The sequence below is a fragment of the Pelobates fuscus genome, chromosome 13 (genome assembly GCF_036172605.1).
Source record: "Pelobates fuscus isolate aPelFus1 chromosome 13, aPelFus1.pri, whole genome shotgun sequence".
Lineage (NCBI taxonomy): Eukaryota > Metazoa > Chordata > Amphibia > Anura > Pelobatidae > Pelobates > Pelobates fuscus.
This window is the reverse complement of record NC_086329.1, coordinates 45,052,885-45,124,973: the sequence shown is the minus strand read 5'-3', so window position 1 is coordinate 45,124,973 and position 72,089 is coordinate 45,052,885.

The window sequence follows — 72,089 nt, the reverse complement described above, 5'->3', positions numbered from 1 at the left end:
CTGTGGCATAATAAGGTAAGTGAAATCATTTTGATATCTCCAGTCAGGTCTGGTATTGCGTTGGAGACAAGCACTGTGGTCTCGCGAGGCACAATGACAAAAGTGGCCTCAAGTCTGTCCATTGCAATGATAGCAAATTCTGATGTATATGGTTAAGATGGTGTAGCTCAACTATAGTTTCTTACTGTTGTGGTTTGTGGTTTTGGATTAAATTGTTTGCACAATTCAAAGGGTTTCACAATAACTACTGTAATAAATTTTCAGGAGAACCAAGATGGCTGCCGACGATGTGCCTCAAAGAGCATCAAGATGGCCACCAGTCATGTGTCCTGGTGAAACCTAGTTACATTAACAATAGATATATATTTGAAAGCATTTAAAACCAACCCTTGAATGTTGTACAGCTATAATTTAGATTATTAGCTGCTTCAGGTATTTTGGCAGCGTTATTTCCTAACAGGTAACCCTCAAATGACAATCACTCAAAGTGCATCAAAAAATAATGTTTAATAAAAAGATGTTAAAGAAACAAATATTAATACACATATTCTAGCTAAACACTTGTAATACTAACTAGACAATTAGCCTTTGCAGTACTAATCATATATTTCCCATGATTGCCGTTAAAACACATCAAAGGCTATCGAAGCAATTTAATCTAAACACAAGTATAAAAGCTATAATGAAATTATACAGATTTATACTTGACTTCCTGGGATCTTAGATGAAATGGCGATAAAGGTTTCTGCTTCTCTCGGTAGATCAAACTCTATGTCCTAGATATAAATATGGGCCTAGAGCACATACTTGCAGCCTTAGAAAATTAGTAAGGCTGCCTGTGCCCCTGTACTGCTATATTGCTGCTATCCCCAACAAACTCCAAAAACTAACTGTCAAAACTTCCACAAAACGGCTTCACAATAACCATGTAACATGTCCCTCCGTCCAGCCTATTTCCTACCCATCAACCTGCCTTCTGACTCTGAACTGGCTAAGCTGGTTTGCTAATTAACCTTTTTAGTCCTTAGAACTGGCATTTATGCAGGGAATATCAGTTTAATGGTGAACTGATAACTTTGGGAGTTATGGGCGTAAAAGCACAAATTATATAATATTGTGTTAAAAAAATAATTATTTTTCATGTCCGTAACACCTACACTGCAAGTAAATAAGTCCATCTAATCAGCTTGTTGTTATATTTGATTGATTTTACTGATTTGTTCTTCAGGATTACCTAAAACACCTTCCAAATACTCCTAATTACTTTTCTTTGCTACATAATGTCATGAAATGTAACCCCAAAATAGGTAAATGGGCACAAGAAATTGTTACCAGTCCTTAGAGTAGGCCAGGGTTCACGTCAGACTGTTGTGTGTCATCTACCAATACTAAACCATCAGTTATTTTCTCTGTTTCTTTCACATGTACCCATAGATAAAGGATCAAGCTATATAAGAATCAAAGCCATTCGGTGAATACTGAACATTTTGGACTGTGTTGTCTGGTCCCTTTCACCATTTTCTACATTTTCTTTTTAGACTGATCCCACTCAAAAGAGCAGGCTTATATTGAAGGTTATTAACAGCCAATCTGATTACATGATATAAGGCACAAGTTGGGAGCTACAGATGGCATTATAAGACGACCCACCAGCACAAAACCATTAATAATGTATGTAGTATTTGTATTGCTCATGAGCAAAGCTGTTGTTAACTTTAACACTTTTAAGGTACCGTATATACTCGAGTATAAGCCGACCCGAATATAAGCCGAGGCCCCTAATTTTTCCCCAAAAAACTGGGAAAACTTATTGACTCGAGTATAAGACTAGGGTGGGAAATGCAGCAGCTACTGGTAAATTTCTAAATAAAATTAGATCCTAAAAAAAATATATTAATTGAATATTTATTTACAGTGTGTGTATAATGAATGCAGTGTGTGCGTATGAGTGCAGCGTGTGTATGTATGAGTGCAGCGTGTGTGTATGAGTGCAGTGTGTGTATGAGTGCAGCGTGTGTGTGTGTGAGTGCAGCGTGTGTGTGTGTGAATGCAGTGTGTGTGTGTATGAATGCAGTGTGTGTGTATGAGTGCAGAGTGTGTATGAATGCAGTGTGTGTATGAATGCAGTGTGTGCAGTGCCGGTGCAAGGATATTTGCCCCCCCCATATGTCCTGACCTCCCCTCCTCCTCCCTCAGTGGTCCTTACCTCCCCACCCCCGTGTTCCTTCACCCCCCTCCCCCAGTGGTCCTGACTCACCCCTCCCCTAGTGGTCCTTACTTCCCCCTCCCCTCCCCTAGTGGTCCTTACTTCCCCCTCCCCTCCCCTAGTGGTCCTTACTTCCCCCTCCCCTTCCCTAGTGGTCCTTATCCCCCCCTCCCTCCCCTAGTGGTCCTTATCCCCCCCCTCCCTCCCATAGTGGTCCTTATCCCCCTCCCTCCCATAGTGGTCCTTATCCCCCCCCTCCCTTCCTCCCATAGTGGTCCTTATCCCCCCCTCCCTCCCATAGTGTTCCTTTTCTCCCCCCCTCCCTCCCATAGTGGTCCTTATCCCACCCCCCTCCCTCCGATAGTGGTCCTTATCCCCCCCTCCCTTCCATAGTGGTATAGTGGTCCTTATCCCCCCCCTCCCTCCCATAGTGGTCCTTATCCCCCCCCTCCCTCCCATAGTGGTCCTTATCCCCCCCCTCCCTCCCATAGTGGTCCTTATCCCCCCCTTCCCTCCCATAGTGGTCCTTATCCCCCCCTCCCTCCCATAGTGGTCCTTATCCCCCCCTCCCTCCCATAGTGGTCCTTATCCCCCCCCTCCCTCCCATAGCGGTCCTTATACCCCCCTCCCTCCCATAGTGGTCCTTATCCCACCCCCTCCCTCCAATAGTGGTCCTTATCCCCCCCCTCCCTCCCATAGCGGTCCTTATACCCCCCCTCCCATAGTGGTCCTTATCCCACCCCCTCCCTCCCATAGTGGTCCTTATACCCCCCCCCTCCCACAGTGGTCCTTATACCCCCTTTTTTTTATTTATTTTTTTATTATTATTATTTTATTTTTTTATTATTATTTCTTATTTTATTTTTTTTTCGTCCCCCCTCCCTGCTTGATACATGGCAGGGAGGGGGGCTCTCCTTCCCTGGTGGTCCAGTGGCAGTTCAGTGGGGGGGAGAGGGGGTATAAAAAAATGGGCTGAAAAACTCGGCTTATACTCGAGTATATACAGTATTTATTAATTTGATGAAAAGTGTTTTTGCTAGCCTATGAAGCCCTTTAGGTTGCTGAATTTGATAAGGGAAAATTGCCCTTTTAGCGGGTTGATAAATCTAATGCAGAGTGATTATTGCTTAAAGGGACACTAGAGGCACCCAGATCACTTCAGCTCAACAAAATGATGTGGGTGCAGTGTCCCAGGTACCTTAACCCTGCAAAGGTAATTATTGCAGTTTTTAATAAACTGCAATAATTACCTTTGAGGGTTAACTCCCCCTCTTTATACAATGCTTTCCTATGGGGGAAGTACTAATACAAGCATGGCCATTGTGCATTAGGTCTCCCCTTCCGGCTGACGTTGGCAGGAGAGAAGCAGAGGCAGAACCTGAACCAGTGCCGTGAGACATTGGCGCTGGAGTTAGGTAAGTAAAAGGTGGTTTTTAACCCCCTTCTGCACTAGGTGGGGGACGCAATGGAGGGTAGCACCAAAGGGTTCTATAGTGGCAGGGAAAAAAAACTTTAGGCTTATCTGTGCAATGCATTGGGTCCCTAGATAAACTGGAAAACTGGAAAATGCCAAAAAAATCTGAAAATACCAAACGTGATATCAAGAAACATTGGAAGGATGTAATTTGTGATTGTAGCAACATCATTAATGGCTCATCAGCAGATCAACGACAATTAACATGTAGATAATTATTAAGGGGTTCATTGTAATCAAGAGCTCAATGTTTCTTGTTATAGAAATTGTTCACCTTTAGATCATCAGACAAAATAGGTACTACGTCAAGTTTCTATTGAAACTGTTCTCAGCAAAGGGTCATTAAATATGAAATTCATTTAGTTCCGTTAAACTTTAGATCTCAAACCCTCCTCTGTTTCTTTAAATCAATTGTCATTATACTGACCCATTCATAACAGTTAAAACTAATTGCCTTTTGCCTCGATAACCCTTAATCTAGCCATGATTGAAGTTTGCCAGGCAACTTGACGATGTTGGTTTAACCAGGTAAACTAACCAACCAAAAAATCATTTAACCAAGAGTGATAGATGTTGCTAGAATGCTGAAGCAGACTATTGAAATTAAATATCAGCGCCTAAATGTTTGTTCATCACCAAGCGTGGAATCATGAATGCTTTAAATGCTACCTGCTTTGACGAGAGAACCCATGGGAGCTCCGATTCATGTACAACAAAACCATTTTCAGAGTGTTAATGATAAGAGCAGATCTGTCAGGAGACAATCGAGCACAGTCTAAGCACTAACAGAGACAGCTGGTGAGATTCTCCAATGAGTACGCTAACATTTATTGTTTGTGAAGAGACAACCACGTGTCACACATGAAGAAAGCATACAATATGCTTTGTAGCTGTTATGACAATTTCACTGAATCACATTAAATGGAAAACAATCTCTGTTCCGAAGCAGCAAACCACCAGCTATGAGAATGTGTAATTTGGCAGTTTGTAAACTTGAAGGAGCACGTATTCACCAGCGAATGTTTTCCTGTATGCATGCATGTATGCTTACAGTGTTATAGAGACTGCTGGGAAATTCCAGAATATGGTTTATGAGCTCCTTTTGGAACCGCTACTGGTTTTGGTGTTAAATTGTGTTAAAATTCATTATGCTTCCCATTTAACGAAATTTTTGGAAAATTCTTAAATAAATGTGAAATGGGTCTATCTTTTCTGTCACATTTAATTTTGCCTTTGGCGAAGGCAGTTCCCTTAGCATACCCTGCATGTTGTGGGGTACAAAATCCTCTTTGCACTTGCTGTGCACTTGCTGACAGCACATCCTAAATCATCAAAAAGAAGTGTTTTTTATAATACGTAGTCCAGATTATAGGGCTGACTTATTTTCTTGTAAGAATTTTATTAAAGTGAGAGTGCTCATGTATAATTTATTGGGTGTTTTTTTTTTCCAATCTTTATTTAGCACTGCATTACTGCAAAATACTAATTCTAAACTCGGCACCCCCTAATCTAAATTTGCCACTAGTTGGCCAGCTGGCCAGCTCTTGGGCCCCCCATGACACAAGGCTAACAAGGCATCTGCTAAAGCTGCCATGGCATTTTGGGGAGACATTTTTTTCCCAATGGAAAGTGCCGCCAAGGACAAATGTCCTGTTAGCCTCATGGTAAATACAGCACTGTGTCTATGTCTATACACCAAACTGTGATGAGGTTTCTGCCATTATAGCTCCAGAACTGGTCACTAAACATCCAGACAATCTGCTCTGTCAATCTGCCAAGCACTATTCAGTCGCCTTCCTGATTTACTTAGTTCTGCTGATGTCACGCTGATGAGGGCATGTCATTTGCATGATGGTTGCTATATTAATGCCCGAGCATCAACATTATATCATTATGTACATGCCCACACATGAGTAATTCATCTTCAATTCATTTCGCTAGCACAAGCTCACCATATAAATCATTATGTCATGTCAAGTTCCAGATGGCGCTTGAATATTTTGGTGTCAGAAACGTTCCCATTGGATCTCTGTTCTCTTATTATCAGCCTTGTCTCTTGTTCCTTGCAATGTGTCTCTTTACAAACTACCCTGAATCTTGAACAAATTGTCAACAAACACTTCCTTCTACAATTCTTTCTGGTGAAAATAATTCAGAATTCTCAGTCTCTTGAATTTGGTTCCTAACTTATTTTAATTTTGTTCATTTTTTTAGGGACACTATAGTCACCTAACCAACTACAGCTTAATGTATTTGTTCAGGTGAGATCTATAGCTCCCTGCAGGCAATCTAATATAAACACTCTGTTTTCAGAGAAAATACAGTGTTTACATTGATTGATGGGAATACCTCCAGTGGCCGTCACTCAGACAGCCACCAGAGAGACTTCCTATCATGTAGGGACCTAAAAAGGCCCTGTACATGTCAGACGTATTAAAATACATCTGACATGTGCAGGAGAGAGAAGGCACTGTGTGCGCGCTTTCTCTCTCCAGCCTGTCAGAGAGGAGAGGGGCCGGCAAAGACCGCGAGCTGTCAGTCAGCTCAGCTCGTGGCCGCGCACACGCGCGCATGCGCGGTAGTGCGCTCAGGACTTCAGAGGGCGGCATGGATGCTGCCCTCTGAAGTATGTGCGCATGTGCGATGAAGCCGCGCATGCGCACAAGGGAGCAATGACGCTTCCAAATGGAAGCGTCTGATTACTCCCTGCTCGCGCCCGCCTATTTCGTCAAAATGAGGGTGTGGCTTCACGAGGCTCCGGGCGCTGGAACCAGGTGAGTAAAAGACTCTGCCTGGAGAGTCCCTTTAAAGTGTGTGTGTCCATGTCTTCATCTCATTTTCAGTAAACATATCCCATTGCTAGAACGTAAAAGTAATTATGAGAAAGTGAACCTTCCTATACCTCAGTTCTAGCATATCAACCGCAGGGGCTCAAGCTTTTACACCCAGTTTCAAAACCCATTGCAGTGGTAATGATGCCAGGAGTACTTTTACACCTCCCCAGACTAAGTAGTCAAACTGTTTGAAAATGGTTTGACAACTCAACTGGAATTCCCTGGATGCCCGTCACCGCTTCTGCTGAATGGTCTGGCTTAACTCAGTGCAGGAGATAGCATTGTAGGGATTTTTCATCAGTAAGAGGCGTATAAGTCATATATTGGACTAAACAAAGTAAAGCCTATATCTAAGAGATGACTTATAGATCTCTTAGTCATAGTATCTCTAATAGATATATGAGATATATAAGGCTCTCTCCAACTAATGAGTTCCACTTTTTTCTCCAATACTTGTGAGTTACAGTGTTCTTTCCAATCTGTAAGGGTTATAGAGCCATTGGAATTAGTTATGTTGCTCTTTCCAGTAGATGATTAACTTATTCACAGATCATTATAGTTATACAATAGTAAATCCATGAAAGGATAAAATAAAAGTGAATTGGCACTTAAAAGGGCAAATATAAGTGCAACAACCCCCAGTGTCTAAAATAACTCAAATGACACTGGATAAATAGATAAAACTCATAAATAACGGGGGTGCAAGAGAAATCAACAGCTCACAGAGATATATACTTATTACTATGAATGTAGATCTTCTTGATCTCTCTGTAAAAGCAAAATAAAAACATTCATAGCACAATTCTGTATAGCACCAAATATAGATCAATTAAAGAGGTAATGAGTCACTCACACTTTCCAGAGCCACGACAAGCAACTAATACAATAAGCTAATAACAGATGAGATAAAAGTCCACAAACACTAATACGTTTCAAACTAGATCGGTCTTTTTCAAAGTGTATGTTGGACTCTTCTCCATGGTGGCTTTTATTCCATCCTTCCAGAAATTGAATATCATGCCGTTTTCGTGCTCCATAGTCACTTCCTCATTTTTACAGTTCCGTTCGGCGTGATGATGGCAATTGACGTGATTACGGCATAACAGAAATTGCCGTTCGCATCCTCTCACGGACAAACCTTACTGGAAGTCTATGTGAAGCCATATTGAAATAGGGCAGGATCGTCCATAGTATTTATGTAAATCAAAGTATATGTATGATAGGACTTTCCTCTGCTAAAAACATTTCATACATAACATATATAGGGAAATATAAAAAACAGAGTTAAAACTGTTCAATTGAAATAAATCTTAGTGATGGCATCAATACTCGTACAGTTTACAGATTCATAATAAAAGGAGAAAAAAATCTTCTTTTAAAAGAAAGAATGGATCTTTTAAAAGGATAAGATACATCATTAAACCTGGGAGTTTAAGAATATGAGGGCTAGGATCTGGATACAAGATGAAGGGGGAAAATATACATCCAATATATAAAATATGGAATATGTATAAACGAGGAAATATAAAAAGATATGGAATATTCAAATACATGTAGAACATCCATATAAAAAATGTTTAAAATTTCATCTAAAAATATAGAAAATACATTAAAAAAAAAAAATATATATATATATGGAGTGATGATGTAAAATGGGATAATTATATAAGTGCAGACATCTCGAAATCGACGTTGAGTCCGTTGGGAGACAAAGTGTCTAAATTAAATATCCACCTTATCTCACAACGGCTCAATGGCAATTCCTGACTACCGCCTCTCCAGTGGTTTTGGATCCACTGGATGCCACAAAATTGGAGTCCAGTGGGGTCTAAACCGTGGCAATTTATAAAATGAAGTGATACATTATGATTTAAAAAAAACCTCTCCTAATATTATAAATATGTTCACGTATCATTGTTTTCAGACAACTGGATGTTTTTCCAACATATTGTAATCCACAAGGACACGTGAGCAAATAGACATTTTTGGAATGACATGTGATAAGTGAATCAATAGTGTGTATTTTTGATCCCATCTCAGCTTTAAAAGTATCTACTTTTTTATTTTTGTCTTTTCAATTTTTACATCCCATGCATTCTCTACAGTGGTGAAACCCTTTGTTAGTCTTCCAATATGTATTTAAAACATTTTTTAAAAACAATTTTGTGGCATCCAGTGGATCCAAAACCACTGGAGGGGCAGTGATTTTACATCATTCCTCCATATATATATATTTTTATATATCTTTTAATGTATTTTCTATATTTTTAAATTTATGTTTTATATGAATTTTTAAACATATTCTTAAATGGATTTTTTTACACGTATTTGAATATTCAATTTCTTTTTATATTTACTCAATTATAAAGATTCCATATTTTATATATTGGATGTATATTTCCCCCCTTTGTCTTATATCCAGATCCTAACACCCATATTCTTAAACTACCAAGTTTAATGATGTATCGTATCCTTTTAAAAGATCCATTCTTTCTTTTAAAACAAGATTTTTTTTTCTCCTTTTATTATGAATCTGTAAACTGTGTGAGTATTGATGCTATCACTAAGATTTATTTCAATTGAACAGTTCTTAACTTTACAAAGACTTTGATTTACATAAATACTATGGACGATCCTGCCCTTTTTCAATATGGCTTCACAAAGACTTCCGGTAAGGTTTGTCCATGAGAGGATGCGAACGACAATTTCCGTTATGCCGTCATGACGTAATCACGTCAATTGCCATCATCATGCCGAACGGAACTGTAAAAATGAGGAAGTGACTATGGAGCACGAAAATGGCATGATATTCAATTTCTGGAAGGACGGAATAAAAGCCACCATGGAGAAGAGTCCATACATACATACACTTTGAAAAAGACCGATCTAGGTTGAAACGCATTAGTAGATACAGCAAGGAGACCCTTGAAACAAGGGGATCCCAAGGTAGTGTTTGTGGACTTTTATCTCATCTTTGTTATTAGCTTATTGTATTAGCTGCTAGTTGTGGCTCTGGAAAGTGTGAGTGACTCATTACCTCTTTAATTGATCTATATTTGGTGCTATACAGAATTATGCTATGAATGTTTTTATATTGCTTTTACAGAGAGATCAAGAGGCTCTACATATGACTTCACAAAGACTTCCGGTAAGGTTTGTCCATGAGAGGATGCAAACGACAATTTCCGTTATGCCATCATGACGTAATCACGTCAATTTCCATCATCACGCTGAACGAAACTATAAGGATGCAAAAGTGACTGTGGAGCACGAAAACAGCGCTAGATTAAATTTCCGGAAGGATGGAATAAACGCCACCATGGAGAAGAGTCCAACATACACTTTGAAAAAGACCGATCTAGGTTGAAACGCGTTGGTGTGGACTTTTACCCTTTCTTATTAGCTTATTCAGTTGCTGTTATCTATTTGTTTTTATTCAAGTAAAGTTTTTTCACTCTTACCCTTTTGAATATCCTCGTATTTATGTGGAACCAGGAGGAGAATCCCAAGGAGTGAAATTTACAGTCTGAATAAGCTCATTATTCAACTGCCAATATAGCCAGAGCCTGCTTGTTGTGGCTCTGGAAAGTGTGAGTGACCCATTACCTCTTTACTTGATCTATATTTACTGCTATAAAGTATTATGCTATGATTGTTTTTATATTGCTTTTACAGAAAGATTAAGAGGCTCTACATTCATAGTAATAAGTATATATCTCTGTGTGCTGTTGATTACTCTTGCACCCCCCATTATTTATTACTTTTACAGATCATTATAGTGTTCTCTCCAATAGATGAGTTGTATGCATCTTATCAATAGTCATTTCAGTGCTCTCTCCATTAGATGAGTTGTAGTGATCTTATGGAGTAATTTCAGTGCTCTCTCCATTAGATGAGTTGTAGTGATCTTATCGTTAGTAATTTCAGTGCTCTCTCCATTAGTTCAGTTATAGTGATTTTATTGATATTCATTTCAGTGCTCTCTCCATTAGTTGAGTTATAGACAACTTATCGATAGTAATTTCAGTGCTCTCTTCATTAGTTCAGTTATAGTGATCTTATTGATATTCATTTCAGTGCTCTCTCCATTCGATGAGCTGTAGTGATCTAATTGTTAGTGTCAATTCACTGCTCTCTCCATTAGATGAGTTTTATGCATCTCATCAATAGTCATTTCAGTGCTCTCTCCATTAGATGAGTTGTAGTGATCTTATCGAGTAATTTCAGTGCTCTCTCCATTAGATGAGTTGTAGTGATCTTATCGAGTAATTTCAGTGCTCTCTCCATTAGTTCAGTTATAGTGATTTTATTGATATTCATTTCAGTGCTCTCTCCATTAGATGAGTTATAGGCAACTTATCGATAGTCACTTCAGTGCTCTCTCCATTAGATGAGTTGTAGGCATCTTATCGATAGTCATTTCAGTGCTCTCTCCATTAGATGAGTTGTAGGCATCTTATCGATAGTCATTTCAGTGCTCTCTCCATTAGATGAGTTGTAGTGATCTTATCGTTAGTAATTTCAGTGCTCTCTCCATTAGTTCAGTTATAGTGATCTTATTGATATTCATTTCAGTGCTCTCTCCATTAGATGAGCTGTAGTGATCTAATTGTTAGTGTCAATTCAGTGCTCTCTCCATTAGATGAGCTGTATGCATCTTATCAATAGTCATTTCAGTGCTCTCTCCATTAGATGAGTTGTAGTGATCTTATGGAGTAATTTCAGTGCTCTCTCCATTAGATGAGTTGTAGTGATCTTATCGTTCGTAATTTCAGTGCTCTCTCCATTAGTTCAGTTATAGTGATTTTATTGATATTCATTTCAGTGCTCTCTCCATTAGATGAGTTATAGGCATCTTATCGATAGTCATTTTCAGTGCTCTCTCCAATAGATGAGTTGTAGGCATTTTATCGATAGTCATTTCACTGCTCTCTCCATTAGTTGAGTTATTGTGATCTTATCAATAGTCATTTCAGTGCTCTCTCCATTAGATGAGCTGTAGTGATCTAATTGTTAGTGTCAATTCAGTGCTCTCTCCATTAGATAAGTTGTAGTGATCTTATCGTTAGTAATTTCAGTGCTCTCTCCATTAGTTCAGTTATAGTGATCTTATTGATATTCTTTTCAGTACTCTCTCCATTAGATGAGCTGTAGTGATCTAATTGTTAGTGTCAATTCAGTGCTCTCTCCATTAGATGAGTTTTATGCATCTTATCAATAGTCATTTCAGTGCTCTCTCCATTAGATGAGTTGTAGTGATCTTATCGAGTAATTTCAGTGCTCTCTCCATTAGATGAGTTGTAGTGATCTTATCGAGTAATTTCAGTGCTCTCTCTATTAGATGAGTTATAGGCATCTTATCGATAATGTCAGTTCAGTGCTCTCTCCAATAGAGGAGTATAGAGATCTTTCCAACAGGTAAGAGTTACGGAACCCTTTTCCAATAAATTAGTTACAGTGCTTTTTCCAAAAAGAGTTATGGTGCTCTTATTGATAGATAATCATTGCATCACTCTCTCCAATAGAGTAATAGAATGCTCTCCAATGATGAGTTGCATTTCACGTTTGTGAATTACAGTGTTCCTTCCAATGGGTAAGAGTCATAGAACCCTTTCCTATAAAGAAGAGTTACAGGGCTCTCTCCAATAGGTGAGTTATAGTGATCTTGTCGATAGATAATCATTACAGTGCGTTCACCAAGAGATGACTTACAATGTTCTCTACGGAGTACGGGCTGCAGCTGTTGCTTACAGACACTCATTAGAAGGCTCTGACCTTCTCTTCACTTTTCATTAAAATTGCCAAACGATGCAACCAGTAAGTCACCATCCATGCAGAACACAAATCTTTATTTGTAGTTTGCTTAAGCAGATCCCCACTGTTTCATGTCTAACAGGCGTGCTCTGCCCGGGAGCACGCAAAATCAGATCAAATTAAAATCACAACTAAGTACTGCTTTCCTTTTATTGTTAAATGCGATAAATCTGTGCTCTCTATATAAACTCCTTAGGACAGATAAACATTCCATTACCCGTTATTACTGTTTCAATTACTTGGACATCTGGTTCGTTTAGAGCACTGGTCCCAACTCCAATATTAGTAGAGGAAACCTCATTTTATGGTAATGCAGCCGCTGTCTCCAAACAGTCATGTTGTTTCAGTCCTGCCAGCTTGTCAGACTCAACACGTTGATATATTCTCAAAAAACGTGATTTTAATGAACTCTGGATACACCGCAGTGCTGTCAGATACATTTTCATGCAACAAAATAAAAACCTGCAGTTTATATCAACTTGCCCCCATATCAGTTTGCAAATTCAACTTTTTCATTATCCATCCAAAACTTTCAATAACATCCCTGGGATACCTGATTTAATATGCAAACCTAAATGTACATAGAGTTTATAGGCAGGATGGCAAGAACATGATTTTAGGGGTTTATTCACTAAAGAGTGAGTGAGCAAGTTATTTAAAGTCACCAGTTGATTATTTTATGCCCAATTGATGAAGTGAAATGTGGCTATTCACTGAAGTGAGAATTTCAAATGTAATAAACTGGAAACATTCTCTAATTAAGCTATTCTTACAGTTATCTTAATTTGGCCTTAAATTTAAAATCCTACTTTGAATTTTCACTTGAATAACATAATTACGTGAATAACTTGATACGTTTCACAAGTCAAAAGCTCATTTGTCAGTAAACAACTTGGAACCTGAGAAGGAAAGTGCTCACGGCTATGTTGATTTACATGTTTCCATCCGAGAGTGTTAACATCTCACTATACCTATGAACTTAGGGTGCCCTTTAAAAAGCTTACTTTAATCTTTGCCCTTTATAACTAAATATATATACTGTGGAGAGCAAAAAAATGGGTCGCAAGAGAATACTGAGAACGGGCAGCAGCTGAAATAGCCTGCCCTTCGGTGGGTCCCCGCTCAGTTCTCAAGCTGATTTTTGCTCATCTTGTGCCATTACAGAGAGAACATCTCTGAAACATATCAGACTGGTCCCACCCATACGGGCAGTCCAGATCCGAAATGCCAGCAAGTTCCCTCTGCACGAGAGACACAGCAACCCCAGACGATCGTTTCAGCCTTGTTAGGCATCATCAGTGAGGCATAGCTGATATCTCCCTAGGCACCGTGAGCAAGGGTCCACGTCTGGATTATCCCTTTAAACTTGTGGAGAGCAAAAAAATGGGTCGCAAGAGAATACTGAGAACGGGCAGCAGCTAAAATAGCCTTCCCTTCGGTGGGTCCCCGCTCAGTTCTCAAGCTGGTTTTGCTCATCTTGTGCCATTACAGAGAGAACATCTCTGAAAAATATCAGACTGGTCCCACCCATACGGGCAGTCCAGATCCGAAATGCCAGCAAGTTCCCTCTGCACGAGAGACACAGCAACCCCAGACGATCGTTTCAGCCTTGTTAGGCATCATGAGTGAGGCATAGCTGATATCTCCCTAGGCACCGTGAGCAAGGGGTCCACGTCTGGATTATCCCTTTAAACTCGTAGAGAGCAAAAAAATGGGTCGCAAGATAATATATTGTGTTTTGTTTATACTGTATGCAAGTTATTGCAGTGGCAAGATAGTGTCCAACACTTTCGTTTCATTTTTTTTTTTAATCTTTATTTGTGGTGTATTTTAAAGTAGGAATACACTTTTTACAATGAGCCTAATAGAACGACCCCTGTTTGGATGTAACCTAAACTGCGCTCTCCAATCTAATTGAACAGACAAAACACGTTGGAAAAAAATAAAGTGAGTAAAACACACACACACACACACACTGCAACATTCATAAAGCAAACTAAAGAAAGCTAGCAATATATTTAGTGACTCAGTTTTAGATGTTTTGGCAAGGACCAGATGTTGCAAGTCCTTAATAAAATAGTTCAGAGTTAATAAGGAACCACTCAACCCCCCATAAGTTCATGTTGCAGATTTTAGGAAATGTTGCTCCCCAACCTGCTCCCCAAGTTATTTAAAGTCACCAGTTGATTATTTTATGCCCAATTGATGAAGTGAAATGTGGCTATTCACTGAAGTGAGAATTTCAAATGTAATAAACTGGAAACATTCTCTAATTAAGCTATTCTTACAGTTATCTTAATTTGGGCTTAAATTTAAAATGTAAAATTTAAAATCCTACTTTGAATTTTCACTTGAATAACATAATTACGTGAATAACTTGATACGTTTCACAAGTCAAAAGCTCATTTGTCAGTAAACAACTTGGAACCTGAGAAGGAAAGTGCTCACGCCTATGTTGATTTACATGTTTCCATCCGAGAGTGTTAACATCTCACTATACCTATGAACTTAGGGTGCCCTTTAAAAAGCTTACTTTAATCTTTGCCCTTTATAACTAAATATATATACTGTGGAGAGCAAAAAAATGGGTCGCAAGAGAATACTGAGAACGGGCAGCAGCTGAAATAGCCTGCCCTTCGGTGGGTCCCCGCTCAGTTCTCAAGCTGATTTTTGCTCATCTTGTGCCATTACAGAGAGAACATCTCTGAAACATATCAGACTGGTCCCACCCATACGGGCAGTCCAGATCCGAAATGCCAGCAAGTTCCCTCTGCACGAGAGACACAGCAACCCCAGACGATCGTTTCAGCCTTGTTAGGCATCATCAGTGAGGCATAGCTGATATCTCCCTAGGCACCGTGAGCAAGGGTCCACGTCTGGATTATCCCTTTAAACTTGTGGAGAGCAAAAAAATGGGTCGCAAGAGAATACTGAGAACGGGCAGCAGCTAAAATAGCCTTCCCTTCGGTGGGTCCCCGCTCAGTTCTCAAGCTGGTTTTTGCTCATCTTGTGCCATTACAGAGAGAACATCTCTGAAAAATATCAGACTGGTCCCACCCATACGGGCAGTCCAGATCCGAAATGCCAGCAAGTTCCCTCTGCACGAGAGACACAGCAACCCCAGACGATCGTTTCAGCCTTGTTAGGCATCATGAGTGAGGCATAGCTGATATCTCCCTAGGCACCGTGAGCAAGGGGTCCACGTCTGGATTATCCCTTTAAACTCGTAGAGAGCAAAAAAATGGGTCGCAAGAGAATATATTGTGTTTTGTTTATACTGTATGCAAGTTATTGCAGTGGCAAGATAGTGTCCAACACTTTCGTTTCATTTTTTTTTTAATCTTTATTTGTGGTGTATTTTAAAGTAGGAATACACTTTTTACAATGAGCCTAATAGAACGACCCCTGTTTGGATGTAACCTAAACTGCGCTCTCCAATCTAATTGAACAGACAAAACACGTTGGAAAAAAATAAAGTGAGTAAAACACACACACACACACACACTGCAACATTCATAAAGCAAACTAAAGAAAGCTAGCAATATATTTAGTGACTCAGTTTTAGATGTTTTGGCAAGGACCAGATGTTGCAAGTCCTTAATAAAATAGTTCAGAGTTAATAAGGAACCACTCAACCCCCCATAAGTTCATGTTGCAGATTTTAGGAAATGTTGCTCCCCAACCTGCTCCCCAAACTGCAACCGTTTGGTAGATATAGCCTAAAAAAAAAAAGCACAAGACCACTTTCATAGTGTTGTTTATACGTTTATTGAAGCAAGTATAAATATATATATACTGCAACACTTTAAAAACAGTAGCAAATTATGTATGTGCAGGTAATATATAATATAATGCGGTAAAAACGCATTCCTCCTCTCCGAAGTAGACTCACAAGATCAATGTTCTTATATGTAGTTAGTTTTGAGCTTTTTTTTTTTAATTATTATTATTTATATAGCGCTAACAAATTCCGCAGTGCTTTACAGTGGGTGGACGAACAAACATGTAATTGTAACCAGACAAGTTGGACACACAGGAACAGAGGGGTTGAGATACACTATGATGTTTAATTAACTGCACTGTTCCTTCTACGTAAGCTATAATTTGGCATAATGGAAGTTTTTATACATGCCAACAGTAGTTCTATTGGTTGTTTTTGGGGGGGATTATTTGGCCAGCGCTATCCCGCTATTTATTTTGCAAACCTACGTGGACTCGAATTCTATGATTAAACAGAAGACGCCGGGATGCAGCCAAAATGCTTTGGGTTAAATAAGGAAAAAAACTAATAAATAGTATATTATAAAGTTATTTGCTAAACACAAACACTAAATTCTGGCATTAGCTGCCCCCAACCTTGAATTTCAACAGAGGAGCTGTCAATCAGGCACTTAACAGGACAGCTCAATGGAGCATAAATCTCAAAGCAAACACTGACAAGTCTAATCTGCATGACCTGCTCTCCTGGAGCTTGTGTCACTCATGTGGAAACGGCTGTAAAAACCTTTTCTACTGATGAAGGTCTTTGACAGCAGCTTTCCTGAGAGTAAGATGTTGTCTTCTTGAAGTCTGGCTGTCTCGACTGATGGATCTGTGCTTACACTAAAACTTATTTTACTAATATTAGAATTTCCAATGGCATTTTTTTTCTAGAAATCAAAATGTTCAAGGGAAGCTACTGAAAGGTTTACTTGCAAAAATACTCAAAATTAAAAATACTCAAAAATTACCTGTTTTACGTGACTGAGATTAAAATGCATTTTTCCATCTTGGCAACTGCATACAACATAATTAGCTTATTAAAATGCAATTGTCATGGCTGAATCCCATTTTTTTTTAACCCTCCTCCCGACTCCATTACATCTAAGTTTCCCCCTAAGTTACCCCCAAATGCCCCTAAGCCCCCCATATTAACAATTTTTTTCATCTTTATTTCATGCCCAGACCTAGGTCCTGGGCGCTGTGGTGACATTCTGTCATCAAACTAACATGGTGACCAGGGGTCATGTGATCAAGTTCATGTAGATCTTTCTTACAGGGGGATAAGCTTTACCCTTTGATATGTTAAGTAGGTAATTCAATACCTTTACAAGTCAGGAGAGAGATAGCCACTCCTCTCTATCCTCATTTCTCTCTGTTCCTTTTTGGCTCTGCTGCAGAGCAGACGTGTGCAGACGCCACGTGCTATCTTGGTGAACCCTGTTATACTCTATTGCTTCCTTTTCTTCCTTGGTGGATGGTGAAGGCCTAACCGTGGGTGAGATCAAACGTGTGGGGAAGGGGATTACTATATAGATAGATAGATTTAAAAGGGTTGTTGCTCCGTGGGTCTGGGCTGTGTGTTTGTGATACATTTGTATAAAATGTGAATTGACAGCCATAGGAAAGTACAGGAGAACTTATGTCGCTGAGGGAACTATTCCGGAGGGACGGTGGGTTGAATTTCTCCTGTATATCAGGTTTTTGCTCCCACTAGGTTCTCTTGTACTAGAGGGATAACTAGATAACGGAGAAACATAGATGAAGAAAAAGTGGGGGAATGTGGGGTGATGCAACCCCATTTGACTGTTTTCTTCATCTCACTCACACTAATTCCTGTGCTCCCCTTTCCTACTTCAGATCTCATAGTTTAGATAGATAAGAGGGAAATATTATTATTTTTAAATGTGCTCAACATAAGAGAAGAAAAAGTGAGGGAATGTGGTGACATTCTGTCATCAAACTAACATGGTGACCAGGGGTCATGTGATCAAGTTCATGTAGATCTTTCTTACAGGGGGATAAGCTTTACCCTTTGATATGTTAAGTAGGTAATTCAATACCTTTACAAGTCAGGAGAGAGATAACCACTCCTCTCTATCCTCATTTCTCTCTGTTCCTTTTTGGCTCTGCTGCAGAGCAGACGTGTGCAGACGCCACGTGCTATCTTGGTGAACCCTGTTATACTCTATTGCTTCCTTTTCTTCCTTGGTGGATGGTGAAGGCCTAACCGTGGGTGAGATCAAACGTGTGGGGAAGGGGATTACTATATAGATAGATAGATTTAAAAGGGTTGTTGCTCCGTGGGTCTGGGCTGTGTGTTTGTGATACATTTATAGTATTTTGTGTTGCCTTCTAAATAAATACCTTTTAATGTAGACGAACCTTGTGTAATATTTATATTAATTTGGTGATTACACCACAGGCGCCGCCATCTTTCTGTGGGTATACTAAGTCCCTGTGGGACACGTCATCTGCCTACACTAGATAGCGCTGTGAAATTCCCGTGCATGCCCAGTGAAACACTTGGGCATGTGAATGGGAATTTCATCTATTCATTCATTCGTCAATAAATTATTAGAAATTTCAAACGAATGAACGAAGACCTCTTCATTCGTTCGTTTAGTTTATTACAAGGAGGGAGCTCCTGTAATGTGTTTTCCTGTATGTAAAAATAGAAGCTGTGCTCCCTGCCACTTCCTAAGCCCCCCTTGTCCTCCCTCACTCTATGATGGTCAATATGGCACCCATAATAGCATAACTTGCTATGCTGTGAGTAGGGGCATGTCATGGGTAGGGGCCATGGAGGGACAGTAGGTCACCCCATTTTCATTTAGGGCCCCCACCTGCTGCTCATTTGTGGGGGCCAGGGTGGAGGACAATTGGTCCCCCCATTTTCATTTAGGGCCCCCACCCACCGCTCATGGGTGGGAGCTGAGGGGGACGCTATGTTCCCCTTCAGTTTAATAGCCCCCACTCGCACGGAACGGGTGGGGGCTCGGGGGGGGGGGGGCACTCACTATTCAGTAGACATGCAGGCAGAATTTACATTTAGTTGAAAGACCTTGGGAATTAGGGAGTTATCTGCTAAGCGGCTGCAAGTTGTAGCCGCTGCACGAATCGGATCAGAATTTCATTAATTCGAATGAAATTCCAATCAGAACAAAGTCCTGATTTTCATCCTAACATGAATGGAGAAACTGTTCTCATTCTGTTAGCACGGAATTCTGTAGTTTCGCCGGCATTCTGTCTAAATGACAGGACTTCAGGAACACTGACAGGAAGCATCATGAGATCACGGAGGAAAGGTAAGAATTGTGAGATAATTTCTCTGACCACCGGAAATGGAGCACACTTTGCTCCTCCGCTGGTCATACACATTCAGGCGTAGGAAACCTCCATAAGACAAACTAGAGCAGACAGAAAAAAAGAAAGAAGAGATCCTGAGAGAGGAAGAGAAGAGGAATCGATTGGGGAAAGGTAAATTCGGCATGACAGTGCCGCTTTAAAACTGCCATTTCTTTTCAGTGCCTTAAAAATTACTTCTGATGTAGTACAATGGTTTGGGGTTATTGTTATTATTATCTGTGATTTTATACCATTAAAAAACAAAAAACATCTCATATTGTAGTGTATTATAATTTCATAATGTAAGATTATTATTTTATTATTTTTCTGATTTGGGTTTTCTTATTATCTAAAGCAAGACATGAGATGGGTGACATTTTTGTCCGCTAAATGAAGCATCTAAAGAATGAGAACAATTCACTTCCAATGGCAATTTCTGAAATGATCATCTCTGCTTTATATTAATGATTGAATTTCTTTGCAACTTACTATTTTAGACATGGAAAGTACTTTTTTTTTTTTTTTTTAAAGTTACTTTTGTGGGATTGACATTGTATTTGTTTTACAATCTTTATTAAACACGAGCATGTTAATAAGAATAAGTCCAACATGTACATTATGTACTGAACAGGTGTAACATTCTCAGAAAGAAATGAAAAACCTTTTAATGGAAGTACACCGCCAGGAAACCTGTCCCTCGTGGCACTCTGCGATTACAGAATTGATGTCTCTTCTTTGTTCTGATCCATACCCACTCATCCCTAGCTTCCTTGTGACTCATTATGACATTGTATATACCGTGGAACCGTTGCATTGGTCTCCATTGGTAATGTCAGTCTATGTGGCTCTTTTTGATGATGTATACACACTTGTTACATCATGGCCCTCTGTATCCAATCACAATCCAGCATTGGGTATATAAACTTACTGGTTGCCCTTGTTTCCTTGCCCTGTCATGGTTCTTGTACCAGAGGGTATGTGTTCTTTTACTGTTTCCTTTAGGTGTGCGTGTTAGGGTATATCCATTCCTGACATACACAAAGCAATGTAACCAATCAAGATCATCTAGAGACCTTGTTTGAGGAGGAGTGTGAGTGTGTGGCAGTTTCTTAGCATAAGAGAAAGATGTTCTAGAAATCCAACCAAAATGAGAAGAAAAAGGGAGGGCAAGGTGAAAAGAAATTAGAAAAAATGATGAAGAGGATGTGCAGAAATGCAAATCCCTACAAATTATGTCTATGTCCGAAGTCAGTATGCAACAATATTTCTTCTTTAAACTGATGCAATGGGTCCTTCTCCTGCTTTATGGTGATCACACTTTGCTTCAGCAAGATTCTATTTTAGAATAAATATTTAGAAAATGTGTTGAAAATGACATCTAGTTATCAAGGGTAATCTACAGAATGTGATGTAGAACAATCATGACTGGAGCCATGATGCAGTAGGGATAGATGTGTCTATTTGTAGGTGCATTGGTGGAATCTTCACCTAAGCAATCACTTTCCTCTGCTAGTTGAACACTAGTGGTATCTGAAGGGGCCTGGCAGATGACCATCATGCTCACCATTTATGGTAAAGCAAATTGAAACTCTAACAAATTGTCTATGATGAGTGACCATTAACAGTAGAAAGGGCTTACAACACTCATAAACAAGAATAAGTTAAGAAAGCAATGCATTATCAATGAACAAGACAGACATGGTTCATAAATAAAAAATAATCCATCACAACAAAGTAATGCTAGTAGACTAGGGCTAGTAATGCAAGGGCCAGATGGTATTCACCCATGGGTGTACTTAGAGCTTTGTGTGGAATAGCCAAACTGCTGTATATAATCTTATAGAATTGTATTCTTTCAGGAATCATACAAGAGGCTAGGAGAAAACCAAGCGAGGTGCCTATATTCTATAAAGTTTCAATCTTTCAGTACCGAAATTACAGGCCTGTGAGCTTAAATTATGTGGTTGGGAAATTCTTTCAAGGGTTATAGAGATTATATTCAGAAATTCATTTTTGACAACTGTCAACAGATATCAGCATGGTTTTATGAAAGGCAAAAAGTGTATTGTCAAACTAACTTAATTGCATTCTATGAAGCAGTGAGCAGAAATATAGATCAGGGAATTCTAATGGATGTAACCTACTTGGATTTTGATTAGCCATTTGAAGTTGTTCCTATACAAAATAAAAGCAATTTGCTTAGATGAAGATTCTTAAATAGAACATAGGATTAAAGGTTAAAGAGTGCAGAAAGTAAATGCAAATGGAAAAGTTTTAACTTTAAAAAAATATAAAAATGTCACCTCCATCTAAAGATTTCAAACTGGAGTTCTACTGCCGGTTTGTTAATGATCTTGAAATGGGCATCAGAAGTCATGTGATGAAATGCAATGTCAAGTCATTCGAGATAAACGCGCAAAAAACATTTATCTCAAATTGGGTTGAGATAGGGATAATGTTAAATAAGGACTTAGGACCTTTTACAAACAACAGTTTGCAATGTCAGTTTGCCATTGCAAAAATCAGTAGTGTACTATCCTACATAAAAAGGATATTATTTTTTGTAATTCCCTCTATATGAATCAATGGTAAGACCCCCCACATTGAATATGCAATTTTGGGCACCAGTTATAAACAATATTATCTACAGAACTGTAAAAAGAGCAGACATGGGCTTTAAAATTAATCAGACGGAAGTTTGTAGTTACAAAGAAAAGCCTGATAATGTAATTAGTTTTAATTGCATCGAATATGCTAAATTTCCCTACGATCGCATGATTGTGCATGTAAACACGTTCCTTTTTTATCGTATGGTTTTTGTATTAACTATTTAAATTTTGTTCATTATTACACCTGGCTTCTCAACAGTCAGCTTAAGTAAAATGTCAAAATAAGATAATGCAGATGTAAAGGATTTTATTTAATTTTACATTTTATTTGGATAATTTTTTGAATACTTTGAGGAGTGCTGTATTTCTTTTTTCTTTTTCCCTCTTTCTTTTTCTCGTAGTAACAATCATTGTCAGGAACAGGCCAGGTCAGCAATGTGTTAGCAATCACAGGACGAGGCTCTATTTGTGGTCAGGACAAGCAAAGCAAGCAAACTGATACCAGCAAAAATGACAGAAACAAGGACGTTGAACAAATGCCCTCAGGATACCAGATTGCAAAGGCGTCTTCCTATGGGATGCAGAGAGGGTTGCACAAATAAGATCCACAATAAAATTAAAACAAAAAGACTAAAGTCCTCTAAAGCTTATATAATTAACCCAAAGTCATACGATCACAAGAACCATAGAAAATGATGTCTATCACCACATCTAGGAATTTTCCAAAGAGCCTGTTCGCCTTGTTCATGTCAGGGGGTCAAATACAATGTGAATGACAACCGTAGAGAACACTGCTAGATTTAAAAAGTATATAATGCTGTAAAATGATCTAAGCATAATCGTGTAAAATAAAATATACATCATTACTATCTAGCACTCTTCCATACTCAAAGGACAGTACAAAAATAAGATTCTTAATTTCCTTTACCTGAAAATAAGATGTTTATGCAATAAAATGCATATGGATTTTTTTTTTGATTTTTTTTTTAAGGAGGCACTAGTCAACAGTACAAATGTAGCTTAATTAAGTTGTTTTTGGTGTATAGATTATGCCCCTGCAGTCTCACTACTCAATTCTCTGCCATTTAGGAGTTAAATAATTTTTGTGTCTGTTTATGCAGCCCTACCCACATCTCCCCTGGCTGTGACTGACACAGCCTGCATGAAAACAAAATGGTTTCACTTTCAATCAGATGTTACTTACTTTTTTGTATTTTTTTTTTTTTTAAATTCTTTATTTTTGTTGTGCTGAAATAGTACAGATGCAGGTAAGAGGTGCCCCAAAAGCAGTCATCCTACTATTCCCACGCGTAACATGCGGGGCACGGAAAAACAGGCACATTTTTAATATATAATAACAAATCATAACATTAGTTTGTGTCTATATCTTGGTTACTTTAAGCTGGGTCCAAGAAGTGACTGTGCGTTCGGTATGTAGATAGTATTATCTTATGTCTTATAAGATGAGAACAATTCTAAACATTGTGTTTAAGCTCGCTTAGAGGGTATATGCATGGTAAGCCTAAAATCTAGGCGTAGTAGAAAGAAAAACGCTTCACAAAGAAAAGAAAGAACAGACAAAGCAATAAGGTTATTTGAGTCATACACTGTGAGTTAACACTAAATCCATGCTTTTAAATTAGTGGGGCGCTTTGAATCGGAAGTTGGGCGTGAGGGACGGCCCGGGAAAACCCATATTCAAGTTATGTTTAAAGACAGTGGTTAGTATTTTATACAACTCAAGCCTGTACTTGGTACGATTATGTTGCTGTATAGAGGCACCGGGTGGTCGGCGAGTGCAGGCGTGTGCTGCAGTTATCAAGCTCGCCGCGCACATAATATGGGCAGATTTTGCTATGGAACCTCCACCACCGAAAGCATAGTTATAGGCTCTTCGTTTGAGCCCAAGGTTTCTTATGAGGTTGGCTAGGGGAAATTAGAGGTGCTTGTACGGTGGGTCTTGGAGGGTTGGGTGTACTAAGGACTCGTAGCGAGTGTGTTTGTTAGGGTCTCAAGAGGGATCCCGTGAGGTCCCCTTCACCGTATGTGGATAGTTTCCGCTGTGTACCCTTGAAAAACCCGGTTAATTACCTAGGGACTAAGTGGGGTATAAGATTGGCTATGAGCCGATACAGACATGCAATAATAGGACAATACAGTCTCTGTAACCTGTTGGGTCCTCTCCGTTCACATATTACCGGGCGGCAGCCTACACCCTGCCGGGGTGTCTCAGAGTCTTGCAGGTGCACTTGTATAGTGCCCATACGTGTGTCCATTAGCTAGTCTCGTCTGAGCAGGGCGAATGGGGTAATTTCCGAGAGTGGTGGCTGCGTTTCTTCGGCCCTGTGCCGGCCCATCGTGAAAGTGGGAGCTGAGAGAAATAATGTTATCGGTAGTCCAAGTGGATGTGCGGTTCCTGAGTGGGTTTAGGTAGCCGGTGTCCCTCTAAGGCTAGATGTGAACTTAAATCCCGGGTGATCAGGCCATTTGAGTCAGACCGTGATTAGAGATGTTACTTACTTTTAAAGTTTTTTTTTAGTTTTTTTAACTCCTGCTCTGTAAATTGAACTTTAAACCTACATTGGAGGCTCCTACCAGGTCTAGCAACCCATCAACAGAGCAGGATATAATAAATTGTCAATTAAACAGAATTTGCAATAAAGGAAGTGTAACCATTAGATGACTCTTTACAGGAAGTGTTTGGCAAGATTGTGTGAGTCACATGCAGGGAGGTGTGACTAGGACTATATAAACAAATTGATTTAATTCCTAAATGGCAGCAAATTGAGCAGGGAGACTGCAGGGGCATGATCTAAACACCAAAACTGCTTTGTCAAGCTAAAGCAGTTTTGGTGACCATAGTGTCCCTTTAATTATTCATGTTTTATTCTATTTTTTCATGCTTTTGTATCCAATCATTATTCTATTTGTAAAGTCTTTCTTCTACTTCCAGAACATAATTCTTATTGGGAAACATGATATTTCTATAGTTGCACTACTTTGTATTTTGTATATACACATGGGATCAAGCTGTGATACATCATACAGTATAAGTGAAGATAATGTTTCATTAAATGTAAGGTATAATAGTTTGTGGTTCAAATGAAAGGATTAAGGTTCCCTTTATATTATCTGTTCTATGGAATTGTCTTTAAAGGCACATTATAGCATTACGAACAGGGCCGGCCTTAGGGGTGTGCGAGCTGTGCGGCCGCACAGGGCGCCATGGAGCAGGGGGCGCCGTGCGGCCGCACAGCCAATTTAAAAAAAAAAAAAAAAAAAAATATTTTTTTTTTTAAAATTTGCAGCGGGGGCGGAGCTTACCGTGCGGCGGGGGCGGAGCTAAAAGCGCCGGAAAACTGCTGCAGGGGAAGCAGGAAGGAGTCCCTGCTTCCCCACCAGTCACCAGACCAGGAGCTGCACTGCCTCCACAATTAACTCCACAGGTAACTGTGTGATTGTCATGTGAGTGTGACTCTCTGCCTATGTGTATGACTGTCTGCCTCTGTGTGTGTGTGTGTGTTACTGTCTGTGTGTGTGTGTGTATGACTGTCTGCCTCTGTGTGTCTGTGTGTATGACTGTCTGCCTCTGTGTGTGTGTCTGTGTGTATGACTGTCTGCCTCTGTGTGTATGACTATCTGCCTGTGTGTGTCTGTGTGTGTGTGTGTGTGTGTGTGTATAACTGTCTGCCTCTGTGTGTATTACTGTCTGCCTCTGTGTGTTTGTCTGTGTGTATTACTGTCTGCCTCTGTGTGTGTGACTATCTGCCTGTGTGTTTGTCTGTGTGTGTGTGTATGACTGTCTGCCTGTGTGTGTGTGTATGACTGTCTGCTTGTGCGTGTGTGGATGTCTTCCTGTGTGTGTATGGCCGTCTGACTCTGTGTGTGTGTGTGTGTGTGTCACATACAACCAATACACGCATATCACACACTGTTAATATACCCATTACAAATATCACACATAGCATACATATCACACACAGTCATCACACGTACTATTACATACACAGATAACACAAACATAACAGCATACATGGATGACGGGGGGGGGGGGCGCTGTGAAGATTTTTCGCACAGGGCGTCTAAATGCCTAAGGCCGGCCCTGATTACGAATACAAACATGTATTCCGCTACCTATCTAAAAGGTACATTTTATTTTCCTTACATCTCTCTGAGCTTTGGTCTCCTCGCTGCCACTCCATCTCCTGTTGATGATCTCAGCCAATCCAACGCTTCGCCATGGGGGAACACTGGAAGACCGGTACACATGTGCAGCAAAATGCAACATAGCGGCAATCAAATTCCTGACAGGAAAAGTTGTGACGAGCAACATTACCGTCCTGACAGGAAAAGTTGTGCTGAGCAGCAATCATGCACATGGAAACCTGGTAATTACTATTGGGGTCAAAGGTCAGTCATGGCCAATCAAATCCACAGGCGGGTTTGTGCTGAGCAGCAATCATGCAAATGGAAACCTGGTAATTGCCTTTGGGGTCAAAGGCCATTACAGCCAATCGGATCCACAGGAGGGGTATTTAAACCTAATTTTCCTTTTACTCATTGCCCTGTTTTGGTTTCATCTTGATGGTAATCCGAGAGTGCGTTCCTGATCTTGATTTTTTGGTATTTGACTCTGGCTTTGTTTTGACTTCACTTATATCTGGTATCCTTCACTTTTGGCTTTCCCTCGTCTTTGTGTCTGATTCTGTGTCCCTGACCTCGGCAAGTATTTTGACTATTCTTGGAGACATTAAGTCCGGCCATTCTAAGGTCCAGTTATACGTTATCCTTAGTCCTAGGTGTGACACAGTACTGTGTGCTGGACAAACTTGTAATCCTGACAAATGGCTAGCAATAAAACAGGGAACATACCAAAACAAATCTGCTTCTATCAGCCCTTTATCATCTGATCTTATGAGTGCCGGCCAGCATATTTCGATGGCTAAACTCTAGAGTAACTTCTACATATAAATAATACACCAATATATCTAACCTAAAATTATTTATACTTCTGGAGAATTGCTTATGTCCTTAAAACAAGTGTTTATACCAGTGTGTACAAAACTTAAAATTAACACCATCAAACAAGCAGGGATTTTCATTTACCTCTAAGCCACAGGAATTTAAATATTTTAAGCTATTTGTTAAATGCTTTAGTGAGCCTTATGACAGTGAGTAAGTATTTTGTTATTCCAGAGAGTTTGTTGAATAAATTCTGAACTTAAGAAAAAGCTTGTAGTGCAGATGATAAAAAAAAAGTGTACTTTCGAAAAAATGTTTCAGAATATGTATACGTGCCAATCCATGAATCTCTTTAGACACTAAAAAGAAAATATGAGGTAAATTTATAACTGGCCTATCACATGGAGTACATTCTTAAAGGGCCATTCTGCGCACCAACACAATTTAAATGCATTTGATATGCAACATAACCCTATCATAGAATGTGAAGGTAGATCAGAACCATTCGGCCCATCTAGTCTGCCCAATTTTCTAAACACTTTTATTTGTCTCTTATATCTAGAATAGCCTTATGCCGGTCCCACGAATGCATAACTCCCTCACTGTGTTAACCTCTACCACTTCAGCTGGAAGGCTATGCCATGCATCCACTAAATTTTGCCCTTCTTATTTCAGACAATGTCCTCTTGTTGTGGTAGATTTTCTTATTTTAAATATGCTCTCCTCCTTTACTGTGTTGATTCACTTTATTGTATTTAAATGTTTCTATCATATCCCCCCTGTCTCGTCTTTCCTCCAAGCTATACATGTTAAGATCCTTTAACCTTTCCTGGTAAATTTTAAGCTACTATCCCCTTAGCCACACCTCATCAGGAGGATTTTGTGGCCAAAGGAACATGGTTTTCCTGCAGAATGCTGCCAAACGTTATTAGCAAAACTAAAGCGATTAGAATGAGAGGCCAAAATCTACCGAAGCATGGAATGTCCACAATTTTATGAATAAATTGTTTAATAGATTTCAATGGTAAGATGACAACTGAATTTAATAGTGCCACTTACAAATATACTGGGACAAAAAAGGGAAAATGCTATAGATTAAATGCAAGAGAGTGAAGGGGTGGGTTTATGGGACAAAACTATGCATTAGTTTATTAGATTGTTGTTCGTTTAAAAAAATATAATTGATTTAGCAGCCTTTTAGTATTTTTACTACGTAAATACAATATACCTTAAAGCGGCACTGTCATGCCGAATCCCGTTTTTTTTTAACCCCCCTCCCGCCTCCACTACATCCAATCGACCACCTAGTCACCCCCAAATGCCCCTAAGCCCCCCACATTACCTATTTTTTATTATTTATCTTCTGCCCCGATCTTTATTCAGGGTGCCGCCATCTTTGTAAGGGTAGGTGAAGTCCCTGTGGGACACGTCATCTGCCCACACTAGACAGACTGTAAGATTCCCGCACATGCCCAGTGAAACACCTGGACATGCGAACGGGTATTTCACCTATTCATTCATTCATCAGACAGACGAATGAATGAATAAAAAAAATCAGACGAACGAACAAACACTGATCATCAGTGTTCGTTTGTTCGTTCAGTTTATTACAAGGAGGGAGCTACCGGCGTGCAGCTCCCTCCTTGTAATATGTAAAGACAGAAGCGGCAGGGAGCTGTGCTCCCCACCACTTCATAAGCCCCCAAGGCCCCCCCCCCTCACTCTATGGGGATCAATATGACCCCCATAATAGCATAAGGGAGATTAAAATCTCCCCAATGCCCCTACTCACTATACCGCGAGTAGGGGCATGTCCACTAAACAGTGAGCAGCCTGTGGCTGCTCACTGTAAAAAAAATGGTAATAAGGGGGGGACCTACTGTCCTCCCCCGCCGGCCCCCACCCCTGGGCGGCGGGTGGGGGCCATAATGGGAATGAGGGGGGGGACCTACTGTCCTCTTCCCCAGGCCCCCACCCCTGGGCGGCGGGTGGGGGCCATAATGGGAATGAGGGGGGGGCCTACTGTCCTCCCCCCCGGCCGCCACCCTTAGGCGGCGGGTGGGGGCCATAATGGTAATAGGGGGGGCCTACTGTCCTCCCCCAGGCCCCCCACCCCTAGGCGGCGGGTGGGGGCCATAATGATAATAGGGGGGGGGGACCTACTGTCCTCCCCCCGGCCCCACCCCTGGGCGGCGGGTGGGGGCACTAAGTAAATTTCCCCCCCCATTAAGGTGACTAGGGGTCCCCAAGCCCATAGTCACCCACCCCCCACCCAAATAAAAATGCCCCTACCTACACCCCTCACCCTAAAAAAATAGTGAGGGGGGAATAAAATTGCTAACCTGTAGAGTAAAATTAAACTTACCATTCGACATCTTCTTTTTTCTAAAATCTTCATTTTTCAGCCCCAAAAAAGGCCAAATAAAAAACCATCATACCCATCGAACTAAAAATAAAAGAAAAAACCCGAGCGCAAAAAAATAATCCATCTTCACCCATGGAGGGCTCCGCACAGACTGAGCTCCGCAGGGCGGGGGAAGGCTTATAAAGCCTTGCCCCGCCCTGCAATTAGGCTAAGAACACTCTGATTGGTGGGTTTAAGCCAATCAGAGTGCTCTTTGTCATTTTACAAGCGTGGGAAAGTTCTCTGAACTCTGAATCTTGAATCAAACAAACATAGTCATCCATTGCCTATATGACAGTTCAGAAATCCATAATCCGTACAATCACCAGAAATCAGGAGTAACAGTCGTTTGTAACCATACAGTTGTTTGTAAACTTTTCCAGGACAAGATTTACTTGTCCTACTCATTTTGCTTTTTATTACAACATAATCTCTCAACAGGTGAATATATTTTATATGTATTAAGGCCGTTTGGCCTGTATTTGTGGGAGGGGCTTAAATTAATTCACTCCCCTATATAAGGGACACCCCTTACCTGACTCATATCGCTTGAGGTCAGCATCAGAATGACCCTCCCACCCACTCCTCATTTCAACACTTTCTCTTGTCTTTCCATTTACTTTACTTTCTTACTCCTTGGTGGGCCCTCTTTATTTACAGGCCTACCGTATTGTCGGTATCGGCACACCACAACCGACTTGCTCCCTTTATACTATCCTACGCTTATGCTGGATCCTTATTCCATATACGGCTATTTGCCCCTTACACAAATATATATATATATATATATATATATATATATATATATATATATATATATATATATTTATAATTTCTTTTTTTTTTAAAGTATATACAATTGTTTCCATTTTATTAATTTTGTAGTTTTGTTCAAAACTAGGATCAAGTTATAGTCATACATTTACTCTTTGTTCTAAAAGTTACTGAAATAACCTTAAAGTTATTGAGAACGGCCTTTGTCCAACTATTTTACATATGTTAAAAGTTGTTTCTTAAAATACTTACTCATAATTCATTTTAAAATCCTATTATGTTTGGTTACAGAAGACTGAATTTAATATACTTAAAGATGTACTTTGCTTTCAGCATGGCATGTTTATGGGGACTGTATTATCAGGATTATAAAATGGGGCAATATATTATGTGTGTCAGGTAGCTCTGAATGGAGTTAATTGTTCAAGCTGTATTATTACAATTAGGCAAAAACCTGTTGGTTAAAGTTTTTTTTTGTAACATAAGTTACCAAAGGCATATTAACTCTGAAAGGTTTATATAATTTTAGATATTATTTAAGAATAAAACACGCTGGCCTCGATTTAATATTTTGGGATTTAATATTTTAAACAATATTTTAGTATTTCAAAATGTATTACTATATTGAAATATAATTTTTACATATGATAAATGATTTGATAATGTAATATTTTGAAAAAATAATCTTAAAAGTTTATCTAAAAATTATTTAGCGTATCCATAAATAATATATTGAGGCCTTATTTACACACTAATCTAAGGGAATTTACAAAATATTACATGAAAAAATGTAAATTTCCTACTAAAAAGCAAAATATACGAAATGCCATGATCCTCCAAGTAAAATGAATCAAAAATATTGTTTAATATGCTTTCTGGATTTCTATTGAAAATTGGCACCATTTGCCTCCAGTGGGCCAATACACAAATTCTGTAATTTTAGCAAACACGTGGTTTGAAACAGTTCACAGATAGGATGACATCTGAAATAATTAAATAATTAAATCAACTGAAGATCTAAGAATCAAAACATTGATACCAAATGGAGTCAAATAATGTTTGGTGTTAGTGTGTGGTGTAGAGTTAATGATTTGTGATGGTGTGTAGTGTAGGGTTGATGATTAGTGGTTATATAGTGTAGGGGCAGCATTGAGACATGAGTTACAGTCCCATGTGATCGTTATTTCAGCTGCTGTCAATAAAATGCAGGAACCTGCTTTAGGAGGTGACCCAAGGATCAGTACCACCTGGGTGCAGGATTCTTTAGGCACATAGGTGAGTGTGGTTAGATAAGCCCCACCCCTTTTTGCAGCATCTTCATTCATATGCCCCATGCATTTCGCACTATTGTTACTACTGTTGACTGAACTCTGACAAGCACTTGATTTAAAATAAAAAATTCTAAATATTGGCAAAAATTGGCAAGTTATAATAAAAGATGCGCTGGATATTTTTTCCAGATCAGCTATTTTTTTATTTTTTATTTTATTGCAAATATAGAGGCAGTACATATATTGTGCATTAACAAAATTATGACAAGTTATAACATGCTTGAGTATATGAGTCTGATGATGATAATGATAATGCATCACGATACAATAGAGCATAGAGATAGATGATGCATAAATCATAGACAGACAGTATTATGTGTATACCCCTAACGGGGGTGTAAAAGGTGGTCTTAGGGATGAGGGGCCAGTTGGTAACGTTATACCTGTGAGCCACAGTGCTGTAATGAGGGGGTCAAGTATATTAGGTAAACATTGGTTCTTATAATGGCTAGTGAAAGAGAGATTGGTGTGTGGTGTGCCTGTACGAGGTGGTAAGTGCCGATGCTGTCAGCTAGCAAAGAAGGGTCTTCCTATACTGTATGGAGGGTGGTTAAATTATTTGTGGTAAATGCACATAGCTTATGAGAGGCAATGGATAATATATGTGTGTCTGAGTTCTGGAAGTGAGAACATATGGGAGAGAGAATATTCTGACTTACAGTGTAGGCATAGGATTTCAGGGTGTATCTCCACCAATGCCATGATCATTCATGAAATCTTGCCAGGGCTTCCAGTTAGTGAGATGTGATGGATAGGCATGTGTCAAGGTTGAGTGGATTTCATCCATGATCCTGTAAGACTCTCTTCTTTTGAGATCCATTTCCTGATTGTTGGGGGGCTGTGGTTCTTCCAGTTGATGGGCATTAATGAGTTTGCAGCTGCGAGCAGATGGTACAATAGTCTACGTGCTGGGCGTGGGAGGAGGAAGAACATAATGATTTTAGGGGACAGTGGTAGATGTAGTCCTGTGATCATGTAAATGAGTTTTAATATTTTGTTCCAGAAGGGATTGATCACTGTCCATGACCATCATATGTGACCTGTATTTCCTTCTCCATGGTTACATCTCCAGCATGTGGCTGGTGTATCTGGAAAGAGTTTGTGTAGATGTGTCGGGTGTAGTACTATCTAGTAATCCTTTTGTAATTACTTTCATGTATTGAGGTGCTTATGGAGGTGTGGAAGATGTTGTCAAAAACGTGCTTAAGTTCCGACTCACTGAATGAGATATTGAGTTCTGCCGACCATTGGTCAAAGAAACGGGGATGTGGTGACGTTGTGTCCCTGAGCATAATCTGGTAAAGTTTGGAGATAAGTTTCGATACCATTGTGTGGCTGGTGCAGAAAGTTTCAAATATAGTGTAGTCTCTAGATCCCTGTGCCAACTGAGCATTAGCACATAAGTGTCTGAGTTGAGAGTAGCTGAAATGTTGTATTGTCAATGGTGCAGAGGAGGTTAGAATCTCCCCTAGTGGTTTGATGCCTTGTTTGCCTAGGACTTTTTCAAGTAGGAGATATGTAGAATTATGGAGCATAGCAAACCCTGAAGGGTCTAGACCTGGGTAAAATTGTGGGTTATTGGTGGTTGTGGAGAGAGGTTCAGGAGGGCTCGGATCGAGTGCCAAGTTTTAAGTGTTGGGATTATAGTAGGGTGTGCGAGATATGTTGGCTCCCCTATGACCCGATATTTATCTTGCCATGGTACTGTAGGCATGGGTACCTCGTATCCTAGTTTTCTTAGGCAAAGCCAATGGGCTTTGTTGTGAGGGTTGGTCCATTCATAGACTCTTGTGAGAGTAACTGCTTTATGGTATGTGTCTATATTTGGTAGACCTAAACCATCCTGAGTTTTTGGGTCATCAGGATTTTTAGGGATAACCTGGGGTGTTACAAAAGATACAATATCATCGGGAGGAAATTCATTTTTAAAATGTGCACACAGCAAAGCCAGCTAAAGAGTGGTTTGTCCCAGGATTTTAGCAAAGATGTGATGGAGAGAATGAGAGAGGGGAAATTGAGATCATATGTTTTGTGTAGGTCTCGTGGTAGTATTACACCTAGGTATTGACTTCCTCCTTCGCCCATTGGAAATGGTATTGTTGTTTGAGCATGGTCATAGTGTGTTGGTTTAAATGTATGGGTAGTATTTCGCTTTTAGTGTAGTTCACTTGAAAGTTGGAGAGGCTATTATACAGTGAGATCTCTTCGAGAAATGGAGTCATGTAGGACAGAGGGTCTGCAAGTGTAAAGAGTAAATCGTCAACGAAGGCTGCTACTTTGAATTCCTGATGGTTGGCGGTAATGCTACAGATGCTGGGGTTGTTACGGATACCCTGTAGGAAAGGTTCCAATATGAGGAGGAAAAGGAGGGGGCGAGGGGGCATCCCTGTCTCGTGCCATTGCCTATGTGTACTGGGTTGGATAGTTGACCATTAATCCTGATCCTGGCACTCTGTGAGGAGTAGATGGCTCCTACCCAGTTTAACCAGTTAGGACCAAAACCCCACCCTCTCAAAGTCTCTATGAGAAGGGACCAGTCCACCCTGTCAAATGACTTTTTGGCGTCTATGGAGAGTAAGAGGCAATTTTTACGGTGGAGTTTAGAAATGTGGATAAGGTTTAGTAGTTTGGTAGTGTTAGGTTTCGTCTCCCTTTCTGGAACAAAACCTGCCTGATCAGGGTGGACCAGTCCCCTCAGTAGCGGCTTTAGTCTGTTGGCCAAAATTTTAGTAAATATTTTAAGATCTATGTTGATCAGGGAGATCATAATTTAACTGCCGCATACTGTTGGGTCCTTTCCCGGTTTAGGTATTAAGGAAATATGAGCCTCAAGCACCGAGTGGAGGAGGGCATTATTGGCAGTGACAAAGGGCTCAGAGAGTTTCAATGCACATTCTTTGTAATATCTGTCCGTGAGGCCATCCGGTCCAGGACTCTTGCCAAGAGGTAGGTGTTTAACCACGGTTAGGTATTCGTCTGTTGTGATTGGAGATTCTAGAGTCTGAATGTCTGCTTTGGGTATAGTTTGGGTAATTCTGTTGATGAGAAACCCCTCAATGTCAGTTTTATTAGGGGGTGTGTCACGGAGGTTATAAAGATTTGTGTAAAAGTTTTTTAAGGCTTCTAGAATGTCAGGGAGTTTGTGTGTTATGTTACCGTTGCGTCCTTTTATCTTGGAGATGAATGAGGATTGTCTGTCGGATTGTAACATCCGTGCTAGCAGTCGACCAGTTTATTTGGTTGCCTTGTTGCCCTTTTCATTTGGCCACTAGAGCTATAATATGGCCTCTGAGCAACAGTTTATGGGCCTCCCAGACAATAGTCGGGGAGGTGTCTTGTGGTGGATTGTCTTGGAAGTAGCTGGATATGGTTTCAGTGAGTAGGGTGACTGAGGAGGGATCATTGAGCAGCATGTCATTTAGTTTCCATTGGGGAGCTCTGAGTGGCCAGGAAGGGATCAGGATGGCCAGAGACAGGGGTGCATGGTTGGACCAGGTTATGGGGCCATATGTACAAGATTGTATGAGGTGTAGGAACCGGTGGAGGAGGAAGAGCATATCTATCCTGGAGTATGTGCCAGTAGGATGGGATTAAAATAAGTCCTTTGCTTGCGGGTGTATAGTGCGCCAGGTGTCAAATAATTGGGCAGTGTCTAAAAGCGAGTGGATGCGCTTCCTGGCTGTGAATTGGTAAGATGTGGTGGAGGATATAGTGTCCATGTTGGAGTCTAGGAACATATTAAGATCTCCACCGAAGATCAGTATGCCTTCCTGGAAAGAGTTAACAACCTTCAGGTTTTTCCTCAGAGCCCCACATTGTTTTTTGTTGGGTAGCTAGAGTCACCATGTTCTGATCAATGTGCCCCTTAACCATAACTAGTCTCCCTGAATTGTCTGTGTAGGGATCTTTATAGTTGAATGGGACGTGGTATGCTATGAGTATGGCCACTCCCCTAGCATATTTTTTAGTGGTAGTTGCTAAAGTATCCCCAAGGATATCTGTGGTTTCAGAAAGATGGAGCGTTGCTGCCCTTGAAATGCATTTCTTGCACAAAGATTAGGTCTGCCTTTAATTTATTAAACTCCGCCAGATTCATAGAGTGTTTCTCTGGGGAGTTGATGCCACTGACATTTATGGAGACTACTGTAAGGGTTGTCATTGCTTTGAGTGAGTATTGACTTCTATACCGTGAGAGTAAAGAATATGCAATCAAGTAGTATAACGGACGTAAATTAACGTAAAAACATACATTATTTTAATCATTTAGAGGTATGGATGTGAAATTTCAGGTAGATTATAGTGATGAATACTTTGAGGGATTGCCGTTGGTGGGTATCCCCTGGTGGCTATGAGCCGCCAACTGGGATCTGTTAATCACCGTTGGGTGGTCCTAAAAAATTAGAATATTGTGTGGCACGGTAGTGCAGGTGTGTTTGTCTAACGATTTAAGGACATAGACTGCGCCACACAGCTATCCCATGTTAGCAAGGTGTGGGAATAGTTTAGCGGGCTAATTGCGGAAAACTGAAAATAGGTTTAGAGGTGGGACTGTATGTATATGAGTTCGGGAGCATCAATTGGGGCAACTCCGGGCAGAAGTAGTGGTCGTGAGGATATCCCAATCTGGGAGTAGGGGTGACTACCAATTCTTCCAGGTTTGGGAAGAAACGACATAGCATGGATTATCTCCTCTGTCTAAACAGGTATTTCACCTACGAGACGTATTATGTTGTACACTTTTAAGAGCATTAAATACAGTTAAGCTATATGTATGAATCATTTGTAGAGATGAGGGTGAGGAGGGCACGGTGAAAGAGTTCCAATATAAACCGTTTGGTAATGGAGAATCTCCAACAGTCAGTTCTTTATGGGATAGGGAGGGATAGGATAGGGGTCAGGAGTAGGAAAAGGGGTGAGGAGGTAAGTTTTTTTTTTTGTGTTTGTTTTTTTGTTTTTTGGAGAGAGGTTTTTTTTTTTTTAAATGTATTTGTTCATTTTTTTATTTTTTTTGGAGAGAGTTATAGAAGTAGTGAAATGGAGGGAGAGGTTGGGATGAGGTAGGGAGGCGGGTTAGCAGTGGGAGCCCTGATGGCCAGGTGTGGTGCTTATTGTAGGAGAGTCTCTGCAAAGTCACTAAGGGCAATTTGGAGCCTCAGGAGATCTTCCGTAACAGAGGGCGTGTAGTGTCACAACAGAACAGCTATCTAGCTGGCGTTCATTCCAAGGAAGGGTGGAAGAGGTAGGTTAAGTCAGCATCAAGGCCCTTTTGGCAGCTTGGTACTTCTTCGTAGGGTATAGTGTGGATTGTTAGTAGAAAAGGGAAATGTCCGATGGTAATAAGTCCCTGCGGCTGACTTGCTTCATGTTGTTATGGGTCCCTGGTGTCCCGAATTCAGCATATGGGCTCAGTGTGGGCATCGTGGACCTCACAATGTAGCCTGGCTGGAAGAAAGATCACCTGGTTCCTCCCTGCGTCTTTTGGAGGGTGTTTGTCATCTCTGACGTTGTGGTAATCTTTTTGTAGCGACAGGACCATACTAGTCAGGCATGTGCACTTCGGGCAGGTCCAGGACTTGGGTGAAGGAGGCTACATCTTGTGCGGAGGACAGGGAGTGAGTGAAGCCCCTGTAGCTCACTATCAGTGCAAAGGGGAATCCCCACCTGTACTTGATATTTCTGGTCCTCAGGAGGTCGGTGACCGGTCTAAACTCTCTTCTGGAGATCGATCCGGGTAGATTTGCAATGGTGCGTTGTAAAACAGGAGCGGCTGTGAAGTTTGGCAGAGTGCCCTAAGGATGTCCTCCTTCAAGGTGAAATAGTGGAGCCTACAGATCACATCTCTCGGTGAGTCTGTGCGGGTGCCCCTCACACGGAGCGCTCTGTGTGCCCTATCCAGGAGCACTTGCATTTCCGGGGGTCTCCCCAAGATTAGATTAAAGAGCTCCGTTAGGGTTGTACGGAGATCTTCTTGATCATTTTCTCCCAGGCCTTTAATGCGGAAATTATTTCTTCGTCCTCGGTTCTCCGAGTCGTCAAGGGATTTATGCAAGGCTGAGAGATATATAGTTTGTGACTGAAGCGCATTCTGAAGCTGTTGTATCTGAGTGGAGTGAAAGTCTCTATCATCTTCTAATGTGCTCATGCGGTCATTAGTATGGTGGATGTCGGAGCTCAGAGTTTCCATATTATTGTGAAAAGACACCTCTTGCTTGCCTAGCATGTTGTCAATATCACTTTCTGAAGGTAGGTTCTTTATAGCCTCCCTGAGATCCACATTGAGGTGTGGCATTGATCTTTCAATGCCCTCTGGGCTAGATGTCATTGAGCTGTCTTGCGAGGATTCTGCCACAATATTGGGGCCTATAGAGCCCGATCGAGAGTCGGCGTGGTCGCGGAAAAATTTAGTGTGCGCAACCGATTTTCTGCTCAGTTGTTTACCGGGTGGTTGCTGAGACACTAGGGGTCTTTTGGGGTGTCCCATTTTAGTTGTTGAAGCCCGATGGATAGAGATTTGCTGTTTTTGCGCTAAGAGCTTTCCTAGCACACGTCCATTCAGTTGCCCGGTTAGCTCTGCCTCCCCAGGTCAGCTATTTTGTCTTCAGTGTGTAATTCAGATTTTAATGAATGTGCTTTAATGGTGATATAATTCACAGGCATCTAATGAAAAATAATTGGCCTACAATGTTATCTTACTTGATCATTCCCTGTTGGTTGGGGAATGTAAATGTTTGATTAGTTGGTTGGTTGGAAGATAATAATAATATAATCTTTTTTTCTACCAGTGAGACTCAAAGTTCTTTACAAATATATAAAACAGACATAAAAGTTAAGAGTTTCTGTCAGATAAGCTGCCGAATGCTTGATAAGAGAGATGGGTCTTTAGCTTTTTTTTTAAAGTCTGTAAGGATGGTGCATCTTTGATTGAGCAAGGTAAAGAGTTCCAGAATGTGGAAGCAGAGTGGCTGAATGCCCGGGAACCTTAGTTTGTCTTTATTCTGGGCATTGACAGAAGGGATTCATTGACTGACCGAAATAAGGGAGATATAATTACAGTGTCAGGAATTCTTTCAGGTATTGTGAGCCTTGGTTGTTTAAGGCTTTAAAGGCCAGCATGCCAATTTTAAATTATGTTCGCCTTTAAATTAGAAGTCAAAGCAGGGAGTGGAGAACAGGTGTTATGTGACATGATCGAGTTTGATTGGTCGGTAGCCTGGCTATTGCATTTTGTCTGTAGGCGGTGGTGTTGGTGGGAAAATAAGACTGTGTCATACTTGATTTAGATAGTAACATGTGACTATGTTCATGTATGTACTTAGGTGAGTGGGACTACTTTGGCGCATCTTAATGAATGGTAAATGTACCATGGTGTGGATAGATACATAATAGGGTAGGTGGCAATATGTTACATAGTGAGTGGAGGTAGGTGACATGGTATGTGGCTAAATGTATCACTGGGTGTGCAAGACTGGTATGGAGGTATCTGAAAAGTTGAATGTTAATGATTGGTAAGTGAGTTGGGGTGTATATCATGGGGTCGGTTGGTCTAGGATGCATGGGTCTAAGTAGTTGGGAGGTGGAACGATGTGCGGGTGAGTATAAGTGACTAGAAAGTGACAGAGGATGCGTGGGGTGTAGAGAGACCGGGATGTGGGCAATGTACAGGGTTGGTGTAAGTGGGTGTAACAGAACACATATGAACTGCACTAAAAAAAAATGCAGCCCACAGATCTACACCAAATGTGTAATTAGATCATGTTAAGAAATGTTTCCAACACTTTGTTAAATCTATGCCTTAAAAAATACAGACTGTTCGTGGTGGGAGGGGACCCAATATTAGAAAGGTGTATCTAATACAGTGGCCACTGACTATATCTGTAAAATACAGGGTGTAAACTAGATTTAAAATGCTAATTTGCTGTTTGTGAAGTTCTATAAATATAATCCATACATGCCTACATCTGTATATGAGTTTACACTGAAGTCTATGTGCAGCACAGACTGATAATGGGAATTCAGAAAGTAATGAGATTCTGTGATTTGGCCAATTTCCATGTTTCAAAGTCATTGCGTGAGTCCTGTTCATTAGAAACCGCAGCTAAGGCGTACTCCTGAACGCTGCTTCTGAAAAGTTCAGTGCATATTTATAACTTGGACTAATAGAATTATTATTCATAAATTTACTTGTCTTACCGTATAAATAAAGATTAATACTGAAGGCTCATTTAGGAGGTGGAAAGAGAAAGTAAACCCGAACTCCAGTGAAACATTTAAAACCACTGTTTAACGTCATTATCGATGCACATTACACTTTAGAAACAATTACTTTCGACATTAGAAGACTGTCAGATGTGAATGTAAAAGAACTAATCCAAAAGGATAGTGTATTATGAGACCCAAGGCAATGCCATATATCACTCTGAAATGGCAAAATATTTCATAATTACCCGTATATAAGATGGAGATTAGCATTTATATGCTAATAAGTGCGATCTAAGTATTTCAGAGTTTCTGTGGGATCAGTGAGGCCTTTAATTGCGATAAGTCTTTGGGGCTCAATCTGAATTAATTCTTTAACTATAAAATGAGCACGGACTTTTAATCCTGCCTTGGAAATATGTGCCCAGCTCAGTTGCAAGTCCTTTGTTAGCGCTGCATTCTGTGTTAGTAGATTTATGGTATAGGTTTTCTCCACTGCAATCTACTAAGTAGCTTCTTCAGACAATAGGTCTCCTTGGGTTTTATTTAGAGACACCATTTGCAGGGGATGGGCATTGGTATGGATTATAGCAAACCCTTTTAGATCCCCCACTGACCCCATAAATGTGGTGGATTGGGGGGGGGGGGGTACAATAGGTCTGGATGGAGTGGGGGGCTGGAGGTGTACTACATCGGCCTGTTCATTTTATTAATTACACCCACCCTCACCCAGTGGAGACAGTGCTTTATAATTTTTTTAATTGCCCTAGTGTGGGGGCTCAGAGGACAAGTGCCAAGTCCATCTTTAGTGGTATGCAACTGGGCAGCAAATATTGCTCTGTCACTTGTCTTGTATATGATAGCAAGCAGCCAAGTTTTCAGCTGCTTAGTGGATATTTCCCTAATTTGGTTGGTATCCTTATGTGGGATTGCCATAAGGATACCAAACAAGGGTGCTATCTAGTAAACAGATCCTTAATTTGGTATCCTTAAATATGGCAATCCCACACAAGGCTACCAGTTTAGGAAGTTATGGAGTTATCTCGCAGTGCTCTTTCACTGTTAATTAATCTCTGCATCTTCTCCCTAACCCCTCTCTGTTGGTTCTGGTGTTCCCCAAGGTTCAGTGCTTGATCCCCTACTGTTCTCGATCTATTCTGTCTCCCTTCATCAGCTCCTTTGGCTTCCAATATCATTTCTATGCGAATGACACGCAAATCTATCTGTCCTCTCCTGATCTCTCCCCTTCTTGACTCATCTGACTGCCTCAATGCTATTTCTAACTGGATGGCTGCCCACTTCCTTAAACTCAACCTGTCCAAAACAGAACTTCTGGTCTTTTCTCCCTCAAGTGTTGCTACTCCCATTTCCAGGGCCGGTGCAAGGATTTTTGCCGGCCTAGGCAACAAATCCATTTTGCCGCCCCCTAATGAATGCAACTACATTCCCTCAGAGGTTTATTCACTAAACTCTGAATTACAGTGAAGAGACATTAAGAGAAAGAGACGCACTGGGTAGACATTAAAGGGAAACTATAGTGCCAGGAAAACAAACTTCTTGTCCTGGCATTATAGCTTCCCCCTCTGTCAAGGCCCCCCTCCCCCTGTGGTGCTAAAGTCACCCTGCGGGGGAGACCTAATGCACATGCGCGGCAATGGCCGCACTCACATAAAGATTTCCTAATAGGAAAGCATTATACAATGCTTTTCTATGGGGTTCTGGGTTACACTGGATGTCCCCATGCATACCATGAGGACGTCCAGCGTAATTTAGGTGAACAAAAGTCGCCTAACAGCTCGGAAGTCCCTGTAGTGGCTGTCTGGTAGACAGCAACTAGAGGTGGAGTTAACCTTTAAAGGTAATTATTACAGTTTTTTAAAAAAAAACTGCAATAATTATTGTTGCAGGGTTAAAGGACCTGGGACACTGCACCCAGAACACTTCAATGAGCTGAAGTGGTCTGGGTGCCTATAGTGTCCCTTTAAGTGAAAGCAGCCGCACAGTGAGACATTTAGAGAGTATGGAAACAGTCTGGGAGGACATTTAGGGAATGCCTAATACATCCATACTGCCTATTACATACAATCAGCCACACACACATGGTCTAATACATATATCCACACACTCATACTGGTATAATATATATTTATATATCCATACAATCATACTGACTAAAACCTACATTAATGCATTTGGAGGTATTTCATTTACAATGGCTGTAATTAATGTATGTTATAGTGAACTTTAAGTGAAACTTTTTTTCTTTAATATATAATTACATTAGTTTATTATAAATACAATTTAATATATAAGGATTTCTTTACATGGTCACGCACACACTCTCACTGGCGTACACACACAGTGTCACTTACACACACACTCTTACTGACAAACACAGCGTAACTTACACATTCTCACTAACAAACACACGCACTCTCACTGGCAAACACAGTGTCACTTACACACTCTCACTAACACACACAGTGTCAGTTACACACACTCACTAACACACAGTGTCACTTACGCACTCACTACTAGACACTCTCCCACTGACATACACAATGTCACTTGCACACTCTCACCAACACACACACAATGTCACTTGCACACACTCACACAGTCACTTGTACACACTCACCAACACACACAGTGTCACAGCACTTTACATAAAGTAACACTTTATTTACACACACACAAACATAGCAATTTAACACACACACCAATTTACAATCAGGCTTACAATAAACAGTCCCCCTTAGTCTCCAGATGGGCAATACCTGGGTGCTGTGGAGAGGAGAAGGGATCCAGCCTGTAGGAACTTGCTCTTCTTTCTGCTGGGGGAGCAGAAGAGCCATGCACTGTGAGCACAGGCTGCTACCTGTTCCCCTCAGAGAGCTTCTGGTGTTCACAGGTAGGGGGCAGCTGTGATGCCAAGTCACATCCCGGCTTTCCTTGCCTGCAGAAACCAGTGTGCTCTTCTCAGGTGCTGGGGTTACAGCAAACACCACTCCCTGAGCAGATAATGGGCTGCAGAGGGAGCCCAGCGGATAAATAGGGGTGGCTAAGGAGCCGCTAGGGGTGGCTAAGTAGCCGCTCGCCCAGCTTTTCAGCCCCAGACAGCAGCAGGGCATCCCAACAGAAAACTTCCTGGTGGTCGTCCCAGGCGAATACCTTATTTGCCTAATGGAAGCGCCGGGCCTGCCCATTTCTGTCTCCCTCTACATTAATAGCACTACAATCAGCTCCAGCACGTAGGCTCACTGCTTAGGTGTTCCCTTTGACTCTGACCTCTCCTTTACCCCTTATGTCAATCGCCAAATTCTGCTGCTTCCATCATTGTGTGCATCCCCCCTCCTTAATGCCAGTTGCGGCTAAGGTGCTAGTCCATGCCACTATCCTCTCTCACCTTGACTACTGTAATCCACTTCTTAGTGGTCTTACATGCTCCCAAATTGCCCTCTTACAGTTTATAATGAATGTGGTAGCCAGGCTCATCTACCTGCCCACCCGCCCGTACCTCCCACGCCACACTCCTCTGTCAGTCCCTGTATTGACTTGATGTAATATATAGTGCTGAATTTAAAAATTCTGGTTCTTGCTTTTAAATCTCTACATAATGCTGCTCCAACCTATTTATCCTTATACACAAGTATATTCCATCTAGGCCCAAATGCTCTGTCGAAGACCTACATCTATCCTCTGTCTGTATTCCTACCTCTAAAATTCATCTTTAAGACTTCTCTAGGGCTGCACCGTTCCTGTGGAACACCCTTCCCTTCCGTTAGATGCTCACCCAGTCTCCACTCCTTCAAAAAATCATTAAAAACTCACTTTTTCACTCATGCCCTAACCTTTTGTGTAACTTTACCCCACTCCCTCTAGCCTGTAAGCTCATTGAGCAGGGTCCTCAACCCGTCCTGTGTGTCCAACTTGTGTGGTTACAATTACGTGTTTGTTAGTCCACCCATTGTTCAGCGCTGCGGAATTTGTTGAAGCTATATGAATAATAATAATAATAAATAATATAGACAAGTTTATTGGCGCACACAGTCTGAAACTTTTCAGTCTACATGGCCTTAGTCGTGCATAGTGAAAAACAAACAGTATAAATGCCTGTGATTTTCATACATACAACTACTGCTAAATATATACATAATATTGAAATATTTATATTTACACTGATTGGCCCATTTCATTTGTTTTCCTGAATATTTTTTGTGTACGAAATTCGGACAAGCTGAATTACCACATTACGTTATTTATCCGTACCTAATTGTTGTGCCAGGCACGTCTCATAATCCACACAGTACCATACATGCTGGGGTATATATGCTGCTATTGAAGGAGTCCCCAAGTGTGCAAATGCTCTGAGCATCATGGGGCAGTGATATCACCCTGAACACTGAAGCCCTGTGTAGGTAGGTATTACTTACCTCTGCAGCTCTATTCACCGCACTGAGCATGTCAGCAGTACTGAGCTGAGGGAATGAGGAACTTTAATTTCCAGTGAAATGACAGATTTACTCTAAACATTTTTGCATAAAATTAAATGAATTGGCAATTAACACCCTATAAGAGAGTTTATCCTGGTAGCCGCAATATTGATAATAAGTGAAGAATATTGGGTACATGTCAAAATAACTGCACTGTTACTAACAGTAGTAAGTTACTCTAGCCCTCATTTCCACCGAGTGCAAACTGAGTCTTGTATGATAAACTAAAGCAACACTCCAATTGGCAGCGGGCTCGCAGGAGGAATACACTGTCTGCACCCAACAGAGGTGCAGGCTAGAGTCTCCCAGGCTCCCCTTCTGCCTTACAAAGCCTGCATTTGCCAAGTGAAGAAATCTTTAATCAACCAACCTACCTTGCTCACGGTTGTGTGTGCTCACTCTATCTATCTATCTATCTTCAAAATATTGGATGCATTGGATATGCACGACAGAAAATTTGGTTCATTTGAAAAAAACAACTTTGTTGCAAGGGATTTGGTTTTCATCCATATAATGTTTGGGATGAATTTTGGCCCTGTCATCATTTCTAGAGAAAAACAATTTAAACTTACCGATATGGCTCAAAATGGGCCTATAAATGTACTGCAAAACATATGCATTAGATAAATATTATGTACACATTTTACGGAACAATGATAGGCACATTTTTGCGCCATCTGATTTACAGATCAAGTGAGAAAAAGGAATTAATAGAAGGAAAAAGAAAGTGCAGTAAAAAAAGAATCTAAACAAAAAAAAAAAACTTAAAAAAAAAAAACAACTTTTTGTTTGGTTGAAATAAACCTCTAAGTTTTGATAGAAAGCAGTTCAAAGAGAATTTGTTTTGGTTTTGGTTTTCAAACACTTTTAATGTGTTCACATATAGTGGTGATGGATGGGATTGGGGGTCCAGGTAACTAGGTACTTTGTCCGCACCCCGGCAACTTCATCTCATTGAAGTGGTCTGAATGCATGTCCCTGCCCCCTTAACCCTGCAGCTGAAAACATTGCAGTTTTAGAGAAAATGCAATTTTATCATTTCAGTGTTAAGACTGCCTCTAGAGGCTGTCCACAAGACAGCTGCTAGAGGTGCTTCCTGCTGTTTCACAGAGTTTAACTGTATGAAATGACGCTGGACGTCCTCACGATTTGCATGAAAACATCCAGCGTGTCCAAACACCCCCGTATTAAAGCACTGATTCAATGCTTTCCTATAAGGGTAAGGCCTAATATGCACTCAGCGCGTGCTGCTCATGCGCGTTAAAATTTTACTTGCAATGACGTCTAGGAGATGGAGATTGAGATCGAGCCAGCACTGTGGGATCTCGGCACTGAAATAAGTTGAGTGTTTAAATATTTTTTTTTGTGTTTTTAAACCCTTTCACTTCCACAAGGAGATGCAGGGCAGAGTGACACTTTATACAGCTTTGTATTCCTAATAATATAGTGTTCCTTTAAATCATTTTTTCCCTAAAGGTTGGGATTATGAGTATTGTAGTTTGCAAATATTAGTATCGACTTGTTTTATAACCTGGACTAGCCTATTTTTTATTTATTGTTCTGTGCATTTGTAATATTTTATTTCCGTGTAAAATTTGCTTCACGTAAGGAAAGCATTGAATGACTGGGTAGTGCAATTATTGTTTTCACCAGTAGGGGACAATCATTCTTCCCTTCTTTTCTAATGTCATTTAAAACCTCCTCTGTTCTCCCAGATAATTAGAAATGGGAAGAGGGGAAGGGATGAAATATAAAGCAAATTTGCCCACTGCCAGCACCACCATTAATCAACTCCTGTTTTCAGAATCCGGCTCCAACTATTAAGTTAGTTTAGATGAGTGATCAGCAAATCCTTAAAAACACATCTATCACCTTCTTGTTCTCAGCCTGCCAAGTACAAGCAAGCCAGCATTTCTCAAATTATAAAATATATTTATGTGTTGCGAAGAGGCCAAAGACCAGGGGGTATAGACTTTGAGGCGATGCATCCTTGAACCCATCAAAACGGCAAATGGATTTTCAGAAGTTTGCACAGTTGCTTCCATCACGTAAATTGTTTTTGTGCTGTTTACAATACATTCCGATTCCTGTAAAAAATAACATAAACAGTTAGTACATTTATGCACCATGCATCACTTTGTTAACCCTTTAATGACAAAGTTCTTAAAACAAAAACAAAAAAACTTAACCTATACTTTTACACCAAACTATCAGTTGTGTTTATAGACTGCTGTTCTAGAGTACTTGAAAGTAGTACGTTTTGAAAATATGCCGAATTTTAATTTTTCAATTACTTGTTTTTCCTATCTATAAATATTGGGAACTTGCAACATGTATTACACAGTATCTGTTCCATCGCATTGCTTTATTCAAGTTTCAAAATATTTCCATGTAATTGCAAATGTCATTTTTGCAACATACGGTTAGTGTGACAAAGTATGAATATAAACTGTCATGTACCCTGATTATGGAATTTAAGCAGCATAAGTAAAATAATTAACAGGCACTGGTGTTGAAGAAGCGTCCATCTAGCAGCAACTGGCTCCGCCTTCATGGCGGAGATCATCATACTGGATGGTCTCAGCCAATCCAATGCTTTCCCATAGGAAAACATTAGTAGGCTATTGCGCATTCAAGCAATGCATCTCTATGGGGATTGTTCAGTGTCTCAATGCAGAACATGGAGACGTTGAATACCAATGTGCTGCACACTGTGCAGAACGTGACTAGGAAACGCCTCTAGTGGCTGGCTGAGTGACTGGAGGTGTTATTAGCCAGCAATGTAAGCGCTGTACTTTCTCATAAAAGGCAGTGTTTACATTGCTAAAAGTGCATGGACTTCTGGGTGGGCATATGCAAATTAGCTCAACAAGGAACCACAAGAATGCTAATTTGCATATGTCCACCCAGAATCCTTTGGGGTAGTATCATCACTGCAAATTTGTGATTTATGTGAGAAAAGAAAGTCTTATGGCTTGATTGGTATGCAGATCTTTGTTTAACACTGTATTGACTATCCACAGACTTTAGGTGCAAGGGGTTTTCAATCACAATTTTTCCCCACCATGACTTTCTTGTTTTTTTTTTATCCTTCACAAAACACAATTCTTAATGCTTAAAAATATTTAGAGCTATTCTGGGACAAAGTGCTAGAGTTGGAGTAATTATTAGAAACATTCCATTGGTTACCATGGTGATTGCTCCATGCTTAGAATATTGCCCCAGATTAGTTTTGATATAAATACAGTCCATAGTGTTAAGTGCTACATTAAGAGTTTTTAAATCCATTACATTTTCTTTCAGCAGATGCCATTAAAATGTCCTTTAAATAAGGTATTTGATGTAAAGTAGTTTGTATTCTGTTAAAGTTAAAAGGATAAAAATATACTGACTTCTTATGAGGATAAAATATATTGACGTCAAGTTCTGGACAACTTTTTAAGGCACTCCAATTCCCACGTTACCATGGAGATTTAAGAGTGTTTGGTGATTTTGTATACCAAGCTATATTTACAGCAGAATCCTGAAAACATGTTAAATACAGGTGTGATGTCTAAGATGTTATTCTAGGAGTTTAAACAGGACCACATTATATTCAGAAAATATATGATCTAATGAAAGGGCTGGCTGATACCACTCAGCTAATTAGAACCAAGTGCTACAAGAATTAAAAATGTACAAGCATTTAAAATTTGCATATCCGGTCAATATCTTCCTCTTTACTGCATAAACATATATTACTTATATTGCCTGAAAAAGAAAAGCATAAAAATCTAAATTGCATTTCAGACTTGTTCCACCCAAAAGGGTGGATCCGATCCAAAATGCAGGCTGGCTCTCTCTACGCAAGAGATACTGCTACCCCAGATGATTGTTTCAGCTTTTTTAGGAGCCAGTGAGGTATAGCCGATATCCCTCTAGGCACCGTGAGCAAGGGGTCCACGTCTGGATTGCCCTTTAAACTTAGGGAGAGCATAAACCAAGGTGCAAGAGAGTACCGAGAACTGACAACAGCTCAAATAGTCTGCCCTTTGGTGGGTCCCCGCTCAGATTTCAAGCTGGTTTTAGCTCATCTTGTCCCATTACAAAAAGAATCCGACCATGCATCTCAGACTTATTTCACCCAAAAGAGCAGTACAGATTTAAAATGCAGGCAGGCTCTCTTTGTACGATCGTTTCAGCCTTGTTAGGCATAGTCAGTGAGCTATAGCCTTTAGGCACCCTGAGCAAGGTGTCCATACACCTCACTGACCAGGCCAAAAGAAAGCCAAAACGATTGTCTGGGGTTGTTGAATTTCTCGTGCAGAGAGAACTTGCTGGCATTTCAGTTTTGGACTGCCCTTATGGGTGGGATGAGTCTGATATGCTTCAGAATATGTTCTCTCTGTAATGGCACAAGTGAGCAAAATTATTTCGAGTCCTGAGCAGGGATTTACCGAAGGGCAACTACTGAGTTTCTCTAAGCTTTTGTCTGTTCTCATATTCTTTGGTTTTATTTCTTGTACTGTTCCTCTTCTTTTGACCTCCAAAAATGTCACCATGTTTTAAATGTCCACAATTTATCAAGTAATATTTTTGTTCTCATTTTTTTGGCAGGTGCAAGTTTTTCCCGTTTTGTATTTTTGTATTATTGAATTTTTTGACCTTGGACTTTGAGGGAGAAATAGTCTGCATTTATTGACATGTACTTCATGATTTTGGATTGCCTGTCACTTATGAGGGCTGCATATATTTTTAGGACATGTTGTTAACCAATTTTTTTATAGTAAAGTATGGACTTTCTATGATCTGCCTGGTGGATTATTCTGAGATCCTGATGAGTGTGAACTGCATGGCTATATTTGTTACATATACCCTGTCTGAGTTTTTGAAATTTTTGAAACCTTGGAACACAATGCACTCTGAGCCTGTTAAACCCCACAGAGTCTCCATGGGACCATCCACTTTCTTTTTCTCTTCTCTCGCATTCTTTCTCTCCTCTTTTCTTCAACCATTGTTTTTTTCTTTGATCTTCTTCACCCACTCTTGCTCATTCTCTTTTATAATTAATTTGCAACCCGATATTATTAATATTAATGCATGTCTGTACAATTATATTTAAATTATGCTTATGATGTTATATACACGCTATGTTTCCATTTCCGTTCGTTGTTTCGACCATTTGCTGCAAACCTCAATAAAAATAATAAATTGGAGGGGAAAAAATATGCAAGAATGGACTGTAACAAGCAGTTCATACATCTAGTCTTCCTAGGGTTAAGGGTAATTTAGCACAAAAATTTAACCCACGCTTTGGACTCTAAAGGAAAACAAAACAACATAAGAGCTATGTTTTCCAGTGACCCATTCCTTGTCAGAGAGAAAGCTATTTCTTGGTAGCACTGAAGAAAGAAATGACATATCGATGGAAATCTCAATTACACAGGGATACAACGAGGCAGCCTCATGGGATCTGAAATGTCAAAGGCAGGAGTCGGGAGTGTGATTCTCAGAATTTGCTCAAAGTATTGCTAGTATCTGGAGACTTAGATACATCAATTGATATTCTAAGGAAAGGAATCTGCAGCCTTGCCATGCCAGTCTGGATAATTTATGGCCACTTGTTCAGTGGATAGCGCTCTGAATGCCAATGGGCACTGGCGAGTGAAAGAGTTTTGATAAGTATTTGTCAGATTTTGTTACAATGGCATATTATTTTTAGATTATGACCACTGCTGTCAAGAAAATATTAAAGGGACACTACAATCACGAGAAGCACTACAACTTAATGTAGTGGTTCTGGTGTCTTTAGCTCTTCCATGCATTATTAGCACTGTGAACACTGCCTTTTTAGAAAAAAGGCAGTGTTAACATTGCTGCCTAGTAACACTTCTAGTGGCAGTCACTGGGACGACCTTTAGCGGTGCTTCCTAGTCCAGAGCTGCACAGTGTGCAGCACTGCCATTCACTGTCTGCACGCTCTGCATGGAGATGCTAAACGCTCCCCATAGTGATGCATTGATTCAATGCATCTCTATAAGGAGACGCTGATCGGTGCAGCATGGTGTTTTGCATGTGCAATAGCCTCCCAGTGAAAAAGCATCGGGTTGACTGAGATCATCCAAACTGATGATCTGCCATGGAGACAGGGCTAGCCGCTGAGAGACCAGCATGGAGTGGGAGAAAAGGTATGTTTTAAATCTTTAATCTCCATGATGAGGAGGGGCAGTGACTTAAACATAGATTTGAACACTGTAGTGTGAGGAATATATGTTTGTATCCATGACAGTGTAGTGTTCCTTTAACTCACAGCTTTCTATTCAGTTTCCAACTAAAGCTAAGACAGCTTTATATTTGAAGGGACACTCTAGTCACCAAAATAACTTTAGCTTAATTGAGCAATTTTGGTGTAGAGATCATGCCTCTGAAGTCTCACTGCTAAATTATATGCAATTTAAGAGTTAAATCACTTCTGTTTCTGTTTATGCAGGCCTAGACACAACTTCCTTGGCTGTGACTGACGCAGCCTGCGATTCATTTGGTTTCATTTTCAATAATGTGTTAACTTACTTTAGCCATTTTTTATGTTTTATGTTTTACACACAAGTGGCTCCTGCAGGTTCTAGAAGGCTCTTAACAGAGCAGGAGATAAGAAATTAAATAGAATTTGCAATAAAGAAAGTTTAAACATTAGATGTCTCTTTAGTGGAAGTGTTTAGGAAGGCTGTGAATGTTACATGCAGGGAGGTGTGACTAGATCTCTATTATCAAAGCAATTTAACTTTTAAATGGCACAGTATTGTGCAGTGAGACTGCAGGGACATCATATATACACTAAAACAGCTTAATTTAGTTAAAGTTGTTTTACTGACTATAGTGTTCCTTTAAGTATCAGCAATTACTGATTACAGCAGGATACGAATACCAGATTCCATGCTTTACAATATTCATGGAAAGATGGATGGACATGATGGTTGGTTTATATGGTTGGACACTGAATACATAAAATTTGACAGTTACAGGTTATGGCTACATCATCAGTGTACAGTTTGACTAATATATGCATCCATTGTTTGTGTTATCTGCTGCTTAAACAATTGAGTAAAATTTCTGGGGACTGTAAAAAAGACACATTTGAAAAATTCAAAGATATTTGGTAAAATCTGTCAAAAATATTGGACGTTTTAAAGAAGAGATTGCTGAAATTTTCCAGCGGTTAATAGTGATGGCTGGTCCAAAAATTACTAACCAGCAGTGACCGGTACAAAAATAGGTTTGTGACCATGAATCACTAGTGATGTCCCGAACGGTTCGCTGGCGAATAGTTCCTGGTGAACATAGCATGTTTGCATTCGCCACGGATGGCGAACATATGCGATGTTCGATCCGCCCCCTATTCGTCATCATTGAGTAAACTTTGACCCTGTACCTCACAGTCAGCAGACACATTCCAGCCAATCAGCAGCATACCTTCCCTCCCAGACCCTCCCACCTCATAGACAGCATACAATTTAGATTAATTCAGAAGCTGCAATCATTTTTTTTTTTTATTTTTTTTTTGTGTTTATTATGCATTATCCCCCCATAGCCAGTAACCTGCGTTTATTATACATTATACATTAGTCTCCCATAGCCAGTAACCTGTGTTTATTATACATTATCCCCCCATAGCCAGTAACCTGTGTTTGGGGGGGCACCTAATGTCCTTCCCCCTGGCCCCCACCTCTGAGCGGTGGGTGGGGGCCCTAAAAAAACAATGAGCAGGGGGGGGGACCTACCATCCTCCTCCCCGGCCCCCAACCCTGAGCAGTGTGTGGGGGCCCTAGATAATAATGGTGGGGGGACCTACCGTCCTCCCCCACGGCCCCCACCCCTGAGCGTTGGGTGGGGGCCCTAAAAAACAATAAGGGGGGACCTACTGTCCCCCCCCCCCGGCTCCCACCCATCCCACCCCTGAGCAGTGTGTGGGGGCCCACGCTGTGTAAAATGACACAGAGCACTGTGATTGGATGGCTTGAAATCCATCCAATCACAGTGCTTTGTGTCATTTTACACAGCGTGGAAAAATTCCAAAGAACTTTCCCACGCTGTGTAAAATGACACAGAGCACTGTGATTGGATGGCTTGAAATCCATCCAATCACAGTGCTCTGTCATTTTACACAGCGTGGGGAAATTCCAAAGAACTTTCCCAAGCAGTGTAAAATGACACAGAGCATTTTGATTGGCTTAAACCCACCAATCAGAGTGTTCTTAGCCTAATTGCAGGGTGGGGCAAGGCTTTATAAGCCTTCCCCCGGCCCGGGCTTGGGACCCCTAGTCACCTTGATTGGGGGGGGATTTTCATTTAGGGCCCCCACCCGCCGCTCAGGCATGGGGGCCGGGGGGGGACAGTAGGTCCCCCCGTTATTGTTTTTTTAGGGCCCCCACCCACCGCTCAGGGGTGGGGGCTGGGGGGGAGGACGGTAGGTCCTCCCCCACCATTATTATCTAGGGCCCCCACTCACTGCTCAGGGGTGGGGGCCGGGGGGAGGACAGTAGGTCCCCCCTCTCTTTATTTAGGGCCCCCACCCACCACTCCAGGGTGGGGGCTGGGGGGGACAGTAGGTCCCCCCCTTATTGTTTTTTTAGGGCCCCCACCCACCGCTCAGGGGTGGGGGCCGGGGGGGAGGATGGTAGGTCCCCCCCACCATTATTATCTAGGGCCCCCACCCACTGCTCAAAGCTAGACAGACAATGTAATAGAGCAGCAGGAAATGCTAACAGAATGCTTGGTGGTATAGGGAGAGGTATTAGCAGTAGAAAGAGGGAAGTGCTCATGTCATTGTACAGAACACTGGTGAGACCTCACTTGGAGTTTTGTACACAGTACTGGAGACCATATCTCCAGAAGGATATTGATACTTTGGAGAGAGTACAGAGAGGGGCTACTAAATTGGTTCATGGATTGCAGGATAAAACTTACAAGGAAAGGTTAAAGGATCTCAACATGTATAGCTTGGAGGAAAGACGAGAAGGGGGGATATGATAGAAACATTTAAATACATAAAGGGAATCAACACAGTAAAGGAGGAGACTATTTAAAAGAAGAAAAACTACCACAACAAGAGGACATAGTCCTAAATTAGAGGGCAAAAGTTTAACAATACTATCAGGAAGTATTACTTTACTGAGAGGGTCGTGGATGCATGGAATAGCCTTCCAGCTGAAGTGGTAGAGGATAACACAGTGAAGGAGTTTAAGCATGCGTGGGATAGGCATAAGGCTATCCTAAATATAAGATAAGGCTAGGGCCTAATGAAAGTACTTAGAAAATTGGGCAAACTAGATGGGCCGAATGGTTCTTATCTGCCGTCACATTCTATGTTTCTATGTTATTTTGAAAAATATACATTCTTCCCTTCCTACCTCTAGTTTGTGGTTCCTTGTCTCTTGATCAGCATTAAAGGGACACTGTAGGCACCCACACCACTTCAGGTAATTTAAGTGGTCTGGGTGCAGTGTCCCTATTGCATTTAGTGCAGTTTTACATTGCATATCTAAGTCTGCCCTCTGTGGCTGTTTAACAAACAGCCACTAGAAGGCTTACAGAATCCAAACAGCCTTTTGGTCCATTACCTGACACTGGACGTCCTCACGGACCTCCAGTGTCAGATTTTCCCCATAGGAAAACATTGAATTACACCATCGGGGGAGGAGCGTGGGCAGAGCCTGACCCAGCGCAGAGGGACATAGGCGCTGGATTCAGGTAAGTGGCTGAAGGGGTTTTAATCCCTTCAGCCCCACGAGAGGGGGCCCCAAATGACTTTGTTTTCCTGGCACTAAAGGATCCTTTTTAGCCTTCAGTCTTTGATTGAGAGAGCATACATTGGTTATCTCTGAGTTTCGTAACCTATAAATTAACAGAATAATTTTAAATAGTAAGGATGGAGCAAAAACAGATGTGAAATGCAAAAGATAGTGATCCAAGTTGCAGCATTATTATATGGAGTCAGTGGATCATCATTCAGACTCAAGCGTTTAACCTGATGTGGACATTGGTGGAGGTTAAGTAAAACAAACATGTTGTATCCATTTGTCTCATGACATTCTTTACTCAGAGAGGCGCAATGAGAAAGTGAAATTGTATAGGAGTGTGAAATATGGTGAGAGGCATGCAAGAGTAGTGGATATAATTTAAGTGACTGAAGGTAAAGAAATAACAGGAAAAGGAGTGGAAAGGTCATGGAAGCGAAGAGCTTTAGGAAGAAGATAAAGAGAGGTGGTTGGTTATTTTAACCAGATACGGTCGATATTAACGGTAGCAATAAGAAAGCTATTTGACAGAGAAAGAACTCTGTGGTTAGATAGGATTCCATAATTTTTCCGTGAAGTGGTCTTCAAAACTCCATTAGTATTTTCCTTACACGAGCATTCAAGACCTCGAGGCAGTGTTTCCTACATACAGATCAGATTCAGATGGCAAGTGTGGAAGATGACTGAGGTGACGTTCGACTGCATGTGATCCCTGCCGACTCTGCATGAAGATCTCTCTAATAATAGCCTTTATTTTCATTTGAAGTGAATAAAATTGAAGAGCCTTTTATCTGGCTGTCAGAAGTCAAAGCACAACCTGCAGAGGGTAATAGATCTGAAGATATTTAGCTGCTGCTATGATACATAAAAATTATTTACAATTTGAATCGGGTTACAGGAAAATCATCCTTTAATTTCTCTGGATTTTTTTTTCTATGTTTTGCTTATAACAAAGTATACATTTCAATGATCTGTACATTTCGTGTTATTGCAAATGTGTCCATCGGCCGATAGTTATTGTCGAAAGTTTGTGCTAATGAGCTGGACGAGTCAGCTTTCCTTTAACTAAAGAATGATTTCACTGTGTTAAATTCCCAAATCAAGTTCTACTGATTAACCTCTTAAGTACCAATTAGACCTCAAAACAATCTGGTTCCAAAAAAAAAAATATCTGACAGCACTTTACTTATATAGCATTTGCCACTTTATGCTGCTCTACTATTTGTTTATTTGTATTTGTTTACGAGATGTCGAGAGTCTAAATTGTCATGACGGAATTATTCTGTCATTGCTCTTTAAAAAGATAATACTGGGCTTTTAACAATTATAGACAAAGCAGAGGCACCTTGACCTAATGTTCTGAAATCACCAGTAATGAACAAGTGTTCTCCGGTGGAACTCATCTGCCATTACCATTTTTGTGCTTGCTATGTGCAAGAATACATTTTGCTTTGTTAAATTATGTAACTAAGACATTTTAGAAATGTAAAGTAAGGAGTACCATCCAAGGGAGAACCTGTATTCACTCTTCATTAGAGGCCACAAGTGTATGTTCTGCAATAAACCACTCTAGTGGACCTCTGTGTGAAGGCACACAACAGTACCATGCAATACCTAACTCTCTATATAATTTCTAATTAGTGGGGTAATAGCTGCTTGATCCAAGGAGACATCTGACTGTTATTTTTGGGTCAAGAAGGATTTTTTTCCTAGCTTGTTGCAAAATTGGAAGTGCTTCAGACTGGGTTTTTTGCCTTCTTTTAGATCAACAGCAAAAACATATGTAAGGAAGGCTGAACTTGATGGACACAAGTTTCTTTTCAGCTATGTAACTATGTAACTATACCCACCCTATAAATCTTTGCATTGTAATGCTTTGTGGACTAGAGTGCTAGATACCTCACTCTCTGGAAATCGTGTCTTGATAAGCTTAAAGGACCACTCTAGGCACCCAGACCACTTCAGCTTAATGAAGTGGTCTGGGTGCCAGGTCCCTCTAGGATTAACCCTTTTTTTTATAAACAGTTTCAGAGAAACTGCTATTTTTATACTGAGGGTTAATACAGCCTCTAAAACCTCTAGTGGCTGTCTCATTGACAGCCGCTAGAGGCGCTTGCGTGATTCTCACTGTGAAAATCACAGTGAGAGCACGCAAGCGTCCATAGGAAAGCATTGTAAATGCTTTCCTATGCGACCGGCTGAATGCGAGCGCGGCTCCTGCCGCGCATGCGCATTCAGCCGATGACGTCGCAAGGAAGAAGGAGAGGAGGAGGAAAGCTCCCCGCACGGCGCTGGAGAAAGAGGTAAGTTTAACCCCTTCCTCCCCCCAGAGCCCGGCGGGAGTGGGTCCCTGAGGGTGGGGGCACCCTCAGGGCACTCTAGTGCCAGGAAAACGAGTATGTTTTCCTGGCACTAGAGTGGTCCTTTAAGCACTTGTTCCTAAATATTTTGGCTTTTCTTTTACTTCTGGGGTATTATAAGTGAAAAATGGTTTCAAAGTGAATTTCAAATTCAAGGTAAAAAATAGCCCAACTAGAAACATTCTCTAATTCAGCTATGCTTCTAGTAGCTGCTTTGGCTTTTAAATTTGAAATTCACTTTGAATTCACTTAAAATTATCACTTGTGAATAACCACTGAGTTAACAACCAAGTGAATAACCACTGGGTGCCATCACTAATTAAAATAAGAAAATGAAAAACAATTCATTTATATTCATTTATAAAATATTTTGCTAGGAAAGAATGAATCTCAAACATCTCAGAAATACAACCACTCTTCCCTATAACATCTTAATCTCAATTAAGTTATTATGGCATATGGAGTCCCTGGGCACCATCTTATCTTACAGGGTTAATAGGTTTTCGAACAGTTTCAACCCCTAAATGACTTAAGCTTGCTGAAATGCTTTATGTGTGAGGAATGTGTCCTATTTTTTTCATTTTCCAAAAAGTGCAGATTTCAATAGAAATGGAAACTTTTATAAATTATGCTGGTTACATCCCCTCTTGGTTTTTCAAGCAGACAATCGATAATGTTACTTCCTGGTTTATTAGCTCAGTTGTCCTGAACTGAAGAGTCAGCAATTACCCAGAACACCTGCCTTGCAAAGACCTCTCATTGAACTGCATTGGGAAGTCTGTGACTGGACACCACGGAAAGTCTGGGAGGGGCAAGAAGAGAGATGTTTTTAGAACTTCAATGAAAAAAATGCATAATTAAATGCATGCAGGATTTCATTTGGTGTATATCTACTAAACAGTGAGTTTTATTTATTTTGTGTTTGGGAAGTGAAGTGTTCCTTTAACACCCACCTCTTTTACCCCCCTGTGTCCAGCTACACTGACTCCTTTGTCCTTCCTTGTAGCCACCATAGTAATTATGGTGAACTTGATGGACGCAAGTCTCTTTTCAGCTATGTAATTATGTAACTATGTAATTAGGAAGATTTGCTTTGGTGGCTGGTGATAGACTAAGAGAGTCAGCTGACATTCTCAGTCTATCACTGGAAGCCTTTTGCAAGTAGCATTACATACCATTACATTCACACTAGGCAGCTTATGATGACTGCTGCGAACCTGGTGGTTCTGTTACTGCATCCTTCCCACTCCAATCATTAAACAATCACCAGGCAAATCCTGGTTAGTTTGCCAAGCAAGCCCATCACAGCGCAATGAAGCCTCTTCAAGTCAGCAGGTTGCATCTACGCTCTTACTGACTGAAGGGTCATCTTACCGCTTGAATTGTCCAGCCAATCACTCTCATTTTGTTTCAAGATTCTGTTCAGGCAATTTTTTTAAATATATTTTTTTAAATATGTGGATTTAACCCCTTAAGACCGTAGCCAAATGTACAAGTTGTGATAAAAACAAAACGTAAACAAAACCTGGCATTTGCGCTATATGTCTGTCCAACCGTAATTCACCATTTTCATATTAAATGCATCCCCCTTATTATATATCATTTTATTCAGAGGAAACAGGGCTTTCATTTAATATCAAATATTTAGCTATGAAACATAATTTAATATGAAAACAATGGGAGAAAATAAGAAGTTTTGTAATTTTTTTTAGTTCTACATGATATTTTAACTGTCAATGTCATAATACTGTTTGCTTTTACTGCAAAAAAATACACATATTTGTATTCAGCAAAGTCTCACGTGTAAAAACAGTACCCCCTATGTACAGGTTTTATGGTGTTTTGGTAAGTTACAGGGTCAAATATAGCACGTTACATTTGAAATTGAAATTCGCCAGATTGGTTACGTTGCCTTTGAGACTGTGTAGTAGCCCAGGAATTAAACTTACACTCATAATGGCATACCATTTGCAATACTAGACAACCCAAGGTATTGCACATGGCGTATGTCCAGTCTTTTTAGTAGCCATTTAGTCACAAACACTGGCCAAAGTTAGCGTTAGTATTTGTGTGTGAGAAATGCAAAAAACGCCAATTTTGCCCAGTGTTTGTGACTAAGTGGCTACTAAAAAAAGACTGGACATACCCCATTTGCAATACCTTGGGTTGTCTACTATTACAAATGGTATGCCATCATAGGGGTAATTTTCATTCTTGGGCTACCATAGGGTCACAAAGGCAACGTAAGCAATCTGGCGAATTTTAATGTGAAAAAAATGAAACACAAGCCTTATATTTGACGCTGTAACTTTTGAAAACACCATAAAACCTGTACATGAGGGGTACTGTTGTACTCGGGAGACTTCGCTGAACACAAATATTTTACTGACGATATCATCGTTGTAATACATTTTACTGTTTTGAAACACTAATATTTGTGTTCAGCGAAGTCTCCCGAGTAAAACAGTACCCCCCATGTACAGGTTTTATGGTGTCTTGGAAAGTTATAGGGTTAAATATAGTGCTAGCAAATTAAATTCCCTATACTTTCGGCATGGGTTGTAAGGCAGGTCCCGCTAATTGTAATTAATTAGGATACCTTATTATGTAAAAATATGACATAAATATATGTGTAGAATTAATATATGTATATATACATATGTGTATATATATATATATATATGTATATATATATATATAATTTTTTTCAATATTTTTATTTATATAGATATATATATATATATATAGTGATATATACGTATATATATTTATGTATATAGATATATATTTTTTCGTTCTACGTGTATTTTGATATAAATATATTGTGGCGAAACCGACCTCGCCACGTGTCCTTGGAGGGGGCTGATTGCCCGCCTCTTGCCTTTGGACTATGGACCAGACTTTATGGGAATGTGATACCCCAGATAGCCATACCATGGAGCCTATTCATATAATGAAAGACTATGGGAAAGACTTTAGCTCCATGGCAATTGTACTGTGTGAGTAGGATCTGCGCGCTATTCGGTAGTTTTGTGCATGCAGATCCCAGCTATCTGGGGATAGGTGAAATGTCTGTGTGTTATGTGTAAATGTGACTTTATGTATTTTAAAGTGTTTTATGTTGTTTTGCAACCATGTGGTTAATGGAGTCTGCCTTTAGTCCTGGGTAATTGGATTACTTCTCCAATTAACTCCAGGACTAAAGGCAGACTCCATTAACCACATGGTTGCAAAACAACATAAAACACTTTAAAATACATAAAGTCACATTTACACATAACACACAGACATTTCACCTATCCCCAGATAGCTGGGATCTGCATGCACAAAACTACCGAATAGCGCGCAGATCCTACTCACACAGTACAATTGCCATGGAGCTAAAGTCTTTCATTATATGAATAGGCTCCATGGTATGGCTATCTGGGGTATCACATTCCCATAAAGTCTGGTCCATAGTCCAAAGGCAAGAGGCGGGCAATCAGCCCCCTCCAAGGACACGTGGCGAGGTCGGTTTCGCCACATATATATATATATATTAATATCACAATACAGTTAGAACGAAATAACACACATCTATATATTTTTTAATTATTTATTTTTAATAATTTTTTTCTTTTATTTTTTTACGTATTTACATATTTTTTTATATTATATATAAATATATATATATATAACAATAATTATATATTTAATCAGTATCAGTCTACGTGTAATTTGATATTAATATATATATATATATATATATATATATAATTATATATATATTAATAGTAAAATACACCTACAGTGTATGTGTGTATTTATATGTGTATATATATGCTTAGATCATATATATATATAATATATATATATATATATATATATATATATGATCTAAGTATATATATATATATATATATATATATATATATTTTTTTTTTTACACTTATTTTAAAGGGACTCTCCAGGCAGCAGAATTTACTCACCTGGTTCCAGCGGCGGGAGCCTCGTGAAGCCGCGCCCCCTATTTCGTCAAAATGACGAAATAGACGGGCGCGAGCAGGGAGCAATCAGACGCTTCCATTTGGAAGCGTCATTGCTCCCTTGTGCGCATGCGTGGCTTCGCCACACATGCGCACATACTTCAGAGGGCGGCATTCATGCCGCCCTCTGAAGTCCTGAGCGCACTATCGCGGCCGCGAGCTGAGCTGGCTGACAGCTCAGCTCGCGTTCTTTGCCGCCCCCCTCCTCTGCTGACAGGCTGGAGAGAGAAGGCGCGCACACAGTGCCTTCTCTCTCCTGCACACGTCAGACGTATTTTAATACGTCTGACGTATACAGGGCCTTTTTAGGGCCCTACATGATAGGAAGTACATCTGGTGGCCGTCTGAGTGACAGCCACTGGAGGTATTCCTATCAATCAATGTAAACACTGTATTTTCTCTGAAAATACAGTGTTTACATTAGATTGCCTGCAGGGAGCTATAGATCATACCTGAACAACTACATTAAGCTGTAGTTGTTCAGGTGACTATAGTGTCCCTTTAACAATTTTTTATTTGATTTCAGTGCCTGCTGGCAATGCAGCAGGCAGCTATCTCGGCCATGTGATTGTGAGGTCCTCGCAAGGACCCCACTCTCACATGGCCGAGGGGGCTGCTGGAGGGCGGACGTGCCGCGGGGGGCTCCCTGGGAGTCCCCCCAACTGCGATCGCCGGCGTGGGATCGCCGGCGACCGGGTAAGTAAAAAAAAAAACGGAGGGCGTACTATTACGCCCTGCGGTGTTTAGACCCGCTTAAAAAAGGACGTAATTGTACGCCCTCCGGTCTTAAAGGGTTAAAAACAAACAAAACAAAACAAACAAAAGAAAAAACAGCCTTTTGATTCTTAAAGTTACAGTCAGAGAAATATCTCACTATAAATACAAGTATTTTCCAACCCTTTTGGTTTATGTCAGCAATTTCTATATGATCCTCTCTTCTTTCTGTCTCTTTCTAGCCACATAGACTCGACAATTATTTTCTGTGTTATAGATAACATAACTATCTTATCGTGGTTTTGAACCCCCCAGATAGCTGGAGGAAAAAAACACAAACTACTGTGTGAAAAAAACAAACTAACAAGTGATGCTGGAAAGAGTTCTCTCTTTATGTATGGAACCCAATATTTGCAGTGTCAAAACACGCGTATGAGTGGAAGGAGTGTGGATGGCGTAGCGTTTAATGAACACATTGCCCAGATGCAGATCTAATGAGCTCGAAGTCAGCAAACTTGGATGTGCTGAGTGCAGGTAAAAGACAGTCACTTGTGATGATATATACTGTGTACAAGCTTCCAATGACAGCAGCTCAGATGAAATGTGCTGAAAAATAAGTAAAAAGAGGAAAAAAAAAAAAAAAGGATTTATCATCCTCCATTAAATCTGCAAATTCTACCTGGAATTTGTGACAAGGTTATATATAGGTGTCTTGCCCACCTCCAGATGTACGTAATGTATCATAGAGACTACAAGTCAGCGTGGAGATTTTAGGTGTGTGAGTGGCCCGGGCAAATTCCCATCATGCTGAGATTTCAGTTGCTTGGAAACAGGGAGCTCGGAGCAAAAAAATGCTCATAATGAAATCACAATAAGATTATCTGTGCCGGGGAAGGCATTTTAAAACAAAGATCAAAGTTATCTTAAAGACACATTTCTCAGAGATCGTTTATGAAATATAAATGTCAAAATGCATTGGGAAAACTCGACGGTATGCAGAGTAACCCATGTTCACTAAGCAGTGCTCTTAACCAAAACCGCTTTGATCAAACAAATTGGTTGATTGTATTATTCACAGTTTGATACCTCAATGCAATGAAAGAAAGTAATATTGAACATCTATTCTAAACTAGTCGATCGAAGAACTCATAAGAACCCTAATTAGATCTCAGAAAAGTAGAGAATGTTATGTAAATACTTATGTTTAAGTAGAATGCTTGATACTTGGCACTTAAAGAGAAACAGTTATCATGTTTTATTATAATTTGAAATGAAAGAGTACATGAATTTTAGTTTTGGTGTATATTATTTAAAATGCATGCACTGACATCAATATCTGTTTTCAGCACCTGTCCCAACTGGTGCTTCCTTTATTGGGACGACCATCTTTAAAGGGAAACTATAGTACCAGTAAAAAAAGTTGTTTTCTTGCCAGTATACCCCCCCCCCCCCTCGCCTTGCCCCCGTGGTGCAGAAGGGGTTTAAAAAACCTTCTGTCACTTACCTGATTCGAGCACCGATGTATCTCGGGTGAGATCCATCTCCACTCCTCTGGCTGATGTCGGCAGGGGCGTCTGGTAGACAGCCACTAGAGGTTAAGTTAATCCTCAAAGGCAATTATTGCAGTTTATCATTGCAGGGTTAAGGAACCTGGGACAGTGAACCCAGATCACTTCAATGAGCTGAAGAAGTCTGGGTGCCCATAGTGTCCCTTTAAGACCTCTTTAGTTGGAAGCACAGCTTATCCTAAAAGCACAGTTAATAAAAATCTAGCATGCATTCAAGAATTCTGATCATGGATAAGTGCCTAGCATCTGCTAATGTAGTAAACAACTTTAAAGTTCTCACAAGGGAGAAACTTCTTATCCCAGGTAGTGGAGCAACTGAAATCGTATTGGCAAAGGAGATTCCATGCTATGGAGAGACTTGCTCCAGCCTTGATCAGTATGCTATTAAGAAGCTTGAGGAAGCATTTGAATCTCTTCCAAGAGCATCAGCTAAGAATTCAGGTGTGAAATCCATTGAGGTTATCTGCAAACATTATGCAACACATCATGAAGGCAATAAGAATGTGACATTTACCACTAAGTCATTTTAGGCCAGTTTCAGACTTTCAAACTCTGAGTGGTCTTATCAGATAAATGGTGCATCCAACCAAGTATGGATTACAGATGGCTTCACTCACAGAATAAAGTATGGAGGAAATGTATAAACGTGTGTGTATATACAACTCTTGGTTATATTACATTAAATTTTGTATTTGCAGGGATAACCGCAAATGATGACAGGTTTTTTCGTAAAATTTCGCTTGTTGCAGTCAACCTCCCTCTTCCTGGCATACTCAGTTTGTGATATGTTGTTCGGGAAGCGATCAAGATCAATTGTGCACAAGGAAATCTCTTCCCCAGATGGAAAACAAAGCAAAAATAGCAGTTATAGCGAAGTAATACATGACTTTGAAAATGTAGACAAAGAGATATTTTGTTTTATCTAAACTCAGAGGCTTATCTATTTTGTATATTTTTCTGATTTGCTATCACAAGAAAACAAGGTGTTACTTCGAGAAAACAAGCTGTTATCTTGAGATAACAAATAAAAATTATTACAAATACATTGCCCATATGAGCTCATCAAAGCTCATAGTTTAATTGTTATACTTTAGAATACTTAACCCATTTCCGGCACAGGATTACCGATTACTGAACAAGTCTCTAAAAACAATATCTTAATTTCTCTCTGTAGATGAAAACTTTCAAATTAATATTCTCCCGTGGAAGAAATGTATGAAGAGTTTACTTTTTTAAATTTAGGGGCAACAGTATGCAAGTGTCTATCCTTGCCTATCAATAATGGCTAGGAGTTAACGGCGAATGGATAGCTGATAATAAGGGCGGAATTCTTTTTTTTTCTTTTTTAGTAATTTCTGTACCTAGACTGATCTGGATATAGCCCTGAGATATGCAAATTTAAAATGCAAAGCAGATTTTTCTTTTTTTTTTTTTGTTAGGTGCTCTACTGTATGTTTGTAATTATCTCCACAATAATGTGTTTTTTAATAATGCATCAGATATAAATGAACGTATTTCATCTGGCCATTATCCCAGATCTTTGGAAAGTGTAATTCGTACATATCCCTTTACATATCATTTCCTTCAATAAGATCTGGCGCGCTTCCATGAAAATCAATTTGTAAATATAATCTCACTATTTATTAATGTAACTTTGCAGAATGAAATCAATATGCTGGAAAGAAAATGCTTGGCCCTTCTTATTTCGCGATAGCATCTTCTGGACATTTGAACAGAGTATGATGTTTACAATCTCTGCTGCCATCTTCTGGATATCTGAGGTTTGAAAGTAAAACCACTAAATAACTAAAGAATGGAAAAAGTGGTTGCCTACGCTGTGTACAAGCTGATTTGGGCAATTGATTTGCACAAATGCCCTAAAGGAACATTACAGTGTTAGGAATATAAGCATGTATTGCTAACATTATAGTGTCCTAGACCAAAATTAGGCAACCGTAGGCACTCCAGATGTTCTGGACTACATTTACCATATTGCTCTTATAGCCATAATGCTGGCAAAGCATCACGGGAGATGTAGTCCAAAACATCTGAAGTGCCGAAGGTTACTTATCTCTGTCCTAGACCATATTTAGTTTTTACTTACCTTTTTTTTCCATTTTCAAAAATCACTGTGTATTGATGTCTGCTCCTATTCCAGGACATCATCCCGGTGGCCAGTCATATGCTTCTCATATGGAAGCTGCATTTGATGTTGTTCGACATCCCCATGAATGTCATGAGTGTAGCTCGGTCATGGCAGAGCAAGCACCTCTAGTGGCTGTCAGGAAGACAGCCACTAGAGGTATGTTAACCCTGTAAGGACACAACTTCAGAAATAAAAGGGAATCATGATGGCATATTTACGTTGTGTAATTAAGGGGTTAACACTTTAACCAGAACATTGCCTTAAATACAAAACTGCAATATTTTTTTTACGGGTCCTGTAAGCTTGTAGCAAAGTAAAAACCTGATGCGTTATGTGGAGAATGCTTCATTTTCCATCAGTGAATTCAAAACTAATTTGCAAAATTTGGGGTCTCTGTGTGACTTTAGCAGAGTTGGAAATTTTTTCAAAATTAGTTTTTTGGCCTAAATTTAGCAATTCAGTTATCCATTGAAAGTTGTGTGTTTAGTGAATAAATCCCAATGTATTTCCCTTGCACTGGTTATGTCCTTATATGCATTACTCTTTGAGCTCTCTATAAACGATAATGAACTAAATAGTGAATTTTATTGAATTGCAAAGTTTAGGGAACGTTCAAAAAAAAAAAAATCACCAACCCATCTATAGTCACAGATTGGCTAATGTGGCCTGCATTTTGCAATTTTACTTTAAAATTATCAACATTTTCTGTTTGGAGAATAAATCCTTGTGGTTTAATTAAAATATTTGCATACCTGTCCGTATGCAAGTGGATCACCACTATTATATTGTGCAGATTGTTATATTTACTGCATCTATCTGGTTGTAGAGAGAAAATGGATGGATAAACTCACAAATAGGAAGACAGTTGCCCTGTCTCTCCCTGGTAGCATGTATTCCAGTTTATATTGTTTTTCTTAAATATTATATAAAGAGGTCAATGACGGCCACATTTATATCCCTTTGTGTCAGTATACCCCACTCCCTCTAGCATGTAAGCTCATTGAGCAGGGCCCTCAACCCCCTCTGTTCCTGTACGTCCAGTGATCTGATCTCAATTATGTGTCTGTTAGTCCACCCATTGTACAGCGCTACGGAATTTGTTGGCGCTATATAAATAATAATAATAATAATAATATCCATTGAGCCAAAAATTTACTAGAATAGCGAATAGAACGTTTTAACTCATGCTTGCTATATATAATGAGACAAGCATAGCAAATAGCCAAATGTATTTTATCCAGTTAAAGAATGGTTTCTAGAACAGCAGATATGAAGAGAAGACTATGTTTGTTCAGAGTAAATTATCTTTAGCCCTTCAAACAGGGTAATTCCCTTAGGCTCCTAAGCCACAGTAACTAAGAATTGGTTCATTCAGTGGCGCTTACAGCTTTTTCACATGTCAGAAGAACATGGAGGAGATCATGGGTATTAACAGTACAGTTTGGGAATTCCACCCATTACAAAAATGTATACTCCTGGAAAAAAATGCATTATATGGGCTGCCAACGTATATTGCCTTTTGATTCCAATCATTCTATTCACAAAAAAGCATCTTTAGTTATAGAAGAGCCTGATCACTTTGGCATAACTTCCAACAGTCCCAGATTTGGCAGAACAGTCCTGATGTGGAGTCTTGTAAGGCCTTCACATATAGGACTGCTTAACAACATATGTTCATGTTCTGAGAAATTAACTTTCAACATGATTTGTGCAAACATAAGTTTAAACCGGGAACAAGAAAAAGGAATGAGCTAGAGAACCACCATACACAAAGGTGCGAGGTGGAAGGCTGCTCATTCAGTAGTATATACCCCATCAGTACATGTACTTACATAGGGAGGTGGAGGGGAGAAAAAATAATAAATGAAAACATAACCAAAAACCACAAATAAAAATAAACACAAGACAGGGTGGAGAGGACGTGGGTATGTGTACCTTTTAATAGAACAGAAAATACATAAATTGTAAAAAATTCAAGCTGGCCCTATGCCTGGCCAGGGTGGGTACAAAGTATCCCTTGCAAAAAGTACAGACTGGCTAGATCCAAACACAATTGAAAAGTACTAGAGACCACAAAATGGTCGCAGAAAGTTATAAATAACCAATAAAGTGTTGGTCTTAGCCAAAAAATAAAAAATACTACCAGAGATCGAGTCTTGGCAAATGGGTCCTGCCAGAGATCTGGTATAAGGGCAGAGGGATATATTGGATAGAGGTAGGAATATAGAGTGAGCCTTGGTAGTAGTGGTGTCCCTGGAGAGAACAGAAAGTATACTAATACAGGCTATCTGGTAAATGTATGCAGAGTGGACAGAAGATCCAGATGGTAACTAAAGGAAAGATGCCCCTCAGCATGGGGAAGTATACATGAAAAAAGTAATTAGTTACCAAAGAGAACCTCCAAACGATTACTTGTCTGCAAACTAGGTAGCCCTGTATTAAACTGACTGTCTCCCATATGCACAGGGTGGCCAAATTAACTACCTGCTGCTTCGAGGCAGCCTCAAGGCTATCCCTAACTTTTAACCCCCACACTGCCCCAGAGAAAGGCCCTCAACAAAATTACATTAAACACATAAATAAATAAATAAATAAATAGAAGAAACGAAAATAAAGAAAAATATCAAAGAGAATGCATCGGCATTCTGTAATGCTCTGGGTATGTGTACCTTTAATAGAACAAAAAATACATAAATTGTAAAAAATTCAATACAAGCTGGCCCTATGCCTGGCCAGGGTGGGTACAAAGTATCCCTTGCAAAAAGTACAGACTGGCTAGATCCAAACACAATTGAAAAGTACTAGAGACCACAAAATGGTCGCAGAAAGTTATAAATAACCAATAAAGTGTTGGTCTTAGCCAAAAAATAAAAAATACTACCAGAGATCAAGTCTTGGCAAATGGGTCCTGCCAGAGATCTGGTATAAGGGGCACGTGGGCCGGCGTGTTCTTTTACTCCCTCCCCTCTCCTCCTCTCTCCCCCTCCCTCCCGATCCGGATTGGATACTGAATTGATGCGTCAAGGGAGGGCGGGCTGGTGTCTGGGGATTGGTGGACGGGATGATAGAGGCGGGCTGATCTTTCGTTCTTAACACGGCCAGGTAGGCAGACTTGCTGTAGCTCTTGATAAAGGCGTTCATATACGCCGAAACGCGCGTCGAGCATTACAGAATGCCGATGCATTCTCTTTGATATTTTCCTTTATTTTCGTTTTTTCTATTTATTTATTTATGTGTTTAATGCAACTTTGTTGAGGGCCTTTCTGGGGCAGTGTGGGGGTTAAGAGTTAGGGATAGTCTTGAGGCTGCCTCAAAGCAGGAGGTAGTTAATTTGGCCACCCTGTGCATATGGGAGACAGTCAGTTTAATACAGGGCTACCTAGTTTGCAGACAAGTAATCGTTTGGAGGTTCTCTTTGGTAACTAATTACTTTTTTCATGTATACTTCCCCATGCTGAGGGGCATCTTTCCTTTAGTTACCATCTGGATCTTCTGTCCACTCTGCATACATTTACCTGATAGCCTGTATTAGTATACTTTCTGTTCTCTCCAGGGACACCACTACTACCAAGGCTCACTCTATATTCCTACCTCTATCCAATATATCCCTCTGCCCTTATACCAGATCTCTGGCAGGACCCATTTGCCAAGACTCGATCTCTGGTAGTATTTTTTATTTTTTGGCTAAGACCAACACTTTATTGGTTATTTATAACTTTCTGCGACCATTTTGTGGTCTCTAGTACTTTTCAATTGTGTTTGGATCTAGCCAGTCTGTACTTTTTGCAAGGGATACTTTGTACCCACCCTGGCCAGGCATAGGGCCAGCTTGAATTTTTTACAATTTATGTATTTTCTGTTCTATTAAAAGGTACACATACCCACGTCCTCTCCACCCTGTCTTGTGTTTATTTTTATTTGTGGTTTTTGGTTATGTTTTCATTTATTATTTTTTCTCCCCTCCACCTCCCTATGTAAGTACATGTACTGATGGGGTATATACTACTGAATGAGCAGCCTTCCACCTCGCACCTTTGTGTATGGTGGTTCTCTAGCTCATTCCTTTTTCTTGTTCTACATTTATCTCTGGGGTAATGCCCCCTATATACCTCTTAGTAACCTACATCAGAGTTTCAGGGGTTGGGTTTCTCCCACACCCCATCTCTCTGTCTTTCTATTTTTATAAGTTTAAACCGGTTCGCCTGAATCAAATTCCTTTTAATCCACAGCCAAACATCTGTTTGTCTGGCATTTACCTGTGGTGTCTTATTCATTGAATAAAACTTCACAGGTAAATCCTGGATGGATCAATTAATTCAGGTGTGGATTAAAAGTTCTTTGTTTTGGATGAATCGACTCAAACAAGGTTTTGCACAAGCCTACTTTCAACTTTAAAAGTACTTAATGCATTGGCAATCCTGAGTGGGGAAGGCCCCAAATCATACGTAGATCATTGGCATGGGGGCCCTTTACTCATTAAGGAAAGGAGATTATAATAGGCTGTGAGTTATATCACTTTATGCTCATTCATGCATCACTCAAAGTGTTAAACAAAGAAAAAAATAAATGTAAAAAAATATATAAATACAAATATATATATATATATATATATATCTATATCTATATATATATATATATATATATATATATATATATATATAATTACCAGGAAAGAGTGCACTTAAGGTCTTGTGATGCAAATCTTCAATCTTTATTTAAGATTGAAGAAGGTCCAGCATGGGACTGAAATGTTGACACTGTTAAGCAATTGCATAATGAAGATGGAAGATTTGCATCACAAGACCTCAATTGCGCTCTTTCATTGTAATTATATTATGGCTCAGTTCTGCACCAGGGCACTAACAAGATGGAGATGCTATTATAATTTGTTTATCTTTTTATTTATTTATTTACATTTATTTATTTATTTTATTTATTTTATGTTAGCATCCAACTGATCAGGAGTTGGGTTTTCCAGACAGAGGAGTTGGAGTCAGATTCCATGGTTGGGTTCTGGCACCTAACCATCATAAACTTCATCAGCTGCCACAGATCACCAACATTTTCTAAACTCCTCACTGAGACTTGTCCTTATCGGCTATTGATTTAATATGAATCGGTCAGTCACTGAGCATGTAGTTTTCCAAAATAGTAGTTCTGGTCCAGCCCAGGCTGCATGTTACTGAATTCATAATATGCTTCATATTTAATGGTCAAGTTTAATGCATTGCTGCTCTCTATATGTAATGGTGAAATGCTTGGCTGAGCTTTATATGTAATAGAAATATACATCGAAAAGCTCAATGACCCGCAAGAAAATGCAATTATTAAGAGCCAAGCAGCGGAGCTCAATTTTTGGCTGGAATAGATAGGTTTGTAATAAATAAAATATTTTCTGTCTGTGCGGTGCTATGTTCAATGCCAAAATGACAGAGCATTGTTGGTCAACCAGTGGTGATACCTTTTAAATAAACAATCTGATTACTTAAATCACTCATTAAAGGGATTTGGGCACGGTTGTTGCCTCTGCAGCCTTGTAAATAAAAAAGTGCCATTTGTGAGAAACTGCACTTTTCAGTTTCCACACTCTAGTGGCAGTCAGACCAGGTATACCAGCACAAACAATATTTGAGGCTTTCTGGAAAAAAAAAATCTGTGCTCTGAGATCACTCTGTTCATTCTAAGCTGCCTGTTATCTGCATGATCCAGTCCCTTCAAACTGAACTCCGCTATCTCTGCTTGGCCCAGCCTCCACATACAGAGTACAGTATGACTATACTGGGGTGACAGGGGCTGTATAAAAGGTTCTTCCTTCCTCTCTGAGACTTAACTTGGGCAACGGAGAGGAGAAACCTGATCCCTGATCGTCTGTTGGGAGATGCAACATGTCTGCACCCCCAGTGGGTGAAGACAGCTACATTCAACGGGCACATGGAAATATGTCAGTGTTGTCGTGCTAAACCATGGCAACGCTCTTTTTATTTTTAATAACATCTTATTTTAAAATTATATTACTCACATTACAAATATAGGTGTGACCCTATTTTAGCTCTCTATTTTATTTTCTGTTATTTTAAAATGTGATGTTAATTAATTTTCTGGTAACATGACTAATGACATCATCTGACCGTTATTTTGATTTTAGTTAGTTGGCTACTTAAACAGGATAGATAGATCCTTTTCTCTGTAACACTTTGATAAAGCCTGATTGTAGGCGAAACGCGTTAGTGTTTTACATTATATTTTTGTTTTATTCTCTTGTTTTGTAATAAAACTAGTTTTTACCTCATTTGGACCTTCCTGGTTTTTATCTCAGAAGATTTTACTTGGAGAATTCCATACTTCAATTTCCTAAGTGCGAAAGATACCACCAATGCCTTATAGGATTGAGCAAAATTTTACTTTGCTCTTCTTTTGTGAGTATTCCTTCTTTTATCAGATTTTATTACTGTTTTATCCATATAGAGCGCACTATTTTCTGTTTTTATAGTTTGTCTGCTAGTGCATTCTTACTGCTGTAATGCAACACATTGAAAGAAAACGATTCAAGCAACTTGCAAATGCTGTTTAGCATTGACAGGCCTGAGTATATCTCCCAAGACAGGATCAGGACCTGAACCAGGATATCCATAGGCGTTGATCATAACTTCCAAGCAAGTACACCTGGAGATAATTTTAAGCTCCAGAAAATTGTAAGTGTATTTTTTTTCTTCTTAACCCCTTAAGGACGAAAGACGGTTCAGGACCGTCATCGGCATTTTTCCATTGCCGACCGCTGACGGTCCTGAACCGTCCTAACTTTAAGATTTACTTACCCGATCGCCGTCGTTCCCCCGGCGGCGATCGGCGGTGCTCCCATTGTGGGGAGACTGCCTGCAGCCCAGACAGTCTCCCCATGGCGGATTAGGACCCCTGTGGCCATGTGATCGCCCAACAGGGCGACCACATGGTCACAATAGGTGTCCATGTGTCTGCCTGCAGGGGGACTGTCTGTGCTGACAGGCAGTCTCCCTGCTGCTGTAAAATCATTAAAACAATTAAGTTAAAGTGAATAAAAAAAAATATTATTATATATGTGTATATATATATATGATATATAGACATATATTATACCTATATAATATATGTCTATATATCATATATATAATGTCGTGCTAAGTGTATTTTTATATTAATATGTACATATATTAATATAAAAATACACTTATAATTAAATTAAACACGTATATATATAATATATATAATATATATAATAACTATTTATATTGTATATATATATTATTATAAAATACAAATAAT